The following is a 60,948-nucleotide window of genomic DNA, read 5'->3' as shown; positions in this document are numbered from 1 at the left end:
GTCCGCGAGGAGAGCAAAAGCGGAACATAATCCACCGCAATGACATCCCGTCTCCCATCAGCGTCATCTGAGCTTGTTATTAATCTCTATAAACAGACATCTGCATGCTAACAGCTAACAATCTGTTATAGATCTAAAATTCAACTTGAGATAAATTCCCTTGACGCTGTGTCACAACAGCCGTTCAGCGTTCAGATTTCCTGACTTCCTCGATTGCATCAGATCGATCCGACCTCTGTTTAACAAACGAGCATTTTAAAAGTTTTCTTCTCCTCTTGAGGACAGACCTGACAAAGCTTGAATTTTTATTTCTTACTAATCTGCATCACAATGTTGACATTTCGGCAAAGGTAAGACCCGTTAATAAGTAAATCACAAGAAGTAGAACGGTTTCTCTTGCTGTAACAATGCAGCAAGCGGAAAAGGAAGTCTTGACGGGAAGTCGTTTTATTGTTTACCGCCCGGTAAGTTCACGGGGGGCAGACTATAGCCGATGGGATCAGAGATTCACACGTCACTAACTGGGCGCCGCTTGTGATTACTTCCGCGAATGTCGCCACAGACACCCAGTCCTTAATAAAACTATATACTGCAAATGCAAAGGCTTTCATCAGTGGGCCATAGGCTCAGTCACCTCATTTGGCGATAGACACATTCAAATCTTCGACATTATACCTTGAAAGCAGCTCTAAATCACTTAAATTTTCTGTTAACATAGATTAAAAAAAATACATTCATAAAAAATTCCTTTCCAGAACACCAGCTTTATTGTGACAGCTCACACAGATATCAAACATCCCTCTGTAACAAGCACAAAACCTTTTCTGCTCATGGTTTAGAGACTGCTGTCACCACGGTAACAGTCTGTAAACTCTGTGCAGCTCTGTACAGGAGTGTCTGCGGTCAGATCTCAGTAGTCTTTCCTTGATTCCTCACATTAACCCTTCCCGTCGTTTTAATAAAGGAATCAAAAAATCTCATTGAAACTGAGCCTGTGTCGTTATAACCGTCTGTAAAGCCTCAGTTCTTATGAAAGTGTAATGTGCCTCCTTTTCTATCAACAGTCTTCCTCTGTAAATTATTTACAAATGGCCGTCTACCCCGCCCGCCCGCCCGTCTGCAGCACACACAAATCTGATCTTTCACCAGTAAGTCATCAATAATTAATAAAATAAGCTTCACATCAAGAGCAAAGAAGGTAAAACCAAAGCAGACAAATTAAAAAAATTATCAGTTAGGTCACTTCTCCGCCCACATCGGCATGTGGCCAAAATAAAGAGAGAAAAAACAAGGCCGTCTTTGAAGACAAGTGGGGTCACTGTAGGGAGAATGATTCAAAAACCTGCTCGTCCACTGACCTCAACCACTTAAGCACTAAATTACAGCAGCAGTCATTGTTACAGACTGCAAGAGCCTCTCCAATACAAACCATAATACTGAAATATAACATTTCAATATACAATCAGTAAATATATTGAAATAGACAACCTCTGACATCCAGATATTTCAATGTACAAATCAAATGTAAAAGAAAAGAGCGACCGTCCTCTGTAGGGATGGAGTTACCGATGGGACATCATTGACCACTGAACAGTGGAAAGAGGAACATCACGTGTAGATAGTTGCCTAAATTTGAAATATATATTGATTAGCCTTTTACCTGAGTGCGGGCCATGTCTCCGAAGGGAAGAGAAAAAAAACAGCTGTGTTCAAATGTTGTGTTTTCTCACATTCACACACTCACGTGTACTCACATCACACACGAAGAGGTACAGCTAAGAGGCTAGCAGATGTACCATTTTTAAATAGCCGATATAAACACGATGGAAAGCAAGGCTTCCTCTAAAATGATAATTATCTTTGGAGAGAGAGAGAGAGTAAGAGAGGGAGTGAGGGAGAGAGAGAGAGAGAGAGAGAGCGAGGGGAAACTAAAGAGCATGACAGCTCCTTTCCATATCTCCACCCGTCCATGTGGCTTTCAGAGTTTCTGGGTGAAGTGCTCGAAGGAGACAAAGAGCGTCCGACAAAGTGAGTCTTTTTTTGCATAGCCAGACAGTGGGCTGCAACCACTTTAAGAGTTTCAAACAGAAAGCCGTCACTGTGGAGGTGAAGTTGGGGAGCCTTGGTCCACGCGTATCCCTGGGGATGTTTATTATGTCCCCTGGCCTCCTGCCCCAAAGGTGCAGCTTCCCGCTCACAAGGTGGACTCTTTCTGGCGATCGCGTCCGTTAGACGTTTTCTTGACTTTGGAAATCCCCTCCAGTGCACCAGACTCAGTCACTCTGAACACAGGGAGAGACAGAGAGGAGCAACATTACTGAATCTGTCTTTTGATCACACTTTAATTTTATATACTTCTGTTCCACAAGTAACAGTCATTGTGTGTCGTGCTCTGAGAGCTACGCTACATATGGCACCTGAACGCATCCTGCGTAGACAATGTGTGAGATACGCGTGCAAATAAAGGCATTTAAAATGTGTGATAAGAGTCTACTTACACTTCATCCATCTCCACGTCCTCCTCGTCCTGGGGCAGCTGGAGGTAGGGGTTATTGGACGCTGGTCGGAACTTGTAGCCCGTCAACACGAAAAAGATCAGAGTGGACACCTCCACCAGAAACTGAAGAAACACGAGAGTGGGTGTGTTTAATGACGCGTGTCAATATAAAGGAGAACACTGCTTACAGTTGACCTTGCCCATTTGCTGTATAATTAAGGGCATTAAAAGTATTAGCACAAACATGTTAATGGCAAACATCCCAGTAAAACTCCCAGCCAAATCTGCCCAGTTAGTGTTTAGTCAGTACGGAGCAGGATGTGTTTGACCTTCTGAAGTAATAAAGACATGTTGTTCTTGTAAATTTTGTCTTACCTCATAGCACCACTGCCACTGGAAAGGCATGGTGACCTTGAGCAGAATGGCTATGATCCTTGTAAAGTAGATGTAACACACAATCTGGAAGGAAGAAAAAATAATTTCAGATATGAAAAAAAAGTTGGCAGTTTGATGCTTGAACTATTTGCAGTATTTAATCTGACTGAATCTTAACAGCACTATCTTACTCGAGGTTTGTAAAACCTGCTTTTCAACAAGTATAATGATACCCATTATCAGCTTTTGTTCTGGCCCTGCAGCAGTGACTCTGCTGAATGAGAAGCCTGGAGGCGCCTTGCCAACTGCCATGACTCAGAATGATTTACTCTAAGAATAATAAGTCATGCCAATAAAAAACATCATCAAGAACTTTAAAGCATTAAATGTTGGCAATCTGATTGTATTTAGCAGGAAAGCAAGCAAGCAAAGCTGAGCAGAACTCCTTCTTACCATCACATAGTAATGCCGGAAGAGCTTGAGCTTCTCCAGATTCATGGCAGCTAAAAGAGACAAAGACCCAGTTTATTAAAACATAATAATCTCAAAAAACGTACAACCTACTCTTTGGAGTATAGACTGTATAAAAAGAAGGACGACATGACAGCTCCTTAAACGTGAAGCCACACCCTCTCTATCTCCCCCTGCTGACTGGCTGCAGTATAGGTCATAAAGCCCACCTCCTCCGTGTTAACAGATGGGACATGAGTCAAACTATAAAATCAAAATACACGTCAAATACATTTTTCTCAAACATGGTTTCTGTCATCATAGTTAGTTCTTATCATGCTGATTTATGTCCAAGTATTCATTCTTCTGACAAGTTTACTTTAATTAGTTATTTGATGCTGTAAAAAGGATGATTGACAGCTCTGTTGATAAATCCGGCTCCTGCAGCCGATCTGTTCCGAGTAGAGGAGGATCGGCGAGAGGAGACGTAACTAAAACAATCACTACGGTCACTGAAGTTTCCATACCTGTGAACGTCTGCTTCAGACACAAGATGCTGTTCTGCTGTTAAATACGCCGACGTGCCGGATCCTTGCTGTTTATCAGTAATTTAAAGGGCCAGTTTGCAGAGTTTGCAGGAGAGCTAATGCCATAATGGTAGGAAAAAATGCAACTTGGCTCTGTGCCTTTGGAGGACGCTATCTGCTTCTCCAAAGGGCCCTGGAAAACCTCCACCTCTGGAGGCCAGGGAGTTCGCTAAACTACACTTTATCAATATAGGACGCCCGCCTCTGATCACATGTCTCGTTCATAATCGTCAGGTTTGAAATGTAGACTGCAGACCTGAAGATTTTTTAGACGATCCACCGGTATATTTTCGTTGTATTTCGGATTATGTAGCACTCTGAGCCATTGCCTGACAAGAGGCTTTTTCCAGGGGCAAATTGCTCCTTTAAGTGTGTGTTTTGGTTTGCGGAAGTGGCTACGGCCTCCACCGAGCGATCTCTACTGCGCAGTCTCTGGCTCCAAATGACGTCACCATCGCAAGATGGCAGCGCTTATTATGGGGGATATTTTAGCATCAATTTTGTCCAATGAGAGCAGATGGAGACGAGTCGTCCATCTCTATATACAGTCATTGGATCCAGCCTACCAGGACTCTCACCTTTGCCATCAGTGCTGGAAGCCTCTTGTAAGTGGCGGATAGACCTATAAAGACAAATACAGAAAATGTTAGTTAGCGTCGAGCAAAAGTTAATTTGTCATCAAAACTACATTGATCATTTGCCTTTTTCTAATCTTTTGTCGATTTATTCATGTGGGTTCTCTGAGAGGTTTGGAGCCTCTGAATGACTAAATGTCCCCTGATAGGCTGATTTTGCTGCACTCCAGCCAAACATCACACCTATTTTCAGGCATTTCTTTTGGTCTAGCAACAATAAGTCTTTCCTGTTGCTTTCAGTATATGAAAAAAGGTTTTTCTTTCTACAAAGTGCACTAAAATGGGTAACTTTGGAGGCTGTATTACAATGAAAGTGACCTGTGATGTCAAAAAGGCCCTATCATCACGACTAGCCTCTGTTAGAATGTAAACACGAGTCTCAAAACATTATTAAATTTTCAATGGATTTTTTAAAATGGAAAATGGAATTGATACACATTAGACAGTGCACACACACACACACACACACACACACACACACACACACACACACACACACTGACCAGACAACGGGGAAGAGGATGGCTCCGCAGCAGATGAGGTCGACCAGGAAGAGGATCTCCTTCCACAGATAGTATTCGCTGGAGCCTTCCTCTGTGGACTCGATGATGATGTAGGCAACATTAGCCAGGACCTGGAGACAACATGCAGGAGGATTAACCAAACAACTCCACTCACTGTAAATGATCAAAACACAACTTCTGTTTTCTCACACCTGCAGAGGGATGACAATCATGAAGATCTTCTTCTCCTTGTCAGACAGGATGTATTTCACAAAAGCCCAGCCTGTGCCGATCAATGCCAGTGTGATGAAGAGGAGAGCGCCCTTCAGCCTGGAAAGTACATCAATACAAACGGTACAAATTAATAAACCAAACAGAGTCCTGAATTAATTTATGCTTCATATCCTGGTGAGACAGTACGTACAGGTGTGTGATATAATACATGACGGCCCAGCCTTCAATAGGATGCCCCTCAGTGTTGATGAAGTGATAGTTGATCTAAGACATAAAGAGAGATAGAGAGGGTCCATAAAAAGACAAAGACTCTGGGTGTGCTGTGAGCACAAGGAGCTGCACAGACAGAATAAACAGAGATAACAGAGACGTCGCCATAAAGCCAAATACAAGATAAATAACAGAGAGACAAAAGGCTCTGTGGCTCGGTGGTGTCTGTGCTCTTACACTGTGGAAAACCAGTGATGTGGACTTGGTGAAGGCCAACGCTGCCATCAGCCAGTGGATCTTGAACACGCTGTACCTGTAAGCACACATATTATAGCAGTGAACTGGTGCCACTACATTGATCGATGCAATCATATTTGGTTTTGAGGTCCAAGCATGTTGGGAATTCCTGAACAAATCACAGCAGTGAGACCGTGTGGGGAATGTTCTCATGTGGCATTTTTGGCAACGGGGGCTACACGGTGGTGCAGTGGTTAGTGCCGTCGCCTCACAGACAGAAGGTTTCTGGTTCGAACGAAGTGGGCCTTTCTGTGTGGAGTTTGCATGTTCTACCCGTGCACGCGTGGGTTCCCTCTGGCTTCCTCCCACAGTCCAAACACATGCTCGTTAGGTGCATTGGCGACTCTAAATTGCCCGTAAGGTGTGAGTGTGAGTGTGAGTGTGAAAGGTTGTCTGTTTCTACTGGGTGGCGATCAGTCCAGGTTGTACCCCGCCTCTCACTCAATGACAGCTGGGATAGACTCCAGCCCCTCCCCCAAGACCCTGAACAGGATAAGCGGTATAGAAAATGGATGGATGGATTTTTGGCAACCTATAGCACCTTTCTGGGATTATTTGTAGGTGTGTCTTATTTTGCGCACAAAAAACAAGTGACTTCAGGACATGCTTTAGAGATGGCTACATTGTAATTAAAATGTTGCAACAACAGCAACCACAGAACGCCATAGAGAGTCATTCCTGCCTGTAGCCATCAAACTCTACAACTCCTCCCTCTGACTGTCTGACACTGAGACACGTATTTTTAACTGTGCACTGAACACTGTACATAAACTGGATATCAACTTGTGCAATAATCAGACGCTGTGAAATAATCTGACATACGGCATTTATATTGTTAATTAACAATGTTGTGTTGCTGTACTTAACAATTTAACTGTATTTACTCTTATTCTGGCAATTCAATTCAATTCTGACATTATTATTTAAATCACCATAGAGCCCATTTTCATGCTTCTCTCTGTGTCAGAGCAACTGTGACACCCCAATTTACCCCCGTTGATAAATAAAGTATTTGTGAATCTGATTCATCTGAGGCCTCCAATGTTAGTCAACAAGAACAATGGATGACAATCATTTGCTACGTTGCTACGTCCACTTCCTGCAATGACATGCCAAAATGTCTGTTGTGAAAAACGTCCATTAGACGTAATTCGATACGATGGATTGAATGGAAATTTGGAAAGACATTCCAGTTTATGTCAATGAAATATGTAATGATGTTTGTGATTCATCAAGCTTTCATACAGTTCATTGTGTGAAATCGTTATTTGTCGGAAGTTTTGGTTTATGACCAAATCCCTGCAAAAGTAGTTACATTGCAATTAGTCTCAGCGGTACTTTGTGTTTTTTTATAATTAAAACATGAGAAATAACATTCTCTCCACATCTGCATCTCAGCGCTGTGATTGTGAGCTTCTTGGTAAGCTGCTGTTAGCATTGAGCTCAAAGCAAAATAGTGCAAAAAAGAAATAGTTCCACCACAAACTCTGCAAAGTGATCTTTAAATAAGGAAGCTGTAAAATCTTACAACGGTGTAAGTGTTTAACTCAGTGCGCCTGTATGCATGTGTACCTGTGCTTCATGAGCGTGTACACCCAGACCAAGGCAGCGGTGAAGAAGACACCGGCCATACCGATGTAAAGGCGAGACAGAGGAATTTCTGCTGCAGACAGGTAGCCGCCTGGGTTTGTCTCTGTCACTTCCACCTGCAGAGGAAACATTCAGGTTAACACATGCACAGACCTGAACATGCATGTACAAACATGAAACACACGCAACTTACTGTGAACGAGTAGGGATGTTTGGGTCCAGGTATCCTGTTCTTACAGTAGTGGAACTTGAGGCTGTACAGACCCTCCGCCAGCTCGCCGACCACCATGTGGAACTGTGGAAGAGGGACAGAGTTCAAATGTCCTGCAGCAGCTAACCACGTCAGAATTGGCTGAGTGAGAAAGCTGAACTTACGCTGAAGTTGTAGAGGTCGTTTACTTTGTCCAAAGCTAAAGTCAGCTGTTTGGTCTTCCCGAGCTGGAAGCAGATACAGATTAGAAATTGGTTTCATGAAGAGATCTCACACAAAAAAAACCCACGCAAACACATCTCACCAGGAATTCCTTTTCCTCCGATTTCTTTTCTTCTACACTAACAGGCTTCGTCTTTTCTTCTACGACAGGCTTCATCTTTTCTCCTGCCGCATCTCCATTCTTCTTGGCTTCCTGTGGTTCATCATTTGGTATGGCTTCATTGTCGTTCTCAATGTCAGATTTTTTTGAACTTGGAACTTGGTTACCACCGGGATTAGCAGCAGCAGCAGCAGCAGCAGCAGCAGCAGCAGCAGCAGCAGGAGGAACGTCCCTAGTTTTCCTCTGACCTAAAGGAAAATAAAATACAGTCACAAGACACACCAAACTTTCGCTTACATTCCTTGGCTGAATAAAATTGTGGAGGAATTCAGCTATTTTATCATTCTCACAGGATACAGGTGTGGCTGTTATAAAAGGGACTCTTACCTTTAGGTGCGTCAGCCTTTGGCTTTGCTATCAGGAGGTTGTCTTGATCACCCATAGCTTTCACATTGACACTACACAAACACAGCACACACAGAGCATACAATCAAACACACGTTAGACCATCAGTGCAAAGTTATAAACCTATTAACAAAGGTGCTGCTGTAATATACACACCTGAGCGTATTGACATCAATGAGAAAAAGAATGAGAGGCTCTTTGTCGGCCACATTTGTGAGAGTGAGCGGGCAAATCTCCGGCTCCTCTGCCTGCAGAGAGAAACAAATTCAAACAGACAAATAATCAAATATAAAGAACTTACCACTAGACCTACCCGGTCATTTGAATAGCCTGATGTATGAGCTTCTAAAGTAAGCTTAAGACTTAACAATAGCCATAAGATAGCATAATAGTGTGACTAATCGAAGCAAGTATGATAATAACCATGATTGGATGTACTCACTGTGTAGGACAACACTCCATTCACGCGAGACCTGGAGAGGCTGAAACCAACCTAAAGAGAGTTTTATAAATGTGGTCAGTTCGTGGTTAGAAAGCATCCGACTTCCTGAGGAAATACAATATTTCACTCTTCATGGCCGAGGCATATAAACACTACATTCATTATTACTGAGGCACCATCTAAGAGCTCTCACTGTTTTCTACCTCCTCTTCCTGTTGCCAAAGTGAAACCATCCCACCAGCTAGAAACATATTACGTCAGTAGTTTGTGATTCTTCTGTTAACACAAAAACTGTCTTGTTAGAAATTTGAGATAATATTATTCTCCTACTTTTTAACAACTACGCAAAGTGTGGATATTTGAAGATAATTTTTATTAGAAGAAGAAGAAGAAGTTTTACTTTATTAACCCCCGAGGGGAAATTAAATGTTTTCACTCTGTTATTAGAAACATGCTGCACAAACATAGGCCCGAATACACACATGCACAAACAGGATTCTGTGGACATGCATTAATGGAGAGATGTCAGAGTGAGGGGGGCTGCACATGGACATGCGCCCTGAGCAGTGGGGGATTCAGTGTCTTGCTCAAGGACACCTCAACAGTGCCCAGGAAAGGAACTGGCACCTCTCCAGCTACCAGCCCCAATTCCAATTCAAAAACATCTTTTGTCTAAGAATGTACTCAGTGTCAGTGCAAATCTTGGCTTCATGTTTAGCAAAAAGAAAATGTGTAAGTATTTATCTTTTTTATTATCCGAACAAGGTTGGCAACTTCAGCTTTCTCCAAGTATCCCACGCTCTCCCATGTAGGAAGAAACAATCCATAAGTTATGTGACAAGGGGCTTTTGACATCTGAAGACATAACGAAATGAATGTCAAAATGCAAGCTACCTTACTGTCACATTTTGTCATTTGACGATATGATGTGGTCTGTTTATGATCTACATATAAAAGAGATACATTTGTTTGGAGGTCAGTTTTCCTGTTGATGTTATTTCAAGTGCAAAATCAGAATAAAGTTAGCTATATGGCCCTGATACACTAGCTTAAGGGGGGGGCTGTGGCTCAGTGGTGGAGTCGGTCCTCTCTCAATCAGAAGGTTGGGGGTTCAATCCCTGACTGCTAAAGTCACATGTCAAAGTGTCCTTGGGCAAGACATTGAACCCCAAATTGCTCCCTGTGGCATAGCCATCAGGTATGAATGGGTATAGATCTGATTGGAGATTGGCACTTAGTGTGTGATTGTGTGAAATGTAGTGTAAAAGCAGCTTTGAGTGGTCGCAAGACTTGAAAAGCGCTATACAAGTACAGTCCATTTACCATTTACTTTAAATGTTATCTCAATCTATTAAACAGAATGTGCCATGGCTGATCAAGTGAAACTCTATATTTCATGTCATCCAGGTCACGGTAATTCTAAGCTAAATCTAAAAGACAACTGGACTTGGTTGAAGTTCTTGAAAACGTTTCACCTCTCATCCGAAAGGCTTCTTCAGTTCTAAACTGACTTTGTGGACGGAGCTAGAAATATAGGCCTCTGTAGGTTATTAGTATGCTAATAGATGTGTAATCAAGGGTGAGTCGTTAACCTGAGCTGTTGACCTAGTATCACTAAGAGCCGTTATTACCCTCTGGTGTTGATGGGTTGTTAGGCTTTCGGATGAGAGGTGAAACGTCTTCAGGAGCAACCATGTCCAGTTACCTTTTGAATTTAGCATAGAATTACCATGATGTGGATGAAAATAACACCAACAATCACAAATAGCCTACATTTGCAGACACACATACACACGTTTAAAACAAACACTTCTTACAGGGTTCTGGCTGTAGTTCACCATTTTTTCTTTGAAGCTCAGAGAATGCAGGTTGACATCCAGAGTGCCATTGGCATAAAAACCAAAGTTGTTGAGGTCGACTGCAGACCGAGTATCATTCTGGAAAGATAAACAAAATAAAAACTGTTCAGTCATTTGACTCTTCAAGTTCATGTAACCAGATGTAACCGTACAAGTGGGATTCAATGGCTGTTACTTTACATCTAAGTGACTTTTCTTCTTATTAAGTCGAACACTATCACAACAACCTGACACCATGTTTGAATCATCCTCTGTCAAAGCTAATTAACACATACTAGCTAGCTAATAAAATACCGCTCAGGGGACTCTAACCAGCGAACAAATTTAGCTCCCAAGCAAACATTAGTCAAATATAAAATAATAGCCTTACCGTCAGGGTAAGCTTGTGTATCCTCGCTTTACACCCAGTCAGCAGTAGTACGAGTAAATATCCAGCCAAAACACAACCTTTATGTGCCACAGCCATCACCAGGCAGAAATCAACTTGCTAACGGTAAGCAACTGCTAATGTTAGCGAGCGACAGTCTGCCAGATGGCTAAATAGCAAGCTAGCTACGAGTCTAATCAGGAGACGAGCTTAGATACAACGATGTTTGTCTTTAAACTTAGTATGTCGGCTCCTTAATAGCGTCGTTTATTATCAAATTACAACCATTAATGTTATGTTTTTCGATTCTTTTGTGCCTTCATCGCGTAAGGTAACAGCTAGCCTGTGAAGCAAACTCTCGCTTCCTGGTGGTGAATCAAGAGCAAAACATTAACCAAGGTGCAGACAGAGACGTCATCAGCTGTATGCTTACTTCCGGTACACTACCGTAGATAACACTGAGAGAGCAAATATTTAGAGAGAAATATACAAGAGCTGAAGAAATGTGAGTTTTTAAAACTATTCACACTGCTGTTTCATAATCGTGTGGAATTTTTCACTCAAACAATCGAGTTTTTAACTTCCAGGATCCTGTCTACACCTTGTACTACATGGCCTAGATTTGGTGACGTGCAGCAGTTTTTGGCAATGAGTTTCCGGCTAAAAGTGTTCACATGACTGACCCTGACCCTCCACGTCGGATGAAATCTCTTGGTTGCCATGTAAGCATCAGAGATATGATATTTAGCATGTTTGACATGTAAGAAACGACAATGAAGGAATGTTTTCGATGTCAGCAAAGAAACGTACAGAAAAAAAATACATATTTTGTTGTAAATATTCTTAGATACCAAACTGCAAACCTATATTTTAAATGCTAAAAGTTTTGCTCTTCATGGCACAAAAAATAGAAAGAAAACAAATGTTGAAGCCTGAAAAAAATTGTTTTATGTATGGTTTAAAACTGTCAAATGTCAATCCATCAAACCAACATTTACATTAATCCTCCATGTTGCTGTGTAATATGATGTCAAGTCTGTCATAGCGGCAAGTCGAGCACCAACATTATCTCCCCTTCAAGTTGTTGTTCTGAATTTATGGAACCTTCCATAAATTTCCCAGACTAAAAACATTTTTCAGCTTCTCCTGACACCAAGTGAATGTAGGGTTAGTCTGTGTTCTCTCTGGCCACAAACAATAGAGTTGTAGATTGTCTGTAGAACTGAGCAAAACAGCAGTGTAATACATGAAGATATTGATACTACTAATAGCCTACTAATTTTACTTTCCCACTTGGAAAATACCGTCACTACAGACATTTGACTTATTAAACAAGAGTGTAACATGTATGATAACATAAATGAAATAATCAATTCCTTTATCTAATGTTTAACTGTGCTTTTCCTGCTTTAACTGAAAAACAAGGTAATTGCTATTTTGCTAACAAAACTAACCAGATTCAGATTAGCAAACGTGTGTCCTGGCAAGACTTGCGTTGACGCTTTTTTTTTTTTTTTTTTTTTTACTTATACGATAAACCAAGTTTTGTAAAAGTTGCAACTGAAAACATGGGACATTAAGTCCATGAACTGACTCCCCTTGTCGTTCACGATGTAATATCTATCTAGTGTTACTGCTAACATTAGCTTCTTGAAACTACTAGTCATACCAGATGAAGTGGGCTAAGCCTGTAGCAATGAAAATCTCCGAGTTTCAATTGAGCATGGCTGTGTTTTATTGCTTTCAGCTTTTAAATTGCAAAAGAAATAAAATGTTATTTATTGTTTTCAAATGTTCTTTTCACCGACTCAATCAATCAATTAACTTGACAACAAGAAACCTCTCTGGTACAGACACACAATTTTAAGTTATGAAACATGAACGTTTATTTCAAATTTTAATGCGACGTAGAACCAACAACATCCCCACATAATCGCTTATTTGTATGAAAGTTTATATTAATTACTGCACCAGAGGACAAACTATAAGTTTGTATTTATAACATTCTGCTTGCAGTAGCTTTCTTATATTACCTAGAGACTCATGCCACACCTGCATATCTTCTCTTTAACTTCTCCACTGCGCTGTTGTGGTTCATCCTCTTCAGGATTTCAGCAGTCACATTCACGGCCGATTCTGCACCGTAGCCGTCAATCATCTTACTGACGGTGTCCTGCCGATCTGCACTCTCCAGATAGACCTTACGAATGGGCTCACACCCGGCCAGCACCGGCTGAGTGAGGTACCACCGAAACCTCTTGAACTCATCAGCACCGAGCTCGTCCAGAGTGTCCAAGATCAGAGGAGGAACCTCCATTTCTGATCACTGAAAAAGAGGTAAATATAATCTTACTTTACAAGTAAGCCTGAAATATGTTGAATGATGAGCCGCTTTTTTGTTTAGAAGGTGTAGTCAGATTCTTTTGTGGTTGGCCTTTCAACATTTCGGCTAAAACTTCTTCTGTTTTAATAGTTTGGTGTTTGTGATTTATTTGCACACAGATATTTTAAAGAGTTATTTCTTTCTTAAGCTGCCAAATTTAAAGTTAAAGTTAAGTGCCTACATAGCATGTTTTAATGTATATAACTTCACATAGTATTAACAGTAAAATGTCTATACTATCCATCTGCTGCCCTGGCCTTATTGCCTATTGTTACACTTTTTCTAACCAAATGCTTCCTCTCTGTGTCTCTACTACAAGACGAACAATGACAAAATAACATAAAATATGGTTAAATTGTTCAGCAGGAAAGTCAGTCTTTTTCATATATTTGCCTCCGATTTTGAACTCATAAAACTAATTTAGTTTTCATTGTCTGCAGGAACAAATGACATAAGGCTACGCTGATAATACATGTTGGAAAACAATCATTAAAATAACAACGTGAGAAACATGTTTAATGATGTTTAAGCCTCCATAAGTAAGAACTATTTTAGGATTTTAGTAAATGTCTCACCGTAGGTTTTGCAGTAAATACACGATCAACTAAAGCAGCCGCTCTGTGAGGCGACAGACTACTTGCAGTTTCTAACTAAGACTGCAGGACGGGAACTGCAAACCACACACACACACTTACTTTTTACAAATCTGCATCATGATGTTGAAATTTTCGGCAAAGGTAAGAACCGTTAATTAAAGTCAATCACAAGAAAAACAGTTTTACGCAGCACGTCTTGACTGGAAGCCGTTTATCGCTAACCGCTGGCGACTCATCGGCATGCTCACCGTTGTGTCCAGAGGCTATATCGTTGTCAGACTATAGCCGATGGGATCCGAGATTGCCCTTGTAGTAAGCTGTCAATCACAAGCTAGCTGTGTCCTAAAGCATCACACAAATGAGACCCTAATATAAAAGAATGAACATCAGGCTGTATTAAATTGAAAGTAGCAATTAAGATCATAAACCTATTATAACCATGTTTACTGAGGGTCGTTTCTCATAGACTACTAAAACCTGAAAACTGTGTACAACCAGTGAAGTCGCCCCCTGCTGGCCAGTAGAACTAATGCAGGTTTCAGGCACATTTTTTAAGACCCAGAAGCTACATCAGTTTTTATTTACAGTCTATGGGTGTAAATTATCAAATAAAATGTTGCTGAAGTCCACCTAACTTCTTCTGTGTCAGGGTCCTAATGTTGCTCTTTCTGTCACACTATAACTGACCCTGGATCAGAGCAGATCCATTGTTAACATTGGAGTTAAAGCTCCTGTAAGGATTTTTTTGCTGGTTATGAAACTGACTGAAATTAATGGCGATGCTTCTATATGACCTACAGAAGCAGGAAGAAGAGTGACGATTTCTATACAGTTATTTTGAGTGCCCAACCGCACGCTGCCAAAACAACGATGTACAGGACAGGATCAGCAAAGAGAGAAGACGTACCGCTGCGTCCACAGGGGTCGTCAAGATCGACACACAATGACAGCTCCTCCTCCAGTGTTTTATAAAATATTTATTTAACATCTGTGTAAAGTTAAAAAATATCTAAAGGGAGAATTGGTCTCCATGTCACTGGGACATGTTATTTTACATGATGAATTACTGTAAATGTCAATCAAATTATTTGAAAATATAAATGGTAATCCCCTCTCATTATCCCTGTTTATTTATTGATGGTTATATTCCAGGTTCCACTGGTGGAGGTACTGCCCAGTTGCGGGGCGATGATCACACTTCCGCCCTCAGCCGAAATAGTCCCAGGGGCAGCTGGTGCAGGAGCAGCAGGTGCAGGAGCTGCAGAGGAGGCGGGTGTGGTGGCGGGTGTAGCTGCTTTTTGCCCTTGAAGATGAGAAGATACAGATATTAAGAACAGATTCATGTAAAAAAAACACCAACTGGTTTCTGTTACTTTGACAAAAAACATCTGCAGCACCTGCATACGCGCTCTCTAACCGTCCTGCAGCTTCATTGTGGTTCATCTTCCTCAGGATCTCCACAGTGAGACTCACGGCTGTATCTTCACTGTAGCTCTCCATCATCCTTCTCACAGTATCAATCCGCGACGCCGTCTCCAGGCGGGACGTGGGGATTGGTTTGCAGCTGTCTCGGATCTTCATCGACAGGAACCACTTCAGCTTTTTGAAGTCGTCCTCAATCAGGTCCTCCAGAGTCTCAAGGAGCAGCTCTTGAACAGACATGTCTGCTCAGTGAACTGCTGGAAGAGGGAGAAGAAGGTTTACATCTATGAGACGATTGACATGATCCGATTGACAAGATCCGATTGACTGAAATTCTGAGTCAGCGCTAGTTTAGTCTGCCTGCGTTGAAGACAAATCCAACATATCTCATGAAGCAAGTTGATAATATGTTTAGTCAGGCAACCGGCTGAGTAGAGCCCCACACAAAGAAGATGGCTAACTAACTTCATGTAAAAGCAGTGTAATGCCCCTTTAAAGGGATTGTTCGCTTATTTTTAAGTAGGGTCGTATGAGTGGCTTATAGATAGTGAGTGTACTTTGTGTGACGGGCGTTAACGTTCTTTTTAAAATACATTTCATTATGTAACTTAGTCTCAAACGGTCGACTCCACGTCACCATCGGCTGGCAAGGTCCAGGGGAAGAATTGTCAATATTAACACCAGCATTGATGCGTTTCATCACAGTACAGCAATATAATTTACATTACATGTGGCGTTATCATATTCTGTGTAATTAAGCATGCTAGTGGGGGCTGTAGCAACATGCTAAACTAAACTTAGCCTGCAGCAGTACAATGATGGTTGCAGTCTATTGCAGCTCGAGCTGTTACATGCATTCTGCCTAGATTATAAAGGCCTGATTGTTTGCTCTGTTATAATTATGTTCAATGGCTGCTACATAGGAACATAACACTTAGAAATGTCTCAAGCTGTACAGCAGAATGGGCTGCAGTATTGCAGAGATTTGGCCAAACAGAGGGTTTGTTTTGGTTTCATGCTGGTGCTCAAGTGCGACATCTGCTGGACATGAAAGTTGCCTTTAAAGACTTTGTTTAGAAAGACACAGGAAGCCTCATGCCAATGCAGGATGTGTACCTGGCAACTCACAAGTCATAATCATAGAGCTTCATCTAGGTACCACCCACTCAGGACTCACCTGTTTCTGAGTCTGCCCTCTGAGCTTCCAACGCGGAACAAGGAATTAAAACCTGGTGATAATAGAAAAAGCAAATAAACAAACGGGACTGAAAAAATTACTCCTGTTATGATGAACTTTAAGAAAAAAAACGTGTTAGGATGAATGATTTTGATGAAACTGAAAACCTCATTAATAAAGCAACAGAGAAAACGACAAACCGGCTGTAAGCCACACAGATGCTGTTATAAACTGTACAAATCGACGCAGCAGGTTTGACACTCTTTCTGTCACTTTAATAGAGTTTCACAACAAAGTGTGGAGGCAGCGCAGCAGCCGCTGGAGACACAGCATATCCTTTGAATGACGACTAAAATACAGAAAGACTCACCGTGTCAGCAGCAGCCGGAACACATATGCCACCAACAGGGCAATGTTCTGTAAATGGCGCCTTTTTCCGCTTTCGGTTTCATTGGACTGCCCACATTCAGAGAGGCGGCAGAGAGAGGGGGGGAGGGAGGGAGAGGGATCTAAAGGCAGTGTTAAAGTTCAGGCCGTGAAAGCCAATAAAACAGAAGTGAAACAGGAGAGAGCAGAACAGTTTTAAAGGCTGACATCAGCTAATCAGCTAAAGAATTAAATTAATTAATATCGTAGACTCACGACTCATAATTAATCAAATGAATGAGTTAATAAATCAATATAATGATGCATTATAAGCTATTAGGTATTTCCCAAAGTGATTTTTAAATGTGCAATAAAAACAACGATTTATAAAATAATAAGGCTACCAAACGAATAAATAAGTCTGTTAATAAATAGACTAGGCCAAAATAAAAAAGGAGTTACTAAAACATTACAACTATTAAAATCCTAATTAAATATAGATTAGTAATTACAGAAATAATATTCAACAGTTTGAAAACAGAGCAGTTAAATGTTGAATTCACAATATGAATTGACCATCCAGTTGTTTTTATCAGAGTATTAAAAAGGTTTTTTCAAAGTTTAAGCATAGGACTGAAATACAGATAACATAGGCTTGTAGATGGTCTTAATATCTGATAGGAGCACCGCTCTCTCAGGTCATTCAGATATCAAAAAGAGAGAGAGAGAGGAGAGAGAGCGAGAGAGAGTTTACCCTTTCAAAAAACAAAGCACATTTCCCAAGAAACGAAACACACATTTTGGCCACTTGAGGGCAGCACAACAATCTCTATAGGCAACACTTGAGTCACCTTAAAAAGTTGATGTGATGACAAAGGCTGTGTTCGAAGTGCCATACTACATACTACATACTATATACTGCATACTGCATTCGGCGGTAGTCTGTAGTATATAGGAGCGTTTCAAATTCATTTTGCAGTATGCTACGCCAGGCGGAAGTTAACAGTAGGCGAGGTAGACTGGTCTGATGCATACTGGAGATATTCTCCGAATCAGTACGACATCCGGGTATTTTTGGCATACTGCACATTTTGCTTTTGTTTGCATACTACATACAACATTTTGGCCAAATCAGTACATACTGTTAGAATAGTATGGTATTTCGAACACAGCAGTACAGTTGCTTATTCACAGATCCAACAGACAGGAAGTGAAATAAGGGTTCAAGGTCATGTTTGTGCCCCCCTGATATATTCTCGCTCCTCTCAGCTCAATGGTTTCTCTCCTGAGGGAGTTTCTGTAAAAGCCCCATGTATATAAACATTTTTAAATATTGAAATTAAGAGATTAGAACTTACAATTGAAGTGATTTTTTTAAATTAAAATTAAAATGATTCAAATCTGCTTCATGTACTTTCCATAAATATGTGTTAAAAATGTAATCACCTCTATTGTTACTACTACTTCATGCATACCTGATTCATTCTGATAGATAGCATTGTATTTGCATCTGAACTACAATAACCTCAGTACTGTATGACCCTATTTGTGTCTAATGCTTTAATTAAAAAAAAAAAATCTTATTAGGAAACTATTGGACAAAATAGCATTTTTTGCAAGAGCAGTAACTTTAATTAGGCCTGAGTACTGCCAACATCAACAACAACAGAAACAATCGTAACAACGCCGACAAGAACAGTAACAACGACATTGGCTTGAACCATACAAACAACAATAACAATGTCAATGAACACAATGACAGAAACAACAATGACAACAACACCACAAGAAACAACAATGACAATAACAATACAAACCGCAATAACAAGATCAAAGACGACAACAGCAAGGACAAGACATATACAAACAACGATAATAATACGAACAACAACAATGGCAATGACAATGAAAACAACAATAACAACAATGGCAAAAACAACCGTAACAATGACAAAGACAACAACAGTAACAATGACAATGGCATCAACAATACAAACAACAATAAAGATGTCAATGACGACAACGACAGTAACAATGACAGCAACAAAAACAACAATGTGGTGATAACAATAACAGTAACAGTACAAACAGCAATAACAAGATAAAAGATGACAACAACAACAATAAATATAGAAACAATAACAATCCAGAAAACAATGACAACAACGACAATAAAAACAATTACAATAAAGATACAAACAAAACAAACAACACTGACAATGACAACAACAATAATAACAATACAGACAACAACTTTGGCAAAAACAACAGAGACAGGCCCCTAAAAAGTCATCGACTCTCAGAGGAGCCGGCGCCCCTTGTTTACTTAAAGTATTATTATTCCGTCACACCGCTGGTTGATCAGATGTTCTCTGTGATAACACATTATCTTTGATTGTACTGTTTTGTTCCCTCGTGAGCTCTTACAGCCGCCCATCTGTGTGTACATGTAACTGTGCTTAAACACACACACCCACACACTCGTTCTTACCCTCTGTGCTGCAGGACTACCCTGTTATAGTCTTGACCCTCCCTTCCTTCCTCTCTTGATATACCAGCAGAGAACGCCCATGCTGGGTTTCAGAGGCCAAAGCAAAGGAATCGCCTGATCATCAGCTTCAGACACACACTGAACAGAGCACATACATACTGTACACACCCACACTCCCATAAAAACCTGGAGTACCCCGTGTTTCCTCAGAAGTCCTGGGCCGTGTACCTGCCAGCATCACAGCGCCGACAGTAGCTCGTGTTTGAGAGAGTAGTCATATCAACAGAGCAAAGGACACTGACGAAGGATGAGTGCGTCCGGGTGGCCAATCACGCCTCTGCTGTTTTGCCTGTTCAGCTCAGGTGAGTGAAATGACAGCCGGTTGAATGCTGTGGGAGGCAGGTACAAGGATAAGAAACAGATCAAAGTGCAAACAGGCAGGGCAGAGCAGATGAAAGAGACCTGCTGTGAGAAAGGTACTCAGTGAGCCCTCGTTACAAGAGACTTAACGAGAGAAAGATGTTTATACTTCTCAGGCCGCGTAATTTGAGCTATTACTCGAGGACTAAAGAGGTAAAAAACTACAGCTTTTCACAAGGACAAAGCAGAGATTTGAGGAGAGTCTAAAGTGATTTGTATTTTTAGGCTATGTTAAGACTTGCCATGAGATAAATCTGGCAATAATACGTTTTTTATTCTTCTACACTCTCTGATGTAATTTGCTGATTTCTCACCTGTATTTTAGAAACCCTGTTGGGGGTCTCTGAAACTATAACATGAGGGAATTTAATCAGTCGTCATAAGTCAGTGTGTCATAACTGATGGATAACAACACTAGTACCTGAATCTCCCTCGGGATCAAGAAAGTATCCGCCATGTAGTAGTGGTGCAAAATAACTAACATTTACCATACTTCAGTAAAGTCTTTAACATATTTGTATAACTTGCTTGCTTTTATGCTGTATGTTATACTTAAAATCCATTACTTTTCAGAGGGATATATTGTATTCTTCACTCTTTTTATCTGAGAGCTAGTTACTTATAACTTCAAAGATTCAAAGATACTCAAATAAAATGTGCTATTTTATGAATTAAAGGAATCTAAATAGATGCATTTTTCAAATGCCAAAACATAAATAAGGTAAAAGTTCCGCTCAATCAGTGAGAGTATTAAAATGCTGCTTGTGTGCTTAAGCATGAGTAATAAAAATCAAAATACATAATACATAATCAACACCTGAAAGGGTCCATGCTCTTTGACAAGTATTCTTTTTATACTTTAAAGTACATTTTGCTCTCATGAGTGAATGAAAGTGATTCAAGTTAAAATAGGTGTCACTAAATCATCACACACATTTAGCTCTTTAAATGAGACTGTCCGTACTGCAACCGAACATTTACCTTGTTTTGCTGAGTGGCATGTGGGAAACGTAACCATAAAATTTGACAGCCGTTATGCCAACACACCCACACGCACGCACACACCAGTGAGCTACTGTGGGTGAGATCATCTGATAGGCAGGAGAACAAGCCCAGGACTCGGTGGAACAATGGTCATAGAAAAGAGGAGCGAGTTCTTTGACTTGGGCAGGGTGTCCTTCCTTCCTCAGAGGAACACACTGGGTGTATTCAGTGCGCTACAAAACAATAGTTCACAATAGATCAGCTAAAAGGAGTGTTATTTCACGAGATGGCAAAATTCAATTGACCCTTGCCTGCCTTATGTAAGGACGGGGGAATTGACTCATAAGTTCATACAGCTTACTGGACAAATATTTTTTTTCTTGTACTTAGTTAAAACACTGAAGAACTTAAATATATACAATCAATTCAGACCAAGTAATCTGATTGGACAAGAGGCGTTCCATAAGTGCTGATAATGTACATCACTGGGACTTGTAACGTTATGTATCCCTCCGCCTCAGCCAGGTGTTCTGAACGCTGTAAGTTAACCTGACAGCTAACAGTCTCCGTCTAGATTAGTACCTCGGAATCACACAAGCAACTGTCAACAGACTCTTGTTTCAAAGGCTGCATGATAAAGGAAAGCCAACACATAAATGTATATAAATCAAAGCTGGTCTGCTGAAACCTGTAGTCACACACAAAGTACCAAGAGTGCCGATAAGTGTTTGTTTGGAGCAGATCAGTTCCAGTCAACTTATGGAACAAGTTGTGCTTGTGGAGGTAAATTAATGCAACTATATTCTGATTAACTGTTCTATAAAAGCAATATCACACTCGGGGTCGTTTGGTTGTACCGAATATCAGCACGGCTTCTTCAGACTCGTGCCAAAGCCGTGCTGATATTCAGTATAACAGCACAACCGAGTATGATGTTGCTAAAGAATAGGTCATCTCCAATTGGAATATGGAGTCTATTATAGTGTGTTGTTATTTGGGTTCTATTCTGAATTAATATACTTACAAAGAGAATCCACCTTTTTATTGTGAGTGTTTTGTGTTCTTTGAGAAAAGATAACCTTTACACAATTTGTATTTCAAGCATTACTGTAGTACAACTCCTCTAATCCTCAATGATTTCAAGGGAGCCTTTAAGAGATGTTTCACGTTAACATGTTTGAGCGACTTACGGTGTCTTTCTCTCTCTCTCTCTGACCGCTCCTGTGACCTCAGCTACCTCATCCCCGGTTTCCATTTCCACATCTGCTCCACCTCTTCTATCACAAATTTCACCTCCCTCTCCCCTTCCAGCGATCCTCCCATCTCTACTGTCTCCGTCTCTCAGTGTCCCACCACCCATCCCTCCCCTCACCAGCAACTCTGCAGAGTTAACAGAAAGTGTCAGCTGCTCTCTGACGATGTCACCCTCCGCTTTGGTGGTCAGGTAAGTCAGGAGTAGCTTGGGAATATTCCAGGGTGGCTCAGTGATATAATGGCTCAAATTACAAATGAGGCAAAGAGTGTTCTAGTTATAAACATGTTACCCTGCGAGCACTGGACTCCCTTCATTGATAAGCTTAGGCATATGTTATGGTTTGACTTTCTCCCAGCCCCTTTTTAGCATCCATCTTCTACTGACAGTTGTTTATGGTTGTTTAGCAACTGATGCCAGTTTAATCTTGTTACAATGTTACAATCTCATTTAGCAGACGCTTTTGTCCAAAGCGACGTACGTCTGAGAGTTAATACAACACAAGCAACGATCAAGACAGGAGGGAACAAAGTCAGTAAGAGCCAACAAACAGCTTCAAGTGCGATCGGAGACACTGGTGCAAACAGGCAGTGCACAGGGCGTTTTTTAAATAATAACCATCATCAACTACATCAACAAGATCAGTATAATCATCATCATCATCATGAAAATCCTAGTCAGCATAAACTACATCTTCGATGTCATCATCATCAATAGCATCAGTATCATTAAGGTCAGAAGTGTTCATAAAGAGCTGGGTCTTTAGCTTCTTCTTAAAGGTGAACGGGACTCTGCGGACCGAGTGGAGTTTGGTAGCTTGTTCCACCACCGAGGGACCACTGATGAGAAGAGTCTAGTTAGAGACTTAGGGCCCTGTTGTGATGGGAGTACCAGGCGCCTTTCATTGGCAGAGCGTAGTGGGCGGGACGGAGTGTAGACCTGGATGAGGGCGTTCAGGTAGGCAGGAGCCGTTTTTGTTGCCGTTTTGTAAGCGAGCAACAGGGTTTTGAATTTGATGCGAACGCCGACTGGGAGCCAGTGGAGGGATATGAGCAGTGGAGTGACGTGCTGTTTTTGGTTGATTGAAGACCAGTCATGCTGCTGCGTTCTGGATCATCTGCAGAGGTTTGAATGTGCATGCAGGAAGGCCTGCCAGTCGGGAGTTGCAGTAATCAATGTGTGATAACACGAGAGCCTGTACCAGCAGCTGTGTTGCATGCTCTGAAAGGTGGGGTCTGATCTGCCTGATGTTGTACGGGGCAAATCGACATGACCGAGCAATCAAGGGCACATGAACTTTAAAGGTCAGCTGGTCGTCAATTATGACGCCCAGGTTCCGGGCAGACTAAGTGGGTACGAGTTCAGTTTGTCCAAGCTGGATATTGATCCGTGGTTGCATAGAGGGACTGGCTGGGATCTTGCGATAAAGAAAAAGGAGGAGAGTTGTGCAATGTAGAAAAATGAAATTTAACTTATTTGTACACAAATGCAGGCACTGAAAGTCAAGCAAATACAAAAAAGGGCTTGTGCTAACAGCTCCTTATAACCCTGTCTTACCACTAATCTGTTTTCCATGTTTCTGTGTGAATTACTGAAAACTAACAGGTTCGGAGATCCAGTCACAGCTAACTGCTCTGTGCGGAAGTTGGGTTTCTCTCTTCTTGGTTGGATCGTCTCAAAGGTAAGGGAATAAGTATTCTCTTAATATGTGACTTGAAAACCCCTTTACCTTTAAGAGTAACGTTACACCCCATGACTCTAATATCAAACTCCTGCTCCATCCTACCCTCACTAAGCATAAATAAGAAAGGTTTTCAGGTTTTTCCATCATTGTGCATGGGAGTGTGCCATTGTCTTGGCAAAGCTGTGGAGACCCACAGTGGGGTCTTCTCCAGGACCACACCCACTCTACATGTAGGCATTATTAGCCTCACATGATATTGCAAAGCTGTACCTACTGTAGAAATGAATGGTAACTAGTACCATCCACTGAAAAGCTCTTTTGTAGCCACCATTTAAAAACAGAATCTTAATACATTGCGATTTGACATTTCACACCCCTAGGAGGCTCCTCCACCAACACAGGAGCATTATCTGGTCTGGAGTGTGGACAGGATGACTGAATGGAGCATCGAGCCAATGTGTTTTGCTGTAGCTGAAATGGAAGGGCAGTGCGACATCAAGCTCCCTCTAATAGTCTTCAGTAAGTTCATGATTTGTTTTTCTGACATGTTAGGGAATGCATCAAACCTTTTGGGGGTGTTTAATGTGTTGTTCTGTCTCCTCAGAACCTCCAGATAACGTGTCCATCAGCTTTGTTAACCACACCGGGCCGATGTTCGAGAGTCATCCTTACACTCTAGAGTGTACGGTAAAGGATGTTGCTCCTGTTGAAAACCTCATTGTTACATTCCACAAAGGACACACAGTACTAGGTCAACTACAGCCCAACAACAACACAGAGAAGGCACCAGTGACTGAGATCTTTACTCTGCATTTAACACCCAATAAAGACGATGATGGAGCCGAGTTCTGGTGTGAAGCCAAGCTAGAACTGGGACCTGAAGGGCCCCCGCATCCTCCAGTGGTGAGGTCACAAAAACTCACTGCCACGGTCCTCTGTGAGTGAAACTCCTTACATTTGTTATGACATATTTAAAATATATAGATTTTTACTATAAGAATATATTTCAACCCCTTCGTTCCTCTTCACTATCTCCACTGTAAAACCAAATTCCAAATAGCCTTCTTACTATGTAATATAGGTTCTTTTAACATATATGTAACTAACTAAAAAGTCACTCATTTAAATTCAAATCCCAAATATTGTCATTTGTGTTTCTGTAAACTTTCCTGATACTGGGTTTGAATTGAGCACACAGCAGCTATTCAGGTGTTTCCACCCACTGTTGGTCCGTTAATGATGGTGGGACTGCTGGAGTTTAGTGCGAACTGTTGATCTATTTTCGACAGCAGATGTTGAGCGTCAGTGGAGGTGGTTAATCGCAGTAGCTAACACTACAGCGCCATCATTTAGCATTGCTTTATAGCTTTGAGAACAAATATGGGCACCTCGGCTAACGTTGCATGTGTATGCTAACTGCTAACTACAATATGGATGGCAAAGCACATTGTAACTTAGGCTAAAACAAAAAAATGAAGGATTTTCAAAATGTGATCGTCCACGCCATGGGATCGTCCATTTTTAAGGGTGCTTCATGAGACTCTGAATTTGATGACATATATGCCTTTTTATCTTTCTTTTTTTTGGCCTTTTTGGCATTTATGCCTTTATTGAGAGAGAGAGGACAGTGAATAATATCAAAAACAGGGAAAGAGAGAGTGGGAATAACATGTGGCAAAGGGCGGTGGGAGGGTGGGAGTCCAAACCGGGGCCACCGCATTGTGAACTGTTGCCTCTGTACGTGGGACGTAAGATTTAACCGCTGAGCTAAACTGGCATCCGAGGACTTTTACATTTCAAGCACAATTTCTAAATGCTTTGAGACCCTTTTTATTATCTTATTTCCTCTCGCGTATTCCTCTTTGTAAGACATGCCAACTTGCTCATCTATCTCTCGTTTCCTTCCCTCCCTCACTCTGACTTTTTCCTCAGATGGTCCACAGATCACTTGTCCTACAAAGCTGAGTGTGAGAGAAGGAGAGAGCTTCGGCTGCGAAGTGAGAGGCAACCCTCAACCATCAGTCACCTGGTTCAGGGATGGCCAGGTAGTTGCCCTGCCTAATCACTCAAGCATAAAGCATTCTGGGCATTACACAGTTTCAGCAAACGGACTTTATGGACAGAAAAACTTTACAGTGGAGGTGGAGGTGGAGGTCCTGAAGGGTGGTGGTAAGTTTACATTACCTGCAATATCATAACATACTGTACATGTTGTTGCGTGTCGACATCCGATTTAAACTAATCTAAAGTGGTATTCTCGAAGATTTCAGTTTCGTTCTCTTTGGCTGCACCTATGACGATAAACAGTAATTGAGGGAGCACGCTTCCTAGAGATCCAGACTGTTGTATGTGTAACGTCCACGGTTGGCTCCGGTGCAATCTTGGATCCCATCAGTCTGACAACAATATAGCCTCTGGATGATGCATGATGCAGATAATATATCACAAAGTAAAAATGTAGCTTTGTCAGGTCTGTCCTCAAGAGGAGACGAAAACTACTTTTAAAATTGTGACATCAACGTAAAGGGAATTTATCTCAAGTTAATTTTAGATCTAGAACAGATTGTTAGCCGTTAGCATGCAGATGTCTGTTTATAGAGAAGAAGCTAAATCATCGTCAGATAGCTGCTGATGGGAGCTGGGATGGCATTATGGCGCATTACGTTCCGCCTGCTTTTGCTCTCCACATGGACTTATTTCCTGCTTACGCTGCAGCCTGTTGATGCGTGATTGGTCAATCTTACTCGGACTACAAGCATAGTGCAAACGGATACCAGAACACTTGCTGTCCCAAATCCACGTCCCTGCCTACAGGGAGATTAGCTCCAGTTGTAATACTGAATAAAAAATTCAAAGGCTTTCATCAGTGGTCTATAGGCTCAATCACCATTGTGTTACCTTATTAGGCGAAAGATAGAGACTTAACAGACATTTCAATTAAAATCTTCTAGCTTATCACTTTAATTTAAACTTGAACCTAATTTTTCTCTCTCTTTTTTTTAGGAACTTCAAACGGCTGTAATAGACATTTCGTCCTGGTCGTCTTCCTTACTCAGATGATTAACTGGCTGTAACATCTCATAAAGGAACCGAAAACATGATCCTCTTCTGTCCATGCTGTGAGGATGAACCGTTCCTGCTGTGTGAATCGTTTGTCCCTCTCCTCTCATTCAGAAGAATCAGTTTTGCACTTGTTTTGATGTAGACCTTTTTTAGGTCTTATTATAAGCAGATCATTTCTAAGCTTCTGCCTAGGAAACTTCTCATATGATTAAATTGATCAGCCCCCAAAGGGGACATTTTTACGCTTCTTGTACATAATAATCAATCATACTGTTCTATTTCTGTGAAATTGGTATTTTTTCTCTCTTTCCCGTTTCTTCTGAGAGGATGTTTATGGACTGTTGAACCAATGTAAAAATGTTAGCGTATTTCCCCTGTTTCCCCTGTCTGAAAATGTATCACATTTACAAAGTGTGGATTCTACACTACAATAATACAATGAACCAGGTCCTCTTTCACTAAGGTTACGTTCCGTCTGCTGTACAATAAAAAGCTGAAACATTTCGTATCCAGCAGCAGCTCTTTCTTGCTTTAGACTTGAACTGCTTCACTTGCACAATTCTAAAATACAGTCAAAATAACAACATAACACATTTGCAGGTCAATCATCAAAACCAATTTGATTGTAAAAGTTTTGAAACTGGAAACAAGTTTAAAAAGTAAGTGGCCAGAGTTCACATCGAAACAACTCATTTTCAATTTATCATGTAGCGTCTGACTGGTAGAGAATAAAAGGTGGATAATACTCTGTCACCTCCATGTGTGTCCAATCCTCCAGGTTTTGTTTAAAGTCGAGGTGAAATGAAAAAATGTCATTTTAATCCTTTTAGATCACATCCCCGGTAAAATTGTGCATCTATTTGACAATATAGGCCAAAAACAAATACAGAAAATCAATTTCTTCGTATTCTTATATCAAAATCTGATCATTTTTTGTTCCGGTAAAACTAAATTTCACGCGTGCTTACGTAAGTTAGCACTAAACAACTTCAACCAATCGATCTGCAACATTTAGCCACAGAGCGCCAAGAACGCTCGGTCAGTTAGCTAGCTACTGCGCTGTGGAGAACGTCTGTCAACGCCCACTTCTCAACGATCAAATCAAATCCCTCTAATGATACGTCCCGCCTGCACGTCCTGTTTCACTTGGAAATACGTCACGATACGGAAGCTAGATACTCCCCAAAATCATGTTTCATCTCGACTTTAAAATAAGCAGTCAAGCTGATTTGGCTTGTTTTAAACAAAGGGGAAAAATAATCCAGTTTTACTACATTAGGACTAAAGCTAAATGCACATAATTGCTTCAGTTGCTGTACGTCGTGCAAAGACAGCTAAGCTAAAAACAGATGCGTGACACATGTAAGCTCTTTATTATTTATTAATTCAAAGTAAATCATTCACATTTGTAACAAAACCACTATATGGTCATTATCACAAGTGATTTTGTGAGAAGATGTTTCACACAAAGTTGTATCAGTAATAGATAAAGGTAGAGTAAGGGGTTTGGCAGTGTTATGTCATATCTCTGCTGCTTGGTAAAAGTGCCACTTCTTTCCACACTGACTGCTTCAGTCGATAACCACAGCTTGTCGGTTAAATGTTGGTTTTATATAAACTTTTGCACGACAACTGCTGACATTGATATAACTCCTCAGTTTGTGTCCAAAGAACAGCTCCACATCTGGAAAGAAAAGAAAAAGCAAACGAGACTTATTCTCTCATTTTCAAGCAGACTTCTGAGCACTGACTGATCATCATACAGCTGTTACTCGCTTTAAAACCGACTGTTAAAGAGGCTGTATCTTTTGAATGGATGTTCTCATATGTTGCACGGGTTTCACATGTTTGGGTGTTTATTGTTCACAGTGAAAAAGCGAAAACTGCATAATTTTGTGTTTTTCCAGAATTTCATGTTTAAAAAGGTCGCCTCTGAAACGGGCCGTTCTTAGAACCTTGCTTTCGCTGAAATCGACCAATCGTCATTGACCTCAGGCTGCCTTCTTGCACGAGCCTGTAGTCAAGTCGTTGTCAAGATTTCAACTTACCATCCCGATACCTCCTGGTGATTCTGGCTCGTACATATAAGGCCGAATAACTGATCCTAGAGCAGCCATAATTTCTGCAACTTTGGAGTGACGGTGCAGTGCGGCCGCTCCCCCGCGTGGGATCGCACATGAGGTGGAGGGGCAACGTGCTCACTCCTAATACTGTCAGCCAATCGTGGCTAAAGTCTGACCTTTGAAAGGCAAGACGACTTGTTCGTTTCAGGAGGAAGGAGAGGCTCCGAAAAATAATTTAAATATGTATACAATTTTTCAAATTAAACAAACTTTACCAACATGATTCAAAAACACATCAGAATAATAGAAAATTGATTGTATAGCTAAAATATGTCTCCTTTAAATCTCTCACGCATCTTAAGACATACAGGCGTCTCGTGGAGGATAAACTTCTACTCATTTTCATTTCTAGTCGACAAAACTAAATATTTGACAGAAAACACAACATCTAATGCTTTTTATAGTTTTTGTGAGATTAAAAATCTACTAATGGTGGTTACTTAGTTTTAGTTTGAGAGATGGAAAGTGTCTATTAAAAATATTTATTTTCTTTTGGTAAAACTAGAAGTCTTGGAATACAATTTGTCATGGGAAGCTAGTAAAGGAAGCTTCAATTGGGGATATCTTACTGCATTGAGGTTGTGGAGTTTGTGCGCGCTTAATGGGCAGGGAGGGACTTTGATTATGGGAAATGTAGGTTTTTGCTTAATCCATGGCAGAGACTAAAAGTCACGATCTCTTTTTAGATTTATACATTTTCTCTTTTGAGCCGCAAACTTCATGGAGTACTAAATCACTGGAGAACCATAATAACTGCAAGACCACCCAAAGCTTTAAAAAAGGTATAAAATGTAAAACATGCACCACGCTAGTTCAGAACATCATCAAACCATGTATTTTGTTTTAATTCAGAGACTCAGCAGCAGAAATGTTTGTCCATTTAGCCAAAAGTAAACTAATTTAACTTACTGCATGTAAATCTGCATTGTTGATGGTCATTGTATAGTCGTGTCAGAGTCGTCAGAGATGATGAGCACCTGTCCAGCATCCACGTGCCTGGCAAAGTCTCCCATCTGCAGCATCTGAGGCACCACCACATGACACAGCCCGCTCACTGGGAAGCTGACGGGACTGGTCTGAGGAGGCGGAGGAGGGAGCGGAGGACTTTTGGTGTCGAACCCAAAGCTCCAGTGTTGAACTGAATGTTTGTATTTAGCCACAGCTGCTGCCAGGAGCTCCTGCGACACGCAGAGAGGCTGCTCTCGAGCCAGCGCCTGATCAGCGAGGAGATTCAGGAGTGACGGAGTCGGAGCAGACGTGGTGCTGACCGGAGGTTCGTCTGACTCCGCAGGTGTAAAGGAGCCGCAATCAACAGCCACCACTCCTCCTGTTTTACCCTCCAGCTTTTTCAAGGCAGAAACGTCCTTCCTCACACCACCGAGTGACACAGAACTGGAGAGATTTGTGCCGTCGATAAAGACATCGTCTGCTTCCTGGGTGAGAGCGCTGCAGCCAGCTGACGTAGCAGGAGCACCGATAGAAGGCTGCTGCTTCTTCTCAGGCCTCGCCCTCTTTACTCTGAGTGCACATGTGAATTAGTCATAAAGACCTTTAATAAACCCGTCTGAGAATCAAGAAATTCATGCCAATTAAAGGAGTAAAATTATCGTTGGAGTTGAACTCACGGTAACGAGGTAGAGAGGCATAACATTTTCCTGCTCTCCTTTATCAGCACCCTGAAACAACAAATATTGAGACACGTCTGCATAGTGAATAAGGTCAGGGTTTTTTTTATAACTGAAGGTGTGAAGTTGCTGATACCTGGATTGCATCCACCCTTTGGGCCACAGCGGTTTCACCTCGTGGTCTAACAAGGTCTTAAGGTACTCCTCCACCTCCTGGCTCCCTTTCCTTTCCTTTTTATAGCCCTCCATTTTCACGCTCAACACACGACACAAGCACTCCCTGTGTGAGAGACAACAGGATGATTTCCACACAAATAAAAAAAAAGGTGTGATGTGCAATGAAGCAGGTAATTTTCCCCTGTGTCTGCAACAAAAGGCTGCTTCTCTTAAAAAGGTAAGACTTTGGTACAAGATCATTTTAAAATCTTCATTATATCTGACCTGATCTCCTCGTTCCATTTGAACAACTTCTTAGGGCCTCCTTTTTTCCCGCCTTTCTCCTCCACACTGTCCTCTGGGCCAACGTTCACCTTCTGTTTGCCCTCTTTGTCCTCTTCTGTGGCCCTGACATGGACGAAAACAGAGCTCAAGATGGACAAGAGACAAATACACCCATGAACCCAAACCCTGCTCCAAAAAGAAAACATGCACTGTTTCTGAATAGAATTCTTCTGCCTTGTATAACAAGAGAAATTAATAATAATAAATAATTGATAGTATTTAAATTGAATTTTCTTTGTTTGTTCAGCCATAGTAGAGTACTGTTTACTCGCAAAGCTTGCAGAGAGTGGAAAAGCAGCCGCTTAGCTCCGCCTACTCTCTCTGGCAGACCAACCACTGCTGGCTGATGGAAAACGCGTCACTAACTGGGAGCCACTTTTTCACAAATGTCGCACCAGACACCCAGTCTGTAACACTGCAAATGCAAAGGCTTTCATCAGTGGGCCATAGGCTCAATCACCATTGTGTTACCTTATTCGGCGACAGATAGTGACTTTTATTAGACATTTATTTAAATGTTTAACGTTAAAAATAGTAAATAAAGTGACGTTTTTCTCAAACATTCACTAATGCACTTACTTTGCATTCTTCACTTGCTCATATGCTTGACAGTTTTCATGGAAACATGCGATCTGCTCCGGCATAGCTTTTCCGATCGCCTCCTTGAGTTTATGCACGGGATCCTCCGCGTCTGGGGGCTCCTCCACGTCTGGGGGCTCCTCCTGTCAGCGTCAAATTCAACAAGCAAGTTGGAAACAAATATGACCCATAACCAACGCTAGGTACCGGTGATATCATGAAATATAAAACACTCACCATGTGTGTGAGGAACAGTTTCTTCACACGTTTGAGGAGTGTGTCTCTGCTGCAGGGCAGGAAAGCCGACAGGTGTGTGTACACCTTGGAGCGCAGCTGGCCGCCCTGTTCCCGACACTGCAGCTCAATACTGGATCAGGATAGTGACAGAACTGGACTATGCACTTTAAAGGCTCCAATCAATATGACTATGGACTAAGTCAGAAAAGTTTATCAAGCGATCCCAGGACAAGACAGGACGCTAAATTGACAGCTGGCAGTGGAATTGCACTATTACACCTTTTCTCACAAATTTTAAGACTTTTGTCAAGAAGTCTGCAAGTTAGTGAACACTGATGTAAACAACACAGTTAAAGTTAAGTATGTAAATGGTTTTATCAGGATTTAAGAGTACTCAAATTTGTGAGGCCTCACTGATTCACACCATGTGTTAAAGTTAATATAACTGTTTAACAGAAAATTCCACAAGCTACCTTTAAAGGGCCAGTTTGCACATTTCCAACCTCAGTCCTATCATGGGGAGCTAATGCCATTATGGTAAAAATGCAATTCCACTCTGTGCCTTTGGAGGACGCTATTCGCTTCTCCAATGGGCCCTGGAAAACCTCCATCAGACTATGTAAAACGTATCATCTGGCGGAGGCCAGGGAGCTCGCTAAACTACACTTCCTCCGTCTAGGACGGCCGCCTCTGATGTCATGTCTCGTTCAAAATCTTCAGGTTTGAAATGTAGACTGCAGACCTGAAGACGATCCACCGGTTTATTCTCGTCGTATTTCGGAGGTATTTAACTCCAGCGTCTCTCGCTGGGCCGTTCCTTTCAGAGGGAGGGGCGCAATGCATGCTGGGTGTTGTAGGAATGTAGAATGGGCGAAACCACGAGCTGTTCGTACAACTTCCTCCACAGCTATATTATTGCTTCTATCGATTACAGAGAACACCAGCTTTGACTGACAGCGGCTTTTTCCAGGGGAAAACTGCTACTTTAAGTAGTGAATGACCCAAATATGAACAGTACGAGTGTAATGTCCAAAGCGCACGTCATATCCGGCAATTTTGCAGTTGAAAAGAGTTTAAAAAAGCTTACTGTTGCTCCTGGCTCAAAGTAAAAGTTATAAAATCTAACAAATGTGTTGTTGGTCTGTGTTGTTGTATAACTCACTCTAGCAGGATTGAGTTGATCTCTGGAGTGAAGAACTTGAGTTTGGACTCTCCCTCTGATGTCTTGGCAGCCTGAAAAAAAATGGCGTACATCATCTTTACAGCTATCCCGATACTATTTACAAGATACCTGAAAATACACAAATCACAAAAGTGAACCTCACCACCACGAGTTTTCTAATGCGGTCTTCCAGTCCCGCAGGAAGCCCCTCTGGCAGCGGGACACACTGAGGAGATGAGGTCGAGCTGGTCTGTGTGAGGAGCTGGATTTGTTCTGAAGGAGGCTTCGGCTGCAGGTGAGCCTTTGTATTTAGAGGCTGGACTTCAGTGTGAGCAGCACCAGGCTGGTCCTGATCGTCGCCTTTGGGTTTGAAAAGCTGCGTCTCTGTTGCAGATTGAGGAACCAATTTCGATGACACAGTGTCCTCACTGACGTCTAATAAAGAGTCCAAATCAATATCAAAGTCCACCGTGTTGGCTGCCTGGATCAGAGCGTGGTCATTGGTTGAGCCGATTAAACTGAGGAGAGGGTCGGTCAGTCCGGAGCCTCCGCCCCCGCCTGCATCTGCCGGGCACAGAGGGATTGTGGGTGCTCCCATGATGGCTGCTGCCCTCTGGTTTGCTTTCTCCACTTTCTGTCGTTCCTTCTCCTTCTCTCTTTGAAACTTCTTCAGCATAGTGGTGACGCTTAGAGGGCCGGCTGCCTTTTTCTTCTTTCTCTTCTTCATCTCGGCGTCTGGTCCAATTTCAGACAAAGTGCTACAAGATGAACAAGTTACTCTTGTGAGAATTACTTTCAGAATTCTAGCATCCGTGTCAAAATGGCTCTTAAACAAAAGGTTTTATTTCTCCAGACTCACCTCATCTTGGGATCCACATTGACCTGAATCTCGCCATCTTCTCTGCAAGGCTTCTTCTTTGGCTTATCCTTACCGGCATTCAGTTTACGTTTCTAAAAATGTATGTTTTAAGGAGTTATATCTTACACACTTACGAAGATCAAATTGAACATTTTCAGAAATACAAAACACTGGTGCAAAGAACAGTGTGGCATCCAACTCTTAAGAAAAAGCAGCAACAGGAAAATATCTTCTAAAATTGAAATCTGTATTCCCTCAGACTGGTGAAACATCCTACAACGCTTCTGCACTACTGACCTTTGAGGCCTCGGGTGTGTTCTCATCTGTTGTGAGGTTCTCAGTGTCAGAAGTCGGGCGGAACTGCAGCACACCAGAATTTACATAAAATCCACCAAATTTGGTTGTGATGGAGGCCGGCACAAATTCATCATACTGCAGAAATCAGACAGATGCTAGGTTACAATTTGATTAAAATAGATGACATCAGTTTGGAAAATATTAATGGAAGGTAGAGACAGATGGATTAGTCGATGAATGTCAAAAGTTGGCAACGCTGAGCAGAGGAAGTTTTGTCAGACCCCTTTTGTTTCTTAAAACATGTTTTGATATGTGAGAATAGTTAAACACAGTAAACTGCTGTAGCGCAGAGTGTCTGCTCGAGCAGATACGATATCTGGTCAATGGTGAGTGACGTGAAAAATCTCTAATAAAAGAAGTGCAAACTAAGGCGTAAGTAGATAACATCAAAGCGCTCTCTTGGTGCAACAGACCTTCAAATACACTGATAGGAAAAATATAAAGAAACATGACGTGATAACAATTCAGTGTTAATATTAGTGTGACTGAACAGTGACTCACAGCCTCAGAGTTGTCAATGAAAGAATCCTCGTCATCATAACCGTATCCGATATCAATCAAGTCCTGAACGCGGTCCTTCTTTTTCTTAGGTTTGCCGCCCTGCAACGAGATGATACAAAGTTGTGAGCCACTATTTTGATCCGCATTTGAGTTAAATCAAAAAGACAACAAAATAATCAAAGAAAGTTTTCATTTCTAATGTTGTTAACAAAAGCATTTACCAATATTTAACTTACACAACAGTTAGTTCAGACCAAGTAATCTAATTGGATATCTGGGACTTCTCACTCTGTGTATCACTCCTCATCAGCCAGGTGTTCTGAATACTGTTAATTCACATTACAGCAGACTGTGTATGTCTACATGATTCAGCCGGTACCTCTGAATCACACAGCAGACTCTCATTTCACTGGTTGATGATAAACTAAACAAACAGATAAACGTACTTGACCAAGAACAGCTGATCTGTGTTAACATGTAGACAGAGTGCAGGAGAATGTTTGGGCTGCTTGGCAACAGTCCAGCAGAACTAGTTGAGTTGGTGAATCTGTTGTTGATTATTACTTTTTACTACTATTTGCCGCTTGGTGTATAAAAGCAACATCACGAGTGTGACATTGCCAAATTTGCAAAGAAGCTACTCACATATTTTTCCTCAAACTTCTTTGCAATAGCAGCGACCTCATCGTTGTCTCCCTTTTCTTCTTGTTCAAATCTGCTCAGAGGGACTTCTTCATCTTTGGTGCAGTTGAGCTAAAAAAAAAAAAGACATAACTTTTACACAAAAATAAAATCAGAACTTTGTCCTACAGTCAAACGTTAAATTAAGTTATGCCCAAGGCCTACCCACCACCTCCAGACTGGGCTCACTGTGGCTCGAGCCTTTCCCAGCATGCACTGGTTGTGCAGCAAAATAGCAAAGAGAGGTTTTCTACATTTTAAACTAACAGGTTGATTGAAATGCTTTTTGCTTTTTTGATTTTGAATCCCTTTACAGTGGCTGCTTGATATGAACATTAAATCTTGGCTATTCAACCCCTCAGTAAACTCAGTTCATTCAGCAGAAATCAGCATGAAACCGCACCTTGTTTTCAACGAGCTGATTGTAGCTGAACTCCGGAAAAGTCCGCTCATCAGGTTCAAAAAGTGTGAGCACCAGTCGGACCGTGTCGGTGTCTGGACGGGTTTCTTTCTCCTGCTGAACACCTGCCGGAGACTTTAGGACCGAGGCCGGCTTGTCAGAAGCGGAAGGTAAGCCTACATCACATGACAGCGTGGTCAACTGAACCCTCCGAGATTCAGCCATCATACCTGTCAACACCAGCAGACTGAGGTTTGGTTTGAATCACGCGAAGAAAGGTTTAATTAAGTAGAAATACATACAGGTGCGTCCCGTCCTTGTGCACGTGCTCAGCTGCGTTACCTCTGACTTTACAAACAGCCAATCCCCTTCATAAGAATGTTGAATATTAATAAATAAATAAAAAATAGCTGTAACTGTTTATTTTATGTCTATATTTTCATCACACATACAGAACATTGAAGTTTTAAACTAACTTTACTCAAATTAAATATTTACCTCCCTACCTTTATAAATGTAACTGACATAACTTCATTTTTTAACATTAACATTAATAGTTATCCAAAGCAAAAGTTCAGCTTGATGGCGGAGGGTTGAGAGCTGCGAGCAGCCTGTTAGCTTGGTTACAAATGTGTCCTCTTTAATCATCACAGAAACATGAGAAAAATCAAAATTTCGGAGCGGTTATTTACCTTTTCTTGGCGCAGTAACTTCGGGATGTCCAATGGTTGCCTGGCAACTGGTCAGGGCCAAGTCTTGTTAGCTACATAGCTAACTGGGGAAAAGTGAGTTGACTTTTTTTTTTTTTTTTTACACAATTTATTTACGGAATAACAAAGTGACCTATAACTTGTTAATAGATGAGAGTTAGTTTGCTGGTAGATGGATGTTCTTACCTTTAGACTAGAGCCAGACTAATTTGACTTTGAGCGAAGCTTAGCTAACTTGGCTAACTCGCTTTAGCTTCATGTATTGCTACAAAACGAGAATAGGATGTATCTTCTCATTGAGCTCTCTTTGAACTCTCTTTCAAAAAGGAAATCATTCTTTCTCTGTGAAAAAAAAAAATCAATCAAAGTGCAGATATAAAAGAATATTTTTTTCTAGATCTCAATACTCCTGATTTCTTGATACCAAATCCTTAAACCCAAAAGTTTATCTTGTCTTGAGTGCTGCATTGGAGACAGTTCCACAAATTGTCTACTTTTATGTACCTCTTCATAGATCTTTTTTCTATTATGGGATGCATCAGAATGCAAAGGGTGTCACATGCCACCCTTGCAATACGTTGACATAAATACTGCCTTATACTCTTCATTTGTAAATAACTCTTATTTGTATATAACTTCTTTGCATCGTAACTCTTATTTGTATTTAACTTTATTCTGGCAATTATATTTGATTCATGTTTAAATCACCATAGATCCACTTCTCAGCATTTAATCTTTATTTCTTATTTTATTATAATGCACATATTTAACATTTTCTTGCCATATTTTTCTCCATGCATCTCTCTGTAGCGGAGCAACTGTAACGCCTGCATTTCCCCCCGGGATAAATAAAGTACTTCTGATAGTGATTCTAATTTATATATATTATTTTCTTTGTGTGATCAAGATTAAGGCAAAACAATTCTTTCTCCTTCTGTATCAGCCAATATATATAATTTAAATACATGTAATCAAAGTGAGAACATAGATCAGATACTGTAGACAACATGTACTAATGTACACAGCATACTAGCCCAAACATAATGTGGCGCACCATGATGATGTCACTGATGTGTGCTTTTCCCTCTTTAGTTAAGTGATATTTTATGCTCTGCTATAAATCAAAATATCTTTTTACTTCTGGTTCATGATTTAGAATTGTCACAGATTTGATGGCCATGCTGTGCAGATTGGAGCAAGAGCTGCTCTGTGCTATGTCGACCACTGGGGGGTGCTGGAGCTCCATGAGGATGAGCAGTGCAAACTGTAAGTGAAAACAGATATTTAGGGGCTGTTTAACTTCAATTCACAGTGAAATCCTCATCACTCACACAGAGTACAGGACAGTCGGCTGGCCCATATTTTGTTTGACAATAAAATATAGATTAAATCTTTCGGTGGATGACGTCGTCACTGACAGCAGTTAAACTTGCAGGACATTTTCAACCAGTTTATGTAATAAAATCACAGTATTTTTTGGGGGACCAGTTCAGCAGAATAAATACCCTCAAAATCTTTAGGTAATTTTAGCAGACACTAAAAAGTTTTTCACCATGTGCTCATTTAACAAACGTTAAAATTCAGACTAATACGTTACATGATTCATAGATAAACAACAACCTCCAACTCCAGCCCCAGTATGGAGTGTTATAATGTTATCTGAGGTAAGAGCCTGACAGCAGTGTGTTTGTTAAAGCTGATGCTTTAAAAAAAAAAAACCTAAGTCATGTGTAAATCCTGCTCGTTTTCATGCAGCCTGCGCTCGGCCTGCAGTGAATTGACTTTGACAATTACAATAACGGGATAATTGCAATCTGTCACCATACATTCCATGTTAGCATATCACAAAATAACCAATCCGAGCCAATCACTACATACACACACACACACACGCACACACGCACACACGCACACACACACGTCCCTGATCTGCATAACACACACAGCACCCCGCCTTGTAATTATAAATGAATTTCACGGTGCGAGGCTTTTAATGCAAATAATATGGATCCTTTTTTTTCCCTCTCTCTCTCTCTCTGACCAACAGGACTAAGTGTGTGTGTGTGTGTGTGTGTGTGTGTGTGTGTGTGTGTGTGTGTGTGTGTGTGTGTGTGTGTGTGTGTGTGTGTGTTAGAGAGAGAGGATCAGATTGCAGCCAAGCTTTGTTTGACTAGCCTCCCCTCTCAAACGAGTTAATGGGATGGAAGTTATTTGCCACCCTGAGCTGACGGAGCGAGGTCGAACAGAAGCGTTGAATTAAAAAAAAAAAGGCGTCAATAAATGTGCAGGAGACAAAGAAGTAAAATACACCCGAGCAGGACAAAGACAGACAGATGGAGACGGCAGGGGTAGCCTCTGTGTGTGTGTGTGTGTGTGTGTGTGTGTGTGTGTGTGTGTCGGGGTCTGGTCGGTGACAGGGACCCCATCAGTGCGGGATCAGAGTGGGGAAATTGGAGGACAATGTCGGCAGAGGGGGTGTGGGGGATAATTTAAAGCGATTGGGGAGGCGGTGTCCCAGAGGTGCATAATTCACTCATTCATTAACTCGACCAAACAAGAGCCAATATTAATTAACTCATTCCTCGTGCCGAGGAGGCGCCCCGAGAAGCGCGTGCTTTGTTGTCAATTGGCCACAACAGTTCTTGGAAGTGAAGGCTTTAAAAGCAGCTGACAGGCCAGAGGGTGAAGGAGGTAGTTAAACCTCCAGCCATTGTGTGCATGATGGTACATTTATATGATTGAATAGTATAAAAGAAATCAGAATCATTGGTGGAAAGTAACTTTTTACTCCAGTCCTGTACAATTTTAAGGTGCTTCACTTATCCCATTTTCTGCTGGCTTACTTTACACATTTTCTCCATTAAATTGCAGCAAATATTCACATTTTACTTTACTTTTTATTTGAACGTTACGTTTATTAGTCACTCTGTAGACTGAGGTTTTACATCCAAAAAAAGGAGAGCTTAAATAAAAAAAAAATGCATTTCTTTTTAGGCTAAACCTTCAGAAGCAGCCTCACCTTGCTGCTCACACTGTATTAATGATAAAAGAAGCTCTATAATACACTCAGAAAGGGGCTTAAATTCATAATAAGTACTTTTACTTTTCATGTTTGAAGTGCATTTTGCATTTACACCTTTTGTAAGAAGTAGAATTATGAATGCATCTTGTATTTCTTACCTTGTTATATTTCTGTTATATACTTTTACGTCAGAAAAGGATTAAAGCACTTGTTTTACGACGACTTCATCTTCATCATTGGTGGAAAGTAGCTCAGTACTGTGTGTCAGTACTTCTTGCACTTAAAGGTGGATTACAATTTGCACTCAAGGCTGGATTATCAGACAATTTACCAGACAAAGAGAACAACTGCCCCAGGGCCGCAGACCCCGAGGGGCCCCCCAATAGCCCCGGGCTCATTGTTTGGCAATTATTTGTTGGTGATCTTATGAAAGTGTTTCCTGACAGCGTTACCTGCTCCTGGTGACGCTGTTAAAGTTAAACTGAACACCGATATCTGAAACTCTGCCTTTTTCTTTCTGTATTTCAGTGAATCTACAGAATTGAATCACCAGTTTTAACAACTACATGAATTACAAAATCAGAATATCAGCTGATAAGGTACATGAGGGTCTTATTGTATAACCTGACCTTTACAGCCATAATTATTTCAGCAGATATCGTGCTTACGCTGTGGTGCATTATCCCACATTACTTTAGTATTTTTATGTGAAGTTAAATTGTCACACAGCAAACATAAGGCCACAAAATATTCAAATATAAAACACTTTTCACATCGCCCAGATTAGTGGGAGGACTGGGGGTTTATCGGGGCGGAGCAGCTGATTATTTTTTACCTGATTGCCTTTAAAACATGTTTATCTGGCTGTGTTTTACTGTTTTTATTAGATGCTATGTAATCTCAACTCTACAAGCTTTCACAGTAAAATCATACTTTTTACCCTTCTTCAATTTTTCATATACAACATTATAATATAACATATGTAACACTATAAAACTTGGAAAGGCCCAATACAATATTCAAATAAAGGAACGCGACACTGCTTTTGCCAGTTACTACTGCTAAAAAAAAAAAAAAAAAAAAGAATAATCAAGATAAAAATATAGAATTTAAAAAGTGTATAATTTTCACAAATTCTTAGATCAATACAAAATAAAATGATGAAATAAATAAAGCGCTATCCCTGGGGGACTCCTCCTTCCCCTCTGCTCCACTGGGGGGCGCTCCTCCTCTGATCCCCTCTCTGCTGTCAGGCCCTGCTAACTTTGATTAAGGTTTAAATTGGCTGAATTTAATGAACGTTGCCTAATTAGGCAGGATAACAGCTTTAATTGATAAGTAATTATCTGCCACAAATTGTTATTAATTCTCCAGCTCTGTCTTATAGTGTACTGACGCTCCCGTCTCTCCCCCCCGTCTCTCCCCCCTCCTCCCCTGCAACATTTTGTATTTATGTAAACAAGCAGTAGTAAACAATTAGGCATATGTTGGGATGGGATATTCCGCAGGGTATCGTCAGGCTGTGCTTGGTGGACTGGCAGTTTATCGGGAATTATTTCACTCACTGGCTGATATCTTTGAGCATTAATTGCTTAAACTGTCCTGTCAGTTTGGCTGCGTGCCATCGGCTGCATGCTGTCAGCACTGGAACCAGAAAGGCTGCAAGAAAAATGGCTCTGAGAGCGGATGTTTGACTAATAAAGAGAACAGGTGTAATTGTAGAGTAAAAGAGAAAGTCTTTATTACCAGCACAGTGTTGTTGATCTTTCCAGTCACTTTGCAACCGCAGTATTGATGAACTAGTCATAGCTTCAAGTATGTGAGTGAATATTTCAGCACTGTTAATTGAGTGTTCAAGTTCGTTCAGAAAATATAACCTTTCTAAAACATTTCTTAAAAAAAAATATAGCAATCAAGACCTAATGGAAATGTAATTAACGTCATCATTTAGGGTTCATCAGAGGAAAAATAAAAGATTTTCAGTGGTTCTTGCAGCATCGTAGCTCCTTAAAGTGAAGCTTTAAAAATACCCGTCTGACTTTTACTCACCTCCTCATCTTAAAGGAGCAGTTTGCCCCTGGAAAAAGCCGCTGTCAGTCGCAGCTGGTGTTCTCTGTTATCGATAGAAGCTATAATATTTAAAATTGGCGCCATAGCTGTGGAGAAAGTTGTACAAACAGCTTGTGGTTTCGCCCATTCTACAGTCCTACAACACCCAGCGTGCCTTGCGCCCCTCCCTCTGAAAGGAACGGCCCAGCGAGAGACGCTGGAGTGAAATACCGTTTTGCTGCAGACAACGGTTCAGAGCGGGGCAGAATCCGAAATACGACGAGAATATACCGGTGGATCGTCTAAAAACTCTTCAGGTCTGCATTTCAAACTTGATGATTTTGAACAAGACATGACATCAGAGGCAGCGTCCTAGATTGAGGAAGTGTAGTTTAGCGAGCTCCTTGGCCTCTGTCAGATGACGCGTTTATTTAGTCTGGTGGAGGTTTTCCTGGGCCCATTGGAGAAGCGGATAGCGTCCTCCACAGGCACAGAGCAGAATTGCATTTTTTTTCTACCATAATGGCATTAGCTCCCCATAATAGCATGATAGGACTGAAGTTGAAAATTGGCGAACTGGCCCTTTAATAGAACTTTTTCGGGCCGTGTGAAACAAGCAGTAATCCTTTGAAATCAGGTCTGTGTACCAGCAGCCAGTGTAGTGTTTTCAGTACAGGTGTAATGTTTTGTTTTCTCTAAGGGCAGTGCTACACTGATTCAATATACCATACAAGTAGTTATGTATGTTTTACAATAATAACAATATTCTCTCTCTCCCTCAACAGCAGAGCATACACGCTGTAAACTCTCCATTCCTTGTGGTTTCATTGGGATTAGAAATTCATACATTGAAAACAGTTGCAGAGTTATCGGTGCATGTTAGCAGGTGTATGTATTCTCTTAGTGGCCTAAACATGACGATCAGCTCCTTTAATTTGGACCAAATTGTGATAAAACTGCTGAAAAAGTGTTGATTTTACTCCTCTTTAAACCGTGTTATCCCTCTCTATGACAATGTCTTCATTTATGTGTGTGCTTAAAGGAAGTAAGGATATATTTACACATCTCTTTCAGGACTAATTACGCATCAACCGACAAGACAGCTCTAAGGAAATCCAAAATAATTGGGAGGATGTGCACCCAGCACAAACTGAACCCTTCTTTCTATTGTTCCCACCTAATATCCAGGGTCCAAATCGACCATAGACAAGCTTTGAACCATAGTAGGCAATGGAAACAACAGTATTTGCTTTGAATGGATGTATTTAAATACTATTTGTACTGCTTGTACTGTAAAGTGAAACTGTAGGAGTGAGGAGACACAAGGACCCCGGTGAGCTGAGAAAACAACACATGAACCAAAGAAAACACCTTTGTTCTTTGATTTCAGCGCGCACAGGCCTCTGACTGAGCGTTTCATTAAAGTGATTTAAATGAGATGCTCGTGAACCTGCTTCCTAATTAAAACATCTTTTCTCGTTTACAGAGCGGCTTTAAGCTGAGCTCTTTGGGGGGAGGGAGGGAGGGAGGGAGAGAGGGAGGGAGGTGACTTTCTCCTCCTTCCTTCCACCCCTCCACCGTTTCACTCCCGGCAGATGGTTTTGTTGGGCTCCAGTAGCCAGCCAGTGGCCGAATGGGCTGATCCATTCTTCCTCTTTGCCCATCCGATCTGAGCATTTGTTTTAACACCCCCTTCCTCCTCCTCCTCCACACACACACGCACGCACGCACACGCACACACGCTCCAGATCAACGCGATGAGAAGGAAAGTATTGATTGGGCCGGTTAAATGTATATGCAAATACTTTGGAGCCAGTGCGTGAAAAATTGGCGTCACCATTCCTCAAATTATATCATTACTTTATTTTGAAAATGTTAATTTGCATAGCGGATTTCCCTGCGGGGTAGGGGGGTTAATTAGGTCTATTTCCGTGCGGCTTGTGCCCAGACAGCCAGGGAAGAAAAGGGAGGGGGTGGGCAGAAGAAAGAGGGAGGGAGGGGGGGGGAGATCCGACTCGCTGATAACAATTAAAATGGCATTTTGGACTCATTCAAGCATTGAATTTTTTTGGCATATTAGGCACGTTTTAGGAAAAGGTGATAAGTCACTTTTAATTGAAATGGAATTATTGCTCGGGAGGAAGTTTGGCTTTAGTTCCACTCACTTTTGATTATATAAACACAGGGAGACTTTGACAGACTTTAAAGGCATCATATCAAACAAGATGTGAATTAAAGAAAATAACTTTAATAAATCACAATTTGCATTTGCTCCTAGTATTTCTGTCAGAGGCACAATTATGCTCATAATTAGATGGAGGAAAAGTTTAATTGCGTGGAGAGAAGGAGCTAAAACGCGCTCGCCTGGAAATGGGTTCTTTCCTTTTCTAAATTATCAAAGCTTCATTATGTGTCAGGAGAAAGATTTGTGGGGAAAAAACAAAACATCAATACATTAAATCCGTCACTTTTAATTGGAATCGCATCCTTTCCTGGTTTTAGGCTGCACAGAGCGCACGGCAGGATCAAAAACGTCCCAACAATTAATTTAGATTAGACTCTTAATTATCAACCAATCGCCTAAATAATGACTGACTTCATTTCAGATAGTTAAAAATTAACTTGTACGCCGTAATTGAGTAATTAACTCTCCACCGCTTCACCTTAGTTTGCTAATTAAAAAATAACTACGACTTGATTCCTCCTCTCAAGAGGCTTTTTGAGGGTTTTGTGGCTCTTAAGAGATTCTCTTTCTTCTGTGCTGTAACCTGCATGGCCACAGTTGATTCCGTCTACATGAGATGTTTGAGAAAATGTGTAAAAAATGGAGGTTTCTTGGGCACCAGGGGAGTTTGTTCTGAATGTTCAGGCCTAGTGTTTAAATGTCCTATGTTTGATGGTTGAGGACGTGTATCCCCACAGGACAGGTGACCTCAGGGGGAGTACGGTGTGTTCACCTTGGCGGTGTTATTTTTAAATGGTTTCTTGACACATGCAGACACGTTTTCGCAACAGAAAACACCTGAAATAAAGTCTGAAATGTTCTTAAAAATAAATTATAACCAAAACATTAAACACCTCCAAGCCTTCTCAAATTAGCCTTGGTTAGAAATAGCACGAGTCTTTATTTCAGGAGCTTATTTGCTTTCTTCGTCTGGCTGCAGTGGTGGTCTATAAATACAAGGTGGGTGGGGTTGTGATCTGAACGTTTCTGGAGTGGCAGGAAAAACTGGTGAAGAAGCAAAACACTAAACTCACCCCTCCGTCAGTATCAAAGGTTGAGGTGATTTTCAGCAAAGATTAAAACCCCAGACTCGTCCTGTAGAGATGCTCAACGGTCACCAGTCCAGTGTGAGTCTGTGGTGGTGCTGTACGGCCCCTGAGAGCAAACACACTCCGCTCTGGCAGACTGTTTGTCTGGGGTCCAGAACGGGTAAATGACTGATAGCTGGCATCTAATAAGACTAACGGTCCATAGCCTTGCTAGCGCCTCTGTGAGGCTTTATTTAGGCACAGCAATGTGTTGAGCTAAAGGCTAATGTCAGTATGCCAACATGCTCACAATGCTAATATGTTGATGAGTGCAAACTACTGCTGAGACTGAAGAGGTCATTAATAGTGTAAGTTTTTGTTGATAAACCAAAGTCTTGTTTTATTTCAGCCAGATGATGGCGCTATATTAAAAGTTAAAGGAGCCATACCTTTGAATGAATATTCTTATATTTTCATGGGTTTTACATTTTTGGGTGTTTATTGTTCACAGTGAAAAAGTGAAAAGTGCATAATTCATGCAATCACATGTTTAAAAAGGTCGCCTCTGAAATGGGCCGTTCAGAACAGCTGCAGGTTTCTACGTAGAACCTTGCTTTGGCGGAAAGCGACCAATCATCATTCACCGTCATTCAACTTCTTGCACGAGCTTGTAGTCAAGTCGTTGTCAAGATTTCAGCTTACCATTCTGATACCTTCTGGTGATTCTGGCTCGTACATATAGGCTGGATAATCCTAGAGCAGCCATGTTTTCTGCAACTTTGGATTGACAGCCGCTCCCCCACGTGGGATCGCACCCGTGGGGGAGGGGCTACGCGCTCACTCCAAATACTGTCCGCCCATCGTGGCTACGGTCTGGCCTTTGAATGGCAAAACGGCTTGTTTGTTTCAGGAGGAAGGAGAGGCTCTGAAAAATAATAAAATTAAAATATGTCTACAATTTCCACCACCAACGTGATTCAAAAACACATTAGAGTAATAGAAAATTGATCGCATAGCTAAAATAAGTCCCCTTTTGTTTTTGGTGATAAACCAATCTTGGACAGATGATGGCGCAATATGAAATAATGGATGTTATTTTAATTCATCCAATGGGGAATATGTCTGTGCCAAATTTCATGACATCCATCCAGTAGTTGTGGAGATATACACACATATAGACAGACCAGTAAACTTAAAGCAGCAATCATTAACATCCCAGTTTCGTTTTTGGTGGAACCTACAGTGACGATCGGTCATAACAGATGTCTCTCTAACAGAGATCCAAGCAGCATGACAACCTGAGCTGTTAGTCTGTTTTTCTTTTGCTTTGTAATGTTTTTTAAAGTTCCATCATCTTTAGTCCTCTTGAACATCAGGGACAACAATTCACCACTGATGACGCTGCGTGATATTTTAACTGGTCGACTCGACACCCAGTTTATGATACCAAAGAAGGCAAAAGCAAGGGCTGTCGTCTGTGGGCCATAGACTCAATCCCTGTGCTGTTAACTCATAAGAAGACAGAAACTTACATTACATTACAGACATTCATAACCAAAAGTGTTGACGTCTTAACTGTAAAGGTCCTATAGATAAATCATGTTATTCCGGTTTGCCATCTTTAGTTCATCTCTACTCGTATCACGGTGATCTCCAGTGACCTACTGACAAACTTTTACCAAGCATTGATAAAAAGCCTGACTGACTGTATCCAATATAAGTTTGGTGGCTTTGTAAAGAGGTTACTTCTCTGAGTAAGCAGTCAGAAAGTTTGCAGTATTGACGCTGTACATGTTTGGTTTACTATTAGTTATTAATGGGCAGAATTTAGGCTCTGGCTTCTACGGTGTCCTCGCTGTTCCATGATACAATCGCAGTTTGTTGACAAGCATCACTACTTAACTTATCCCATGTTGCCATTTAAGTTTGTTCCTCAATATGCAGCAGAAGGAGGTTAATGGCTAAAATCCATCACTTAAAATCCAAGAAAATAATGGAAATTGGCAATGAACTTCATCCATTGCTGCTTATGGTGGCTAATCAATGATGACACTATTTTTTAAACTCATCAAAACCTATGGAATCAAAAAAACAATGTGTTTGTTTCCTCTTTAAATCAAACGTCCGTTCACAATCACTGCATGCCCTAGACGGGGTTAGAGGTCAGTTAACTTCAAAGACAAAGTGCAGCTTTAAACACATTTAACATGTTTACTTTCACTGTGGTGAGCTGCAGCAAACCAAGAAAGGGCCATTTTTGTTTGACTAGTGCGCCCCCTTCAGGCTGCTTTAATCAGGGATATGTTCTATATTTAACCCCAGGAGAACAACTGGGGTTTGTTGCATCAGTCTGTGCTGAAGTATTGTGAACAGACATTAAAACGTGCTCATAGACAAGACACACACATTTCAATGCACGTTAGGAAAACAGAGGTTCCTTTTAAGTTTACAGATTTTATATAAAGTCAAAGTGGCCTTCTGGTCTTTTGGGATTCCCTGTATTCTCACAATGCTTCTAAGATCTATTTTAAACAAACCACAAATATTTCTAAGTGCTAAGAAAGGCTACCTCAGATCTTACAATGACAACAGCTGTTCTAACCCATGTTTTGTCATGTGTTTCCTCTTCTTTCCTTAAGCGTGGGACTGGTTGTGTTGTCTGCACAGAGAGATGAGAGGAAGACTGGAGGCGAGGCACGACAAACCCCGGCCTGTGTGTGAGTCGCCCATCTTATTATCAAATTAATTAAAGCTAGCATCTGACAATGTCACTCGTGCCCGGCAAAAAAAAGGAGGAGGAAGGAAGAAAAGCGAATTTAAATGCTGCAGTCTCTTAGGACCTCATGTCAAGGGCTGCTTTTCATCGAGCTCTGCATGTGTTTGGCTCGCACAGCCACTGGGAAAGTGGAGGGAAGGAGGGGGGCTTTTAAAAAAAAAAAAAAAAAGAGCTTTTATAAGCAAATGACAAGAAGGCGTTGGGTTTTGATGTTCAAAAATGGCAGCAGGAAAATAAATACACATCAGAAAGAGCAGCAAAGAAATAAAAAGGGTATAGAGGGAGCAGCAGAGAGATATAGAGACGGGGTGACATCAAAAGCGCCTCTCAAGCCGTTCAAAGTTGCACTAAGATTGGGGAACGGGGGTTTATAACAGCCCGACGAGCAGCCGACATTAAAGAGTCCATTTAAAAACGAGACATTGAAATGCAGAAAGCCTGCTCGTGTGTGGACTCAGGGTCAAGTAACCGAGGGATTATATGGTTCTTCATAATAATATTAATTAAACAATTTACATGCTAATAAGGTAACAATTATCGGAGCTTCTGGTGAAAGATTCAGGTTATTACAACACGCCAATCCCAGGGCTACGGGTCACAGGCAGAACAGCAGAGAGAAATCTCAACTCAAATTAACATTCTGTCAGCTCCAGAAATTGGATAAATAAAGTCGAATTAATTCACAGTAATGGAAGCGGGAGGGGGGAGGCCACTTATTCAACCAGCTCTGATTACCATTCAGTATTCACCAGCACGCGGGTGGCGCTCTGTCAAGAAATTTAACACAAAATGAAGCAGTCACTGCCTCGGGCAAGATTTGGCCCCTGCGACACCATTTACAATTTATATGTATAATCTTTTCCTCCCTCTCTGCCTCCGCCGCCTCCCCAAAGATGTCCACCTGGACACCCGGTTGCTCCTGGCCTGCGCCATGATTGTAAATTTCAAAACCTTTCATTTTCCAACGCACACTTCAGCTCGAGCACCGTTTCCCCTGCATTAGACAAGACCCTTAACTCGATAGGAGAACTTGAAATTTTAATTGCTGCTATCTTCTCTTTTTTTAATCTCCCTCAGACAGACAGACAGACATCACGTACTGCCCCAAATTTACATGTTATATTCACTTTTGCCAAAATGGGCTTTGTTGGTCACTGGAAAAGGACGCGTCTTTTATACAATATAATGTTATACAGACAGTCATGGTTTCCAGAGGATGCATTCTGTTGACTTTAGGGATTCACTTCTTTCTCCTTTTAACGCCAGTATGAGGTTGACTTCTGTGCCTATGAGAGAAAAGTAACATGTCTCATGAAATGAGCCTCTGAATTATCCATTTTTCTACTCATTAGAGAGGGAAGTCTCACCGTGGAGCCATATTTTAGAAATGATGTACAGCAGTCAGTGGTGAGAATAGAGACCATCGGACCTGTGACCTGACCCTGGACCCGTATTGGTTCTGGTCCATGTTTTATGGTAAATTAAAGTGCGCGTCAGGTTCCATTCTGTTACCGTATCACAGGTCTGTTTATCACTGTGTGTATTACCCGAGGAGATCTGAGAAGACCCATAAAAAGCCCTTACCAAGAGAGAGATGCATGAGTAAACAGGTGAAACTTGGATCTTCTCCACCGAGGTGAAAACAAGCTAAAGGAAAATTGATATAGAGCTTAAAAACTGTGGATAAATACGACAAGAAAGTAAGCACTGTGGAGTCGTGTGTCGGGAATATATTTTTATCATCTGTCCCAATCAGATCTCATATTAGTGTATGGGTTCTTTAGCTCTAGTCAAGAGACCAATAATGTTTTTTTAATGCTGTTAGAAAAGTACCATGAATAACACACGGCTAATAATGCTAGCTAACAATGTTGCTGTTGACCATAAAACAGTGGAAGTGAAAAAAAGGATGACGACGTCAACAAACCCAAAAGTTTGTGGATAAATGATGTAACTGACACCCTGTGGAGTCTATGTGTGAGCTGTAACTGAACAAATTAGTTTTCCCCTCGAAATAGCTGAAGCTCTCAAACTAGCCAGACTTGTGGTAATTTGTTTCCTACTTTTTGGAAGAAATTAGGTCCCATGGGGTCCGTCGGAAGGTGAGGGACTTCACCTCACTATATGATTTATTCCATAACATACATGACTGTCATTATTCAGCTGTACTTTATGTCAAATGCTTATTGGCAAACACTAAGCTAACATAGTGAACATGATATCAATTAAACCTGCTAAAAATCTGCTTGTTAGATTCGTCATTCTGCCCATTTTAGCACAAAATGTTTTTAGCATTTCGCTCACAGACCTCACAGAGCTTCGAGCAAGACTCTGGACTCTAATGCTAGAACTGCTTCTCTGATTAAAATGTCTATATAGCCGCTTTCCCACTGGTCAGAAAACCTGCTAACACCCGGCTTTTCTGCTTAGTGGGAAAGGTTACAATCGGCTTTCAGACCCGGGTGAAATGACTCTGCAGTAATGATCGCCTCGGCTCCGATCGGCATCGATGGGAACACAAAACTGGTGTCGACACGCTAATCTCCGCCCCCTTTCCAGCACGATGATATGCTCCGTCGGTAACTTCTGCGACTCCTTGTCATCTCAGCTACAAATTCCGCCCGTCTCCATCCGAGCAGCGCTCGAACATTGTTCCAAATTTGTCGCCGCCCAGTTTGATACACAGACTGAATGAGTAACAGATACAATAAAGACCGAACCACCGTAACATCTTCACTGTTTACTAACCCTGTCTCTGGCGCGTTTGTGGCGCCAGGCCGTGACGCAGCAGAAAAGAGTCCAACATGAGTATAATTCACTGGCAATGGGAAAAGAGACGATCAGCATATATTAGCGGGTCTTCCCGGGTCTGAGAAACCTGCGCTAACAAGCTAATTGAGGTGAGGAAGGAATATGAAAATGAGAAATGTCTTCCCTACGACAGAGGCTGGTGTTCTTGGTAACCATAGGCTGCAGATGGGCCTTTTGCACACCTCAAATCCTAACAGTGTGTTGTGTGGACCTTGGCTTCTAGCAAATTGATTGGTTGATTTACCTCTGTTTGGAGGTGGGTTCAAAAAACAGAAAAACAAGAGTAAAGTGCCCTGTAAACACATCTGACGACCCTCGAGAAGCCTGGACAATTATAATTCCAACTCTTGACTTGATTAAGTCAGGACGCCTTTAATTAATAAATTCATGGATGCTAATTACATACGCTATGCTCATTTGCCACACAAGTGTTTTCCCATAACTGTATCTAGTGACATCTTTATTAACATGAGCGTACACTCTAAATTGAAGGGGAGCAGTAATTTGTGTTTCCTACCTGAATGTCCTCTTCAAAGAGTCTGTACAGTTACACAGATGACTGCAGCATCTTTGTTTTCCATCCAGAAGGCCTGAGGATGCCGACCTCTTTGACTTTTAGTAAAGGCTCCATCATCACTTAATTCTGAATAATAGAGTTATTCAATGCTACCTTTAAGGTCTCTTCACATTGGCCCTGTTTTCTCTCAGGTGTGATTTTGTCCTCTTTCTCTGAGATTATTAAAAGAACTCTTTATTACAGTGACTTTTTTAGGAGCAGAAATGTTCAGAGACAGACGTCCAATTTCATGTTTGTTTAGCTTAAACTACGAGCTACTTAAACTGTGCATGGTGGTGCAATGATAGTTGACTTAATACCACCAGGGCCCTCTTCCTGCATTTAGCTTGTTTTTTCTATTGCTATTAACCAGCCACAGAGACTCCGCGCCTTTTAAGGCTTTGTGTCCTTTGTGTGGTTGATTTTATTCAAAGGAAACCTCATTAACAGAAGAGGCAACACATGAGAAGAGACACTTGAAATTAGCACCATTTGAATTCAGCTTTGTGTCTCTTATAAAGATGAGGGAGGCTAAGCTAACCACATAGCATCCAGCTAGCATGCCATGTACACACAGAAAACTCTTTCTGTTATATTTATTCTTTTTATTGTATTCCATCCATGTTCGACATTATTTGGAATATTTGCTCACTCCTGCATTAAAATGTTTTGTATTTAAAATTACATGACTCTCGTACAACAAGACACAGAGCTTGTGACTAACACAGACAGGTTAAGAAGCAGGGTGTTTTCCTGCCTGTTTCCCCAGGTAGTGTGACAGCGAATAACTAGGTGTTAAATTTACATGATTATTAATATATCAAGATAAGATAAGATAAAAGATAATACTTTATTGATCCCCAGAGGGGAAATTTGGTTGTTGCATCAGCACAAAGACAAAGAACAAGAAGGGAAATACAAATAGATCAAAATAAAGTAGAATAAAATAAGAAGTATACAAAAGTGACATAAGTGACAATCTAAAGGGACATGGGATATACGGGTAATAGCAGCAACATTTAGCAGTATGAAATAGTGCAGTATAAATAAGGTGCAATATGAAAAGTGTCAAATAAATATAATATGTTATATTACAGTCTGTATATTTATATAATGCAGTATGATATGGAATATTAAGTCAATAACTGTGTATATTACAGCAGCAAAAATAGCATATCAGATAATAAAGTGTTGTATGCTACAGAATGTACAGTATGATATGACAATATACGTATAGATACTAGAATATAATACTATATAACAGTAACTAGTGATAATAATTATAATATAGTGCAGTGTAATATGGAGGTAAGTAGTAATATGAATATGATAGGCGTATCAATCATGGCAGAACTTGGCAAATAACATTTGTATGTTTTTACTCACAGATCAAACACCAAGGAAATATTTAACATCCAGGTTTATATTTTACCTGGGTTTGATATTTCATGGATTCAAGGCACTTTTAATTCTGACAAAGTCGTTCTGTTATTTGTTGATTTTTTTATTTGGCACGTTAATTTCTCAGAACAGACAATAAGTACCTGATTCAATGTGAAAGTATAGCTTAGAAAGGACTGTATTTAGGTTCAAGCACACATAATGAGTAGCCTAGTAAAAGTTTTTAGTCGTTAATACTTTGTGTTTAAATGTATTATTGTTGAATGTACCGCCATAAAAACAGAGACGTGTGTTTGACTTTGGAGGAGCCCAAACCTGAACTCTGCTGAAGTTCACTGTTTTGTTTTGGTGTGTTTGGGGTTGTTTTTGAGATTTATAGTTCATTCTCAATCTCTGAGACAGAGGATAACAAACCAATGTCACATCAAGATCCATAGGGGCTTTACATGACATCACATGAGATTATTTAGCAAATGGACTTGGCCTAGTTATGAATGAAAGTTTCAGATATGAAATGGCCCTTGAGGTTATTTCTAATTATATCCCGTTTTAATAGCTTATAAATGCTAATTATGTACAAGTTTATGAGCTTTTCTTTTCTTAAAAGTGCTATATTATCAATTTCAGGCTAATTCAAAGATTCCGAGGTGCATGCCTCGTTTATTTCTCTCATAAATGTGTTAAAGGAAACCAGCTTGGGTTGCATTGGATTCCTGCCCAAATGGTAAAAAGCCTGAATGGCAAAATTCGTTTAAGGATACATGCTCAGTTAAGGCTGAATGGAGGCTGCACGTGCGAGTATTGAATTCTTGGAGACGTCACATCGTGTACAACCCACTCGGTTCGTCATTTACAACTAAACACGGGTGTAAGCTGTTCAGGTGAAAAATCGAGATAATGATGCGGTGTGTGCGCGTGTGTGTGGTAGATGGAGAGAGGCTTGTAGTTTAAAATGCGATGTGACAGCTCAGGAAAAGGGGGGATGATAAAGGCGCTGTTATTGGATCAATCTGGCCCTGAATGCCCCTGTAAAACACTTACACACACTCACGCCGTCCAGGAGCGCACGCGCACGCACGCACGCACGCGCGAAGAAGAGACGAGACGAGCACGGAGAAAGAAAAGAGTGATTGCTCGTGAAGTTATAAGAAAAGAAGAACAACACAAAAATCATATATCATGTCATATTCCTGATTATTTAACGGAGTCAACCTATCAATCACGTGACTGTTTCCTCGCGCCGGGTTAGCCTCGTCCTCATTGTTTTGACAGGGCTGAATTAAAGGAGCGCGCGAGGTGTAATTAGCGATCGATCCGGAAAAGAAAAAAAAACACTCTCTCTCTCTTTCTCTATTTTTCCCCGTGCTCTGCCTTCCCCATTAACCGCGTCTCTGACGTCACAGAGCGATTAACGTTTCTTATTGGTCCCGCGAGCAGATGGAGGAGTCCTAATGAGCTGGCTCGCGGAGAGAAAGAGCAGGGTTGACATCTCGGCTGGACCGTAAACGTGAAATACCTCGTATAGCCCCGGACTCCTCCGTCTCACATCAGACCGAACCGTGGCCGCGGGAGACGGCCGTCTGCCTGGGTTCCCCTTCTCTCCCCCTCCGCCTTCACCACCTCCTCCTCTTCCTCCCTGACTTTTTCTTTGACTGCATGTTCAGCCACACTGCCTCCCTCTGCATCTTCACTTCGGCCCCGCCGCAGCCCGGGCGAGCATGGACAGTCGGGTCCTCGAGCATCCTCACGCCCAGTTCGGAGGCTCCTTGGGCGGGCTGGTGGGCTTCCCGTACCCGCTCGGTCCCCATCACCACCACCACCACCATCACCAGCACGTCTACGAGCTCGCCACCGGGCACCAGCTGCAGTCCGCGGCCGCCGTCCCCTTCTCTATAGACGGATTACTTAACGGCTCCTGCTCGGCCTCTGTGGTCAACTCCAACCCGCTGCTCTCACCCGACAGCCAGCAGTTCAAACTCTCAGGTAGGCCTGGTTCTTTTTGTCCCATTAATACACCTGTGTGGAAACAACGCATTATGATAGGAAATATCATACGCTAGTTTTAAGAGAAATAAGGACATTTTAATGGACTTTAAAGTCGAATTACACACTTTTTAAACCTCTGAAACCAGATTTTTATCGAGAAAGTCAGTCTGCAGTAAAAATGATGTTGATTCAAAGTTTTGTAGCTTGGTAAATTAAAAAAAAAAGTTTATGGTAAAGGCTCATTTTTAATTATTTTATTATAAAACTGAAGTGGATGTGAAAATAAGGGCAAAAACTCGCCATTAGTCTCGATTAAATTGATATTTGCTGATGACTCTTTAGTATTAAATGGTCACAACTGAATTTTGTAGGTTTTGGGGTAATGTTTTTTAAAATCAAATATATAATTCCAGTTTTCCTTTAAGGTCTAGATTTAATACCATGATTTAGCACATCCTATCACAGTTTATTAGCAAACAAACATTTATAAAACAGCGGTGGGACAGTTGTCAGATTTACACTAAAATGCTGCTTTACAAGCCATTTCTGCCATGACACTCTCTCCTCTCTCTCACTCACATACACACACACACACACACTGATAAAACACACACATGCAAACACACATCTAAACAAACACACACACTTCGACCACTGCAGATTCGGGGGACCCGGATAAGGACAGTCCCGGTTGTAAACGGAGACGAACGAGGACGAATTTCACCGGGTGGCAGCTGGAGGAGCTCGAGAAGGCTTTCAACGAGAGTCACTATCCGGATGTGTTCATGCGGGAGGCGCTCGCGCTCAGACTCGACCTCGTGGAGTCCAGGGTTCAGGTAAAGACACGATTAAATAAATTAAATAGTTTAAAAAAAAAGGACTTTATTCATTGGAGAAAGAGTTTTGAGTGATTCTGATTTTATAGATAAATGTATTAATCTTTTTTTTTAATCTTTTAAATCTTCAAACGATAATTTAATATAAAAAAGCGTCACAGGGTTGTTTGTTTGGTGGTGACCCATGAAGGCCTGCTCACACTGAGATCGCTATTTGTCAATTATCAGAGCATCAATAAAGGGTCTCTTTTGAATTATGCATGGAGGCAACCTATTGATTTATGGGTTAATAAAAACAAGGCTATTTACTGAGCAAACCAAAGGGGAGAGAATGGTAACTAGTGATCTTCCTTTACCCTCAGATATATTACACTTACATATACCTGAATATAAAACATACATTCATCATCTTTAAGGTGGGTCATTTTACTGGCTAAGATATTTTAAGATAAACAATAACAACCGTTTTATAAAACGTAGGCTATTATTATTATTATTATTATTATTATTATGAAGTATCAGGCTATTATTATACTGGTACAGAAAAATAATAAAGGGATGGTCAGAGTACACAATGTTTTAAGATTATGCTATTTGTTGTGGTAAATTACATAATTTTTATATCTTTACTTACACAATTTAATAAATAATAATAATAATAAAACAAGACAAGCAATTAACGTAACAAAATGTAAATAATGATGTCATGGCGACACTGCAATCTTTCACATTACACTCTTAGAGGTTCATTAAAAAATACATTGGCAAAATAATAACAATAGTAATAATAATAATAATGATAATAATAATAATATCCCAATAGTATAACAATGATAATAATAATAAAACGCAGACATATAGAGAGCATTACTTTCTCAGCATGTATCTGTTTGTGATCCATGTAGTTTCCATGTAGGCTCTTTCTAAGTGATCCAGCTCCTCGTGCATGGCTGCATGCAGTGAACGCGGCACAGACGCAGAGCACGCTGCCGCATGTTGTTTGGGGATTTCGCTCCTAAACCTCAGATTATTGTTCCCTCAAGCTGCTTAACGCTCCTTTATCAGCGGGTTTGCGGGGGAAAGATATCACCAACATTAACAATTCATAAGCAGCGCCTTTTGTCGCACATGATGTTTCTGGCCCGTCCTTATTATGCAATGTGCGCCGATCCCACTTCTGCATGCTAAACTCCTGCCGTTATCAGCGCCCAACACGCGGCCCTGAGCGCGCCCAGAGGCCGGGCACGGGCGCTCTCAGGCGGGGGAAGCTCCCTCTGTTGGCTCGGTGTTAAGCCCCGGAGTTCTGGGTGTGAAAGGACACGCAGAGCCGGGATGTGGCTGCGTTAGCTACGGTGCAATTACGTGTAATTGGCGGACGGCCTCATTGGTAATTAACACCAGCACATGTGTACATCTGCTGCTCCACCTCTGTGACCTGTTAACCTATAATGTAGACTCCTCTTCAGATGTTTAAACGTGCTGCAAACAAAGGCTCAGACAGGCAGGCGGGACAAAGGTTCACTTGTTTCAGCGCTTTGTGGAATCTGTTTGGATTTGGAGGCAATATGGTTTTGTCCTTATCTGATAGCATCTCTGACACTGATTTATTGTCTGGCAGGTGTGAGCTCTGTTGTTGTCTGAGGCTGTTTAACACACCGTGACTGACATTTTGTCCAGCGCATCCTGCTTCAGGGGATTCATTTTCTTTAGGAATATAAATGATGAGGAACATTTGATCCAGGAATTTCACTCAAATACAGAAAAATACAGATTTAATTACAGAACAGATTTAATCAAATAATCTAAGATAGAGTTTTAAATTATCGTCCCGTGAAGTATTTTACTGCATAAATATTGGTCTGATTGTGGAGGTGTTTGTCTTCACAGCGAGACAGATGTTTTCTTATAAAGTCAAGACTTAAATTAATATTATCCTGCTTTTTAACCCCCAACTAAGTCTGTGACTGGCAATTATGTCCACTTTTGATGAATTGATCAATTTTTTTAATGATTACTGGTCTGAAAATTGTGATAAATAAGCATCACAAATCCCAGGAGCCTGTGGAGATGTCTTAAATGGGCTTTTTTTAAACATGAAAATATTTGATTAATTGTATTTTTGAGCAGAAAATGATCCAATCCGAGCTGCTGAAACAAGCAATTCTGTCTTTTTTCCCTTTTTTAACCTCTGTTTAACGAGTATTGTCCAAGTGAGATCAGAGTTCTCGTTGTCAGGGGAGACTTGGCAAATGATAAATGATTTAAATGATTAACAAACTTAATGAGGCTTAGTTATCTGGTAATCAACTAATCCATTAATCAACTCATTTAGGCCTGAAATCCAACAGAACTGCAAAAACAAGTATCGAGTATGAGTATCCTGAACTAATATTTGACATAATAGTTGGTGCATAACTACTTTAAAACAAAATAAATCCTGTTATTGTGTATGTGTGTGTTTCATATGCACAGGTTTGGTTCCAGAACCGGCGTGCTAAATGGAGAAAAAAGGAGAACACAAAGAAAGGGCCAGGGCGGCCTGCTCACAACTCCCACCCCACCACGTGCAGCGGCGAGCCCATGGACCCTGAGGAGATCCGGCGCAGGGAGCACGAGCGGTCCGAGAAGAAGAAGCGGAAACAGGAGAGGAAGCTGCTGAAGTCGCAGAACAAACTCCTCTCGGGCGACAGCTTCCACACGCCCGGGGGCTCGGAGAGCGACAGCGGCGTCTCACAGTTCACCGACAGCGAGCAGCAGCCGTCGAGCGTTAACGGGACTATTCACATCGAACTGCCAGCAACCAAGGGTGCAGGAGGACACCTGAGCGAATCCAGCTGCGACCAAACACGACACAACTTCAGCCAATTACAAAACCACCAAAACCAAAGAAGTGCAGGGGAGCCGGAGCAGGTTTCTCCGGGCAGCACGCACAGCTCCAGCCCCGGAGGCCCGAGGTCCTCCGCCCTGCAGAAACGCAACCCTTTCAGCGTGGAGAGCCTCCTCTCCGACGCCACGCCAAGACGCAAACCTCCGCTGGACTTCCCCTCGCTGCCCAGTCAGAGGACTCTAGTGGGGAAAGGTCACTTCTTGCTTTACCCCATTACCCATCAGCCCTTGGGTTTTCTAGTGCCCCAAACTGCCCTTAAGATGTCTCCGTGTCAGGACAGGCTGGGACAGAGGTATGTGCCGAGCGAGGGCAGCCCTGCTCCCTCTGACCTCTCCGGCTACGTCGCCAAGCCTCTAAGCTCGGATCATACGGAGCAGAACACGCAGCATCACCACAATCACATCAGCAATAGAGCGGAGGGAGCGGACGAGGAGGAGTGTGGAGGTCGATTCCCCGTTTCTCCTCCACCAAACAGTGCAGCTCTCTCCAGGCTGAGCTCCTCACAGTCCAGAGACGTCAGCGAGGAGACGAGTCCGAAAGTTCGGACCAACGGCTGCCAAGCTGCCGAGCCGAAAGAGAAGCGCGGAAGAGAGGAGCGAGCATCTCCAGACCTCTCCGAGCGTCTCGAGGCAAACACAGACTGTCAAGAAACACCCGGAACAGATGGAGAGGATGTCGATATGGACTAACACTTTGCAAGGAGCAAACATAAACAAAGGACCAGGAACAGCGCTCCGACTAGTCAAACATTCCCAAAGCTCTGCTGAGACACTCGAAAACATATCAGGAATCAGGAGACTTAATTCTCATCTATTTTTTAATCATAATGTGTGATCAATCCAGATGGCCGCACACAGACGCTGCGGCCGTCCCCATATGAACACCTTTTAGAAGCAGGTTCTCTCTCTCTTTTTTGGTGACCACCTTGTAAGAAACTCGGCTACAATAAAACATCCTTCACACAACAAAAATCCTCAGATATTGTAAAAACGAGAAAATATTTATATGTACACATTTTGATAAATAAAGTTATTGTTTAAATTGAATCGCTGTCTTTGCAGGATCACATTAAAGGGGGGGGGGAAAGGTTCCTGTGTGGCAGAACCTTTGGATCATGGCTGCTGGAGTTTTGTCGTGTTACAGCAGATAAATCCTTCTTTTCCTGTGTGTAGTGAGCCGGAGCTGCAGCTTTAAGTCCGTCTGGCTGTTTGTATTTATTGCTTTAACAAATTTATTCATTTGAAAGGCCGAGCTGGAATGAGGTTAGTGGCCGCGGGCTATAGGACCCTGCGCCTCCTGCTGAGTTTTGATATGAAAGTAATTATTTTCCCACTGGCTGCCGCGGGTCTCGAGGCAGTTTTTTTTCCTCCTTCCAGCCCAAAGGGTTATTAGACATTACCGATTTCTAGTGATATGGAATCACATAAACTTCCTACAATAATAGAATTAGCATGAAAGGCAGGGGTGTCAAATTGAAATGGGAAAATAATAGCCTCGCCAGCTGCAGCGTGTGTGTGTGTGCGTGTTTGCGAGAGGCGCGCGTGAGGGCGCATAGTCTATTGAGCGCGAGGAGGAGGCGGATGAGATGGTGCGAGATTCGTGGGGCGGAATTTTCATGAGCTGCCGCGGTTGTCAGACGGCCCTTGTAGTCGGCTATATTAAGATAGATGTTCGATGATATCCCTCATTGTTCTGTCGCTTATATTGATGTTGCTGCGTTATCGCCCTATTGATCATGTGTCGCACATAATAGGACAGGCGCGCGCCCGTCTGCCTGCGCCTTTTTACAAAAGCGCCTGGGCCCCTCGTCATTTGTTCTAATAGGACTGTGAGTCCCCCGGGGGGAGACAGATAAAGATATAGGGGAGGAAGAGGGAGAGAGGAGGAGGAGGAGGAGGAGGAGGAGTGATGTGCCGGGCTTGCATTAATAATAATTTTTTGACCAATTGTTGGCTGAGCTCATAAAAAGTGAGGCGGAAGAAAGAGAAAGTGAAGAATGGCTGAATTAGGCGCCGAAGAGAAAGCAAGATTCTCCTTAAATGTACAGGTGTGTGCCCCCACGTGCGCTCTCTGGACGTGCACGCGCGCGCGGGTTTAAGAAAGACTGTGTTTGGCTTATGGAGTGTAAACGCCACCAATTCCCCGGAAACTGAAATCCCAATTATTAAAACCATTAATTCTGGCGAGGCAGCGCGCGGAGGAGCCGTGCTGACAGGCCGGCTAAATATCCCTGATCCCTCCCGGTCACCTCGCCTTTATTTGCAAATAAATTGAGGCGGATCCGAGGGACAGAGCTTTACTTTGCTGCGCCGACCTAAAATGAATTTCCGTGCCTGAGTCCCTTTAATAATATTTACATAATTTTCGCTCAGTGACTCTGCTATTTGCGCTGAAGGAAGCGGGGGGCTTATAGGAAAATAATTAGACAAGAGCACGAGGAGGGAGCGAGAGTGAAAAACAGCACGAGGAGGAGGAGGATGGGTTAAGACCCGAGCTCAACACTAAATTCCCAGACAGCTAAAATCAATGAAAGTAATAACCCTATTATTTAATTCATAAGGACATTATTTTCCCATAAGGCCTCGGGAAACGTCCCCTTCGACCGAAACAATCACATTAAATCGTTCATTCCGCGCGCGCTCTGTGAAATTTCTACTTTTATTCTCTCTTTTTTTTGGAGGGCGAAACGCTTTATTATAATCGGTTCGTTTCAGGAGTGCGATTAATTAGAAAAATACAGGTTTGATCCCCTTCAGGAAGGCCTTTTTAGTGGCGAACGAGACACACGCGCCTGTAAAGAGCGTCTTTGTTGTTC

At 41.6% G+C, this 60,948-nt stretch overlaps 5 protein-coding genes across 6 annotated transcripts; 2 read left to right on the top strand and 3 right to left on the bottom strand.

Annotated features, from left to right (window-relative positions):
• Positions 1 to 744: 744 nt before the first annotated feature.
• Positions 745 to 11,340, bottom strand: LOC138595140 (protein GPR108). The gene is made up of 18 exons (XM_069666480.1): positions 10,988 to 11,340; positions 10,576 to 10,695; positions 8,759 to 8,809; positions 8,473 to 8,564; positions 8,299 to 8,369; positions 7,894 to 8,159; positions 7,754 to 7,816; positions 7,572 to 7,673; positions 7,361 to 7,494; positions 5,729 to 5,804; positions 5,472 to 5,545; positions 5,260 to 5,377; positions 5,048 to 5,178; positions 4,488 to 4,531; positions 3,326 to 3,375; positions 2,873 to 2,956; positions 2,499 to 2,620; positions 745 to 2,282 (listed from the first exon to the last, which is right to left on the bottom strand). The coding sequence occupies exons 1-18, from the start codon at positions 11,081 to 11,083 to the stop codon at positions 2,195 to 2,197; spliced, it is 1,782 nt and encodes a 593-aa protein (XP_069522581.1). The 5' UTR covers positions 11,084 to 11,340; the 3' UTR covers positions 745 to 2,194.
• Positions 11,341 to 13,025: 1,685 nt separating this feature from the next.
• Positions 13,026 to 17,000, bottom strand: LOC138595036 (uncharacterized). Its single transcript, XM_069666354.1, has 5 exons — positions 16,933 to 17,000; positions 16,563 to 16,614; positions 15,361 to 15,642; positions 15,096 to 15,266; positions 13,026 to 13,303 (listed from the first exon to the last, which is right to left on the bottom strand). The coding sequence occupies exons 3-5, from the start codon at positions 15,623 to 15,625 to the stop codon at positions 13,026 to 13,028; spliced, it is 714 nt and encodes a 237-aa protein (XP_069522455.1). The 5' UTR covers positions 15,626 to 15,642; positions 16,563 to 16,614; positions 16,933 to 17,000.
• A 2,547-nt stretch (positions 17,001 to 19,547) lies between these two features.
• On the top strand, positions 19,548 to 27,334 carry LOC138595219 (intercellular adhesion molecule 1-like). Of its 2 annotated transcripts, XM_069666575.1 has the most exons (7): positions 19,548 to 19,781; positions 22,057 to 22,267; positions 23,681 to 23,756; positions 24,140 to 24,278; positions 24,364 to 24,696; positions 25,692 to 25,928; positions 26,763 to 27,334. In XM_069666575.1, the coding sequence occupies exons 1-7, from the start codon at positions 19,727 to 19,729 to the stop codon at positions 26,831 to 26,833; spliced, it is 1,122 nt and encodes a 373-aa protein (XP_069522676.1). In that variant the 5' UTR covers positions 19,548 to 19,726; the 3' UTR covers positions 26,834 to 27,334. The 2 variants fall into 2 exon arrangements, with proteins under 2 accessions (XP_069522676.1, XP_069522677.1); XM_069666576.1 differs by lacking the exon at positions 26,763 to 27,334 and having other exon boundaries at positions 24,364 to 24,662; positions 25,692 to 25,809.
• Positions 27,335 to 29,880: 2,546 nt separating this feature from the next.
• On the bottom strand, positions 29,881 to 36,072 carry LOC138595035 (ubinuclein-1-like). Its single transcript, XM_069666353.1, has 13 exons — positions 35,851 to 36,072; positions 35,412 to 35,519; positions 34,767 to 34,865; positions 34,206 to 34,340; positions 33,909 to 34,000; positions 33,213 to 33,807; positions 33,050 to 33,120; positions 31,888 to 32,017; positions 31,651 to 31,769; positions 31,012 to 31,134; positions 30,707 to 30,850; positions 30,571 to 30,621; positions 29,881 to 30,463 (listed from the first exon to the last, which is right to left on the bottom strand). Exons 1-13 carry the CDS (start codon positions 36,070 to 36,072, stop codon positions 29,881 to 29,883), a joined length of 2,472 nt encoding a protein of 823 aa, XP_069522454.1.
• An 18,070-nt stretch (positions 36,073 to 54,142) lies between these two features.
• Positions 54,143 to 59,138, top strand: LOC138595151 (homeobox protein unc-4 homolog). The gene is made up of 3 exons (XM_069666492.1): positions 54,143 to 54,407; positions 55,071 to 55,246; positions 57,719 to 59,138. Exons 1-3 carry the CDS (start codon positions 54,143 to 54,145, stop codon positions 58,820 to 58,822), a joined length of 1,545 nt encoding a protein of 514 aa, XP_069522593.1. The 3' UTR covers positions 58,823 to 59,138.
• Positions 59,139 to 60,948: the final 1,810 nt, after the last annotated feature.

The sequence above is a fragment of the Semicossyphus pulcher genome, unplaced genomic scaffold (assembly GCF_022749685.1).
Source record: "Semicossyphus pulcher isolate SPU_LCO1_2020_fin unplaced genomic scaffold, fSemPul1.0.p SCAF_17, whole genome shotgun sequence".
Classification (NCBI taxonomy): domain Eukaryota; kingdom Metazoa; phylum Chordata; class Actinopteri; order Labriformes; family Labridae; genus Semicossyphus; species Semicossyphus pulcher.
This window is presented reverse-complemented; position numbering and strand designations above follow the sequence as displayed.

Coding starts and splice junctions, on each gene's coding strand:
- LOC138595151 (XM_069666492.1), top strand. CDS start 54,143: ATGGACAGTCGGGTCCTCGAGCATCCTCACGCCCAGTTCGGAGGCTCC. Junction 54,408..55,070: donor CCAGCAGTTCAAACTCTCAG/GTAGGCCTGGTT, acceptor CGACCACTGCAG/ATTCGGGGGACCCGGATAAG. Junction 55,247..57,718: donor TCGTGGAGTCCAGGGTTCAG/GTAAAGACACGA, acceptor TCATATGCACAG/GTTTGGTTCCAGAACCGGCG.
- LOC138595035 (XM_069666353.1), bottom strand. CDS start 36,072: ATGGCTGAATCTCGGAGGGTTCAGTTGACCACGCTGTCATGTGATGTA. Junction 34,341..34,766: donor TCATTGACAACTCTGAGGCT/GTGAGTCACTGT, acceptor TGATTTCTGCAG/TATGATGAATTTGTGCCGGC. Junction 30,622..30,706: donor AAAGGGTGGATGCAATCCAG/GTATCAGCAACT, acceptor TTGTTGTTTCAG/GGTGCTGATAAAGGAGAGCA.
- LOC138595140 (XM_069666480.1), bottom strand. CDS start 11,083: ATGGCTGTGGCACATAAAGGTTGTGTTTTGGCTGGATATTTACTCGTA. Junction 5,805..7,360: donor TACACGCTCATGAAGCACAG/GTACACATGCAT, acceptor GTGTGCTTACAG/GTACAGCGTGTTCAAGATCC. Junction 5,546..5,728: donor CATCACTGGTTTTCCACAGT/GTAAGAGCACAG, acceptor TTTATGTCTTAG/ATCAACTATCACTTCATCAA.
- LOC138595219 (XM_069666575.1), top strand. CDS start 19,727: ATGAGTGCGTCCGGGTGGCCAATCACGCCTCTGCTGTTTTGCCTGTTC. Junction 22,268..23,680: donor CCCTCCGCTTTGGTGGTCAG/GTAAGTCAGGAG, acceptor GAAAACTAACAG/GTTCGGAGATCCAGTCACAG. Junction 25,929..26,762: donor GGAGGTCCTGAAGGGTGGTG/GTAAGTTTACAT, acceptor TCTTTTTTTTAG/GAACTTCAAACGGCTGTAAT.
- LOC138595036 (XM_069666354.1), bottom strand. CDS start 15,625: ATGTCTGTTCAAGAGCTGCTCCTTGAGACTCTGGAGGACCTGATTGAG. Junction 15,267..15,360: donor GTTAGAGAGCGCGTATGCAG/GTGCTGCAGATG, acceptor CTCATCTTCAAG/GGCAAAAAGCAGCTACACCC. Junction 13,304..15,095: donor CTGGAATATAACCATCAATA/AATAAACAGGGA, acceptor TTCAGTGATCAG/AAATGGAGGTTCCTCCTCTG.